Here is a 72,089-nt window from a genome sequence, read left to right as displayed (position 1 = left end):
GCACAATACTACCCTCCTGTTGCACCACACTCCATGTCGCTTTCTTCTGCTCTGGCTGGTGCACGCTCAGATAGGTCATGCATGCTTTTCTGACCTTTTTAAAGTCTAGCCTATGGGGTATATAGTATATGGAACCTTCCCCTATGGGAGGGTTTCTAGGTTCTCTAGTTCCTGCAAAGGTGTGCTTATTGTCTATTCGGACCTCCTGATTCTGACTTCGGCCTGTTAACAATATCTAACCCTGTATCACCTTTCCTGGCCTATGACTGATCACCGTATTGATCCTCTGCTGCCTTCCCTGACCTATTGTCTGTTTGCCGTATTGTGCAAACTCTGCCTCTCTAGACCTCAGCTTGCTCGCTGACCATGCTTTTGCTTGTTGTATTAGTGCCACGCTCTACTGTCTCTTGACCAGCAGCCTCTAAATGAAGACTACTTCTAGAGGTAGCACCCTTGTGGCCCCTGCAACGAGGTCCAGATCCTTGTTACAGGGTGAAAGAGTGAATACCAGGGACCACCTTGACATCTCCCTCAGGAGTAACCCCTAGTCAAATCCATTTAATGGTATTGTGAGTCCACAATTGCTGCATTACAGTATACTTTTGACTGCCATGTTCCGCTTACCATGTTATGGTGGCAATACCATCCAAGTTGAAGTTTTGGACTGTAAAGTGACTGTGTATGTGATCTGCAAGGATCGATTCATACCCAAATAGTTGAGAATGCCTTCCACATGGATGAGTGGGCTCAGAGAATGCCACAAAAACATTCCCAAGACCAGAACGCTGCCACCACCAGCTTGTGTTCTTCCAGCAATGATTGCAGGGTGTTTTTTCTCTGATGTTTCTCACCTGACATACCAGCGTCCATCTGTTTGATGAAGCATAAAATTTAACTCATCGGAGAAAGCAATAATTTGCCAATCAGCTAAGGTCTAACTCTGCATTGAATCCCAAACTGTTGTTTTAGATACATATCTTGTAGCCCACTGATCTGCTCCACTGAAGCATACTGAGCCGCCCTTGCACACCTTCATAGCTGACGTTCATCTCTCACATCAATGGCAAGTGGTTTTCACATTGGTTATTTGCAATAGTGTCATTTGTCCACTCACGATACATTTTCACCAAAGCAGCATATGAACAGTTCTCAAACTTTAAAGCAAGTAACGAAGCTGGCGTAGATTTAGACCAGCGGTGGATTTGCCAAAGTTATGTAGAGGAAGGAGCCTCTTCATAATTTCGGAAGATCCACCGCCAGCACACGGTCTTATTAAGACTGGCGTCTAAAATACCAGTCTTAATAAATAACTCCCTTTGTGTTGAAAGGCGAGTTCTCTTTAGGGTAAATATGCCCCCGCCACACTAAACATTCGCTCTTCTGCCACATTAATGGCCAGACAGGAAAGCTTGCCCAAGGCAAACTCAGCCAGTTGCAGCCACAATTTAAGTTTGGCTGCCCAGTAGTCCAGGGGATCTTGGATCTGGGGTGACAGGGTGTAGTCAAAGTATGCCACCATTTGCTTGTTCAGGTTTTTATTTTTCTCACTTATATAATGCTGATATGTTCCGCAGCACTTTATAGACATTAGCATCACACTGTCCCCAATGGAGCTCACAATCTATGTTCCCTATCGATATGTCTTTAGAGTGTGGGAGGAAACCGGAGTACCTGCCCCCACCCCCCTCCAGCAGTCATGACAGTGCAGCATGAGCTCAGAGGGTCTCCCCGGTTAGACATTTGTGAGGATGGGCGATGGTGCACATAGGCAGTGACTAAACGACTACAAAGGATATCTCCATAGTAGTTGAGTTTTTCCTCCCTATCAAAAGGTGTAAAACAGGTCCTCATTTTGGACCTGTAGCAAGGGTCTAACATTGTGGAGATCCAGTGGTCATCCCTCTGCCGAATGGTGATAATGTGTCTGTCACTAAGCAAGCAACTCAGCATGTATCTGGCCATTTGCGCTAGGGACTCTGAGGGACTCCCTGCCTCCATTTCCACTGCGTACTGCCACGGTCTGTCAGGGTCATCTGCATAGTTTTTGCCGTCGCCCTCTAGCACTTCATGCTCCTCCTACTCCTGTTGCTTGTGCAATTTCAGCCTCCACAGGGCTCAGGTGGTCGTGAGATGTAGGCACCATGTCTTCTGTCCCCTCGCCATTCATATTTATTGGCATCCCCTCCAGGACATGAAGGAGTGGAATGATGACATCATTCATGCTGTAGTCCTGGCGACTGACAAATAAGGTGGCCTCAAAGGGCCTGAGCAAATGGCAGGTGTCCTGCATGAGTTGCTACTGTCTAACATCAAAGTTACAATGGGGAGAAGCCCTGTCCAAATGCATCATCAAGAAATCTCTTTCCAACAAAGCTAGAACCAGCCCTGTACCTCACATGGATTCAGAGAACTCCCCATTCATGCTCCAATTGTTCTTCTAGATTTATTTCAAGCTTAGGGGGAATGTCCTTTCACCTAGTTGCAGTTGAAGGATGGAACTGAGCTTGTGCACGTACTTAGTGAGGTGGACAAAGAAAATAGAAGAAGAACAAACAGCAGGTGGTGCTATACAGATAGAGTTCATTGAATAACTCAGTGGCTATACTAAATTTGTAATGGCATGTAATTACAAAAGTATTCAGAACCAGGTGCAGGTTTAAAAAGTGTATAATATTTTTCATGGGACAACCCCTTTAGTGTCCATTCTGCTTCCATTTTTGTCTACTTTATTTTTTATTTTTTATCTGCAATAGAGGCCTTGAACAGTGCCTCCAATGCAGATGTGAACATACCCTTGCTTCAAAAGATAAAATGACCTGCAGCCTTCATACTTTGGAATATAAATTTATACTTTGGTCCCCCTGGGACCTTGAAAGAGTTCCGGTACATAGATATGCAACCATGTGTATAAACTGACCCTTATATGAAAATAAAATCAATCTTGATTTCCTACAAACAAAGTGTCCATCAACCAAAGACGTTCTTGGATGTCTATACAGTCTATATATCTCAAATGACAACAAGCAGCCTCTCCCTATAAGTCCTCTACACCCTATAAATCTTTATCGCTCCATATAACCTTTCTCGCATGCTCTTTGTAACCATTAACAACTGATCTAAACAGAAAGGAAAGTCTATAAACGCAAAAAAAAAAAATATTTTCAAAGTGCTTTGGCAAAATGATCCTGGCAGGCCACGTTTAAAAGCAGCAGATTTATGAAATGAAATTGCAGAGACTGGCATGCTGATGCCCATTTTGGAGATTTATGAATGCACCCATAAATAGATCAGCATCAATTTCAGGACAAAATGCCTATTTATGAAGTTTGATACCTCCATCAAACGGCTGATTTAAGTCAGGCCAAGTATATCGAGCAGACAGCGCCTGTATCCCTGATTCATTTGCATTCTGCTTTCTTTTCTTGGTCTCCTCCATGATTTCTGCCGCTCTCTGAGGTTTGCAGACACAGTTTTACATGATAATACTTGGGACTGGATGAGCAAACACAAAGACTGGACTTTTTATTTTTTCTTAAATTTACAATCACCACCTGCTTCTAAGAAAACATTTCTTACATTCTATAGAAAATGACAAAGCCATTTCAAAGACATATCCCACTTGGCTATATTTTTTATTTTTTTTCACTTTCGCTGCAATAGAGAATATCCTCACATTCAGATTGATTTTTGGCACTTCCAGGCTCCCTCTAACAAGAATTTACATCAAGCAGAGCTGGTATCTTCAAGTGAAATGTTTCACTCATAATTGCATTCATCCTTAAATTTGAAACACAATGAGAAAATCAATGTTAGGTGAAAACTTAAGTGCAGATGAAAATGTGTTTTGTATTTCTATATAGTAAATGTTCATATAAATGTTAATATTTCAGGTAAATACATGCAAGTCAAAATATGTTCAATGAAGTTACATTAGACCCCATCTGAGCCGCATTATAGACGGCAGAGCCACCAGTGAAAAAAACAATTCCGACATGCAATACATTTTTTTCTTGAGATATATCATAGAAAAAGATATTAAAGGGAACCTGTCATCAACTTTATAAATTAGTGACAGAAATGCAGATTTCAGTGGTGTGTCACTCATGAGCTAAAAGTAAGCAGCCAGATTCCCTTTAACGCACAATAGTAGTAATCAGTTTCTTCAAGTTACAAAATAGACTTTTTCTTTTGTAATTTTATAACTCTTAACATGCTATTCCCAAACATCACATCTATAGTGACACTGTCATGAACTGCTCGCCACGTATCCTGCCGAAATTGACAACAGGCTTCAGGAGTAGCAGCCTCATGCAGGGCAATGTGGTTGCTGAGGAAACCATGCGACCCCTAAAGCCGCTCCTGCTGAGATATTAATTTGTGACAGTGTCACCTTAAAATCTGATTCAGTGGAAATAACTAACCACAATTTTTTGCTCTATCTACTTTATTAGTGCATTTTTTGATCCTATAAAGAGGGATATTCACAAAAACAAGGTAAATATACAGTATATACACTCCTCAACAATGAAATTGCAATATCAAGAAGGAAAAGTCATAAGATTATGGAAATCCCAAAATATTCTAAACATCTCAATTTAATTAGAATGCCATAAGAGCACCATGTGCAGAAATATACGTACTTACATGCCTTGACTTGCTATGAATAAGGTTATTAATGGCTGTCTGAGGAATGTTCTGTCACACTGAATGCACTTGACCATGCAAATCATCAAGATCCGCTGCTTGCAGTTCCCTTTGCAATTGCCAACCAATGATGTCCCAGATGTGCCCGATTGGATACTGTCACGGCCTTTGCTGTGTAAGCCGTGACACTCGTGCCATGCTTGCGGTTGCAACGTGTGTTATGGCATGTGGTGGCAGTGTCTCTGCTTTGGCTGTGTGCGCCATGACATGGTTGCCACGCATGCTGCTGCCGGTGGCAATGTGTTGCTGTTATGGCATGTGGTAGCAGTGTCTCGGCTTTGGCTGTGTGCGCCGTCACATGGTTTCCATGCATGCTGTTGCCTGTGGCAACTTGGTGGCTGGTGTGTGAACTTCCCCTTTAAGTTGTAGCCTTCCCCTGTCTGGTGCTGTAAAGGTTAACCCCCGGATTGGGTGTGGTCGCTTTGGGCTATTTAGCTTCTGCTGGAAGCCTGTAGCTCAGTGTTCCTCCAGGCTTGGTGTGTGCTAGTGGTTCACTGCTCCTGGCTTTACCATCTGTCCGGTGAGGGCCACCCTTGTGGTCATCAAGGTCTTCCCAGTTTCTGTGTGTTTCCTCCTTATCTTCCTTCCCCTCCTGGTGTGTTGTTTATGGTGTGGGTTTGAGTTGGAGGTTTGCTGTACATCTTGTTTGTTGTGGCATGTCTGGGATGTTGTTGGTGTTTGTCCCTACATGTGTGCAAGTTGTTTCCCTTTGTGTGTGTTACCTCCGCGAGGGGGCTGGTTTCCCAGAGGGGTCAACCATAAGTCTGTATGCAGCGCTGCTTGGGGCTCCCATGCACTGTGTGAGCATGGGGGGCTCTGGCAGAGTTGGTATGCTGGATTCCTATGTGGTAGTTTGTACTGTGACCTGCTGTGTGTTCGGGCTCCTGTACTTATAAACGGGTTCCAGTTGTGGAGGCTTCGGCAGGTAAGTGAGTAGTCTTGTTGTTCTTACCTGCCGATCCTCTAGCTGTGTATGGGCTTCCCTTTTCCCTGCTACTAGGCCATTTGAGACTCCTGTTCATCCATGTCTGAGAAGAACAGGTCGTCTCTCCCCTGCTCCTATGTGAGGGATTATCAGGGCGACTCAGGGCCAAAGGTATCCTGGTATGAGCCGTCCTACCATCCAGGTCCGCTCATACGGTGAGGAGTTAGAGTGAGGATTAGGGACACTATAGGAGGTGACCTGCTCCCTGATTCCGGCGTCCTGGCCTAGCTGTTTCTCCTTTATCCCTTTACATTGTACGGTGAGGGAGGGGGTTTCCCCACTCCCCACCGTGACAGATACATGTCCAGAGATGTTACAGGCCATGGCAGCAAGTGTAGGCCACACAGGTAGCTCACAGTTCACCATGCAATCTGATGTTTTTCTGTTCGAAAACAGCTTCTGGGACACTTTGGAGAAATGACCGTACCACCGTACAACGAAAGCACAGCAATGTCACTGCTGTCTCTCTCTGAACTGCAAAAAAACTGCAGAAAATGACTGCTGGGGGGGGGGGTTCTTATATAGTAAGGGGTAGGCAACTTTCCTATTGGTTGTTGCTAAGCTCTGACAAAGATATTGCAGCCTTATCATTGGTCGACAAGCAAGAAAAGAGGCTACTGATGAAAAAAAAATCTAGAATATTTGCAATTTCGAATATATAGCACTATATTCTACATCTTCACGAATTTTCGAAGTGCCAATATTCACGATAAAAATTTGCAATTAGAATATTTGCGATCCACACTAATAAATACACCATAGATATGGTACACATACATAAGTACACTATATATATACACTACATATATACACTACACACACATACTGCCCAACTTTTAAAAAGCCTAAGTTTTTTACAGGGCTGGCCCACACCTCTAACTCCACCCAATGTCTATTGGCTGTAATTTTAACAACTAGATCTGGAGAGCTGGATGGAACTGGCTGAATCCCATGACTGGGCATGAGGTACCTCTGTGAAGGCCTCTTCTTGACGTTGCCCACATGTTCTCCAGACCAACCTCTAGCTATCTTTGCATCTGAGAGAAAAGTAGAACTTACTGTTGCATTGGATAGACCTTTATACCAACCTCCATTGTCTTGCTGACCCCCTTTGAATGCAGTGGAGTGAGGTCAATAAAGCACTTCTAACCGGATGTCTGCCTTATAGCCCAGTGTCATACAAACTCCTTCTGATGGATTGTGTAGACACTGTTTGCCGCCTTAGGCTTGGGATGTGACATCCAATTTAATTTTTAATACAGAATGGATCACTATGCTCCATTCTTCTAATCAGAAAATCTGTCCAAGGAGAGGTTCACCTCTGTGCACCTTTTGCTGCCATTCCTGTTCATTTCCCCAAACCACAGGGACACACAATGTTGAACAGTGCTGACATCTCAGGCTAGTTGCATGGAGATCTGTAGCAATAAAAAAACAAAGTTCAAGGATTCTGTCACTATCAGTTGGTGACAAGGGTCAATAACTGGCACGTCAATGGATAGAAGTCATCCCACACAACTTGATCCTACTTTTGAGGTTTCATGTGGCTAACAAACTTTGTTTTCAATCTGGCTTTTATGCCCCTACCATATGCCGCTGATGCGAGTTTGTGCTTGAAAATGTTATCATTTGCAGATTTTGCAGACATCTGTTACTTCCTCAATTTGCATAATCTTAAGGCTCGTCCTTCTTGGTGTTGCAATTTCAATCTCTCAATGTGTGTATATGCAATACCCCAGAATAGGGTACATGAATATTGATTTTATGTAATGATATTTATTATGTTAACTAGACATTGAGCCCGTTACAATAATAGGCGCTAGAACATTAGTGCATAAACATTAGTAGGAACAGTCTATATTAAATGGCACTGACTGGTGGCTGAGATGGCTGGCACTGACTGGTGGTGCTAAGACTGCTGGCAGCAACTGGTGGCTGAGACTGCTGGCAGCGACTGGTGGCTGAGACTGCTGGCAGCGACTGGTGGCTGAGACTGCTGGCACTGTTAAGTGTGCATGCGCGGCGGCCAATCAACACACGGCGCTCCGCACGCACCGCCCACCCCTGCGCATTGGCCTGCTGCTGTGCCCAGCTCCACCATGCCTCCTCCTCCCCCTCCGGTTTTCTCTGCAGCAGACTGACCCCCCCGGGATCCGGACCCTGCAACCGCCGCCTGCCACAATGCATCCTTCACCAGACACCCTTACACACTGCCCACACCTGCGCACCTGGCAGAGAGTGGCCCTGTACCTACTGCAGCATCGCATGCTGGAGTTTGTAGAACTCCCAAAGAGCCTGGAAGGACAAAGCTGGGAGCACTGGGGACCTCTGATTCTGGACCCCCGGTATCTGTCAGCACAGGGGGCACATGTTTCTCCCCACAGCGGACACATCCGCCTCGCTCCTATTTTGCCCTAACCCCGCCCACCAAAGTCAGGAAATGGCCGCACAGTAGCAAGTGAGGAAGGCTATCCCTATCACAGGCAGAGAGGATTACACATGTATTACACTCCAACCCCCATCATTGTACACATATTACACTCCAACCCCCATCATTACACTACAGCCCTCATTGGAGTGTAATGATGGGGATTGGAGTGTAATATGTGTGTAATGATGGGGGTTGGAGTGTAATATGTGTGTAATGATGGGGGTTGGAGTGTAATATGTGTATAATGATGGGGGTTGGAATATAATAAGTGTATAATGATGGGGATCCTGGGGTGTGAGGCGGCTGCAGAGGAAGCTGGAGGGGGAGGAGGAGGCACGTCGGAGATGGGCACAGCAGAGGGTCGGCGCGCAGGTGTGGGCAGCGTGTGGAGCGCTGTGTGCTGATAGGTCTCCGCGCCACGCATGCCCAGTATAACAAACAGAACACACACACGGACACAGCGCACTCACACAGGAATTTTATTATGTACAGTAGGAATACACTCCAGCCGCCATCACATAAAATCCCTGTGTGAGTGCCCTGCGTCTATGTGCCGTTTGTTATACTGGGCATGCATAGTGCAGGGACCCATCAGCATCATTATACCCCCATCATTATATACTCCAACCCCCATCATTATACACATATTACACTCCAATGAGGGCTGTAGTGTAATGATGGGGGTTGGAGAGTAATATGTGTACAATGATGGTGGTTGGAGTATAATATGATGGAGGTTTGAGTGTAATATGTATAGAGTACAATGTATTTCCTCCTGTATCCCACTCCATCTCTGTAGCCCCCTCCTTTGCTCTCTCTAATGTCATGGCCGGAGTGTACAGATGTAGTCAGAGTAATAGGGGGAGGAAGGGGGCAGGGAAGTTTCCCCGTGTCAGCTGCCTGCAGCTCGGGATGACAGAGGACGGCACATAGGGATGTGGCCTCTCACCTCCACTCACAGGGACTGCCACCGGACGCACATGTATGGGCACTGCAGGCGGTGTCTGTGCATGTGTGCCAATTGGCCAGCGCGCCATGCATGCTCACTTAACAAATCAGCACACATGCACAGACGCACGCGCACACAGAGATTTTATTATATAGGATGCCTCGTAATGTACCAGCATATCTCTGTATGGATCAGTTGGGGTTTAAAATCCTGACTCTGTCCCTTCAGAAAATTAGGTGTTGGACTTAGAACTGCCGCTAGCTCAGTTAGTGAGTAGCGTGCGAGTGGAGGAAGTGAGAGAAAGCTGCATGTGCTTACTCCTCAGGATACTAAGCCTGAACTTCTGAGTAGAGTTGAGCGAACACCTGGATGTTCGGGTTCGACGAGTTCGGCCGAACTTTCGAAAAATGTTCGGGTTCGGGATCCGAACTCGACCCGAACTTCATCCCGAACCCGAACCCGAACCCCATAGAAGTCAATGGGGACCCGAACTTTTGGGCACTAAAAAGGCTGTAAAACACACCCGGAAAGGGCTAGAGGGCTGCAAAAGGCAGCAAAATGTAGTTAAATCCCCTGCAAACAAATGTAGATAGGGAAATGATGAGTTAACATAAAATAAATAAAAATTAAACAATATTAATTGGAGTGAGGTCCCATAGCACAGAATCAGGCTTCAAGTCACCCACCAATGGAGAAGGTCACTTACTATTATTTTGACCACAGCACCCAGACAAAGGAGAGAGGTCCCACAGCAGAGAACCAGACATCATATCACCCACCACAGGAGTAGGCCACCATTTAGTTACTTTGACCCCTACACCCAGACGGAGGAGAGAGGTTACACAGCAGAGAATCAGGCATTTAGATCACCCACCACAGGAGTAGGCCACCATTGAATCAGACCCCGGCAACCATGTCAGATGGCACAAGCATAAGCTTTATATCAATCAGCACAGGAGAAGGCGACTTTGACAGACTTTGACCCCTACACCCGGACGGAGGAGAGAGGTTTCAAAGCAGAGAATCAGGCATTTAGATCACCCACCACAGGAGTAGGCCCCAATTTAATGGGACCCCGGCAACCATGTCAGATGGCACAACCATCAGCTTCATATCAATCAGCACAGGAGAAGGCGACTTTGAAAGACTTTGACCCCTACACCCAGACGGAGGAGAGAGGTTTCACAGCAGAGAATCAGGCATTTAGATCACCCACCACAGGAGTAGGCCCCCATTGAATCAGACCCTGGCAACCATGTCAGATGGCACAACCATCAGCTTTATATCAATCAGCACAGGAGAAGGCGACTTTGAAAGACTTTGACCCCTACACCCAGATGGAGGAGAGAGGTTTCACAGCAGAGAATCAGGCATCATATCAACCACCACAGGAGAAGCCACCATTTAGTTACTTTGACCCCTGCACCCAGGAAGAGGAGAGAGGCACCACAGCACATATTCTGGCATCATATCAGCCACCACAGGAGAAGCCACCATTGAGTTACTTTGACCCCCGCACCCAGGAAGAGGAGAGAGGCACCACAGCACATATTCTGGCATCATATCAGCCACCACAGGAGAAGCCACCATTGAGTTACTTTGACCCCTGCACCCAGGAAGAGGAGAGAGGCCCCACAGCACATATTCTGGCATCATATCAGCCACCACAGGAGAAGCCACCATTGAGTTACTTTGACCCCCGCACCCAGGAAGAGAAGAGAGGCACCACAGCACATATTCTGGCATCATATCAGCCACCACAGGAGAAGCCACCATTGAGTTACTTTGACCCCCGCACCCAGGAAGAGGAGAGAGGCACCACAGCACATATTCAGGCATCATATCACACACCACAGGAGAAGGCCTCTTTCAGTGATTTAGGCCTTTGGACCCAGACAGAGGAGAGAGGCACCACAGCACATATTCTGGCATCATATCAGCCACCACAGGAGAAGCCACCATTGAGTTACTTTGACCCCTGCACCCAGGAAGAGGAGAGAGGCCCCACAGCACATATTCTGGCATCATATCAGCCACCACAGGAGAAGCCACCATTTAGTTACTTTGACCCCTTCACCCAAACAGAGGAGAGAGGTTCCACATCAGAGAATCAGGCATCATATCAACCACCACAGGAGTAGGCCACAATTTAGTTTATTTGACCCCTGCACCCAGGAAGAGGAGAGAGGCCCCACAGCACATATTCTGGCATCATATCACACACCACAGGAGAAGGCCTCTTTCAGTGATTTAGGCCTTTGGACCCAGACAGAGGAGAGAGGTCAGAGATTAGCTTCATATCCCCCAGCACAGCAGAAGACCGCTTTATTTGACTTAGGCCTCAGCACCCAGACAGAAGACAGAGGTAGCATGGCAGAGGTTATGGCTTCATGTCACCCGTTAGTTTAACCGGCCACTTTCATCTGGTTAGGCCCCGGCGCCCAGACAGAGAAGAGTTTCATTCAACTGTGGGTTTCATAAAATTTGTATCAAATAAAGAAGTGGCCCGTAGCACAACAAGACATGTTTTAGGCAGTTAATAAGGACTACTCTGCACAAGGGAGGGACAGGTCCTGTGGGATCCATGCCTGGTTCATCTTTATGAAGGTCAGCTTGTCCACGTTGGCTGTGGACAGGCGGCTGCGCTTGTCAGTAATGACGCCCCCTGCCGTGCTGAATACGCGTTCAGATAAAACGCTGGCCGCCGGGCAGGAAAGCACCTCCAAGGCATAACATGCTAACTCTGGCCACGTGGACAATTTCGAAACCCAGTAGTTGAATGGGGCCGAACCATCCGTCAGGATGTGGAGGGGTGTGCAGACATACTGTTCAACCATGTTAGTGAAATGCTGCCTCCTGCTAACACGTTCCGTATCAGGTGTCGGTGCAGATAGCTGTGGCGTGGAGACAAAACTTTTCCACATTTCTGCCATGCTAACCCTGCCCTCAGATGAGCTGGCCGTGACACAGCTGCGTTGGCGACCTCTTGCCACTCCTCTGCCTTCACCTTCCACCTGTTCCCCTGTGACATGTGGGAATGCTCTCAAGAGCGCCTCTATCAGCGTGCGCTTGTACTCGCGCATCTTACGGTCGCGCTCCAGTTCAGGAATTAAAGTGGGCACATTGTCTTTATACCGGGGATCCAGCAGGGTGGCCACCCAGTAGTCTGCACACGTTAAAACGTGGGCAACTCTGCTGTCGTTGCGCAGGCATTGGAGCATATATTCGCTCATGTGGGCCAGGCTACCCATGGGTAAGGACAAGCTGTCCTCTGTGGGAGGCGTATCGTCATCGTCCACCGTATCCCCCCAGCCACGCACCAGTGATGGGCCTGGGCTGCCACCCCGCTGTGAACTTGCGTCATCCTCGTCCCCCTCCACCTCCTCCTCCTCCTCGTCCTCCAGTACAGTGCCTTGGCTGGCGACTTGTGAACCTGTCCTCTGCTGCTTAAACAAACCTCCCTCTGAGCCACTTCGAACAGACTGGCCCGAAAGTGTTAGAAACGAGCCCTCATCCTCCTCCTCCTCCTCCACCTGGGCCACCTCCTCTAACATCATTGCCCTAAGTGTTTTCTCAAGGAGACATAGAAGTGGTATTGTAACGCTGATAACAGTGTCATCGCCACTGGCCATGTTGGTGGAGTACTCGAAACAGCGCAGCAGGGCACACAGGTCTCGCATGGAGGCCCAATCATTGGTGGTGAAGTGGTGCTGTTCGGCAGTACGACTGACGCGAGCGTGCTGCAGCTGAAACTCCACTATGGCCTGCTGCTGCTCGCACAGTCTCTCCAGCATGTGCAAGGTGGAGTTCCACCGGGTGGGCACGTCGCATATGAGGCGGTGAGCGGGAAGGCCGAAGTTCCGCTGTAGAGCAGACAGGCGAGCAGCGGCAGGATGTGAACGGCGGAAGCGCGCACAGACGGCCCGCACTTTATGCAGCAGCTCTGACATGTTGGGGTAGTGGTGAATGAACCTCTGCACCACCAAGTTCAGCACATGCGCCAGGCAAGGGATGTGCGTCAAACCGGCTAGTCCCAGAGCTGCCACGAGATTTCGCCCATTATCGCATACCACCAGGCCTGGCTTGAGGCCCACCGGCAGAAACCACTCGTCGGTCTGTTGTTCAATACCCCGCCACAACTCCTGTGCGGTGTGGGGCCTGTCCCCCAAACATATGAGTTTCAGAATGGCCTGCTGACGTTTACCCCGGGCTGTGCTGAAGTTGGTGGTGAAGGTGTGTGGCTGACCGGATGAGCTGGTGGAAGCAGTGGAGGAGGAAGCCGAGTAGGAGGAGGAGGCTACAGGAGGCAGAGAATGATGCCCTGCGATCCTAGGGGGCGGAAGGACGTGCGCCAAGGAACTGTCCGCCGGGGGCCCAGCCGCCACTACATTCATCCAGTGTGCAGTTAGTGAGATATAGCGTCCCTGGCCGTGCTTACTGGTCCACGTATCTGTGGTTAGGTGGACCTTGCCACAAATGGCGTTGCGCAGTGCACACTTGATTTTATCGGACACTTGCATGTGCAGGGAAGGCACGGCTGTCTTGGAGAAGTAGTGGCGGCTGGGAACCACATACTGCGGGACAGCCATGGCCATCAGCTGTTTGAAGCTGTCTGTGTCCACCAGCCGGAATGACAGCATTTCAAAGGCCAGCAGTTTAGAAATGCTGGCGTTCAGGCCAAGGGCTCGAGGGTGACTCGGGGGGAATTTGCGCTTCCTCTCTAAGGTTTGAGATATTGAGAGCTGAACGCTGCTGTGTGATATAGTGGAGACGCTAGTTGACGGTGGCGGTGGTGGTGGTGTCGGTGGCACATCCTCTGTTTGCTGCTCGGCAGGTGGCAACATTCCTCTCGAGGCGGAAGCCGAGGCAGCAGCGGTAGAGGGAGCAGGGGGAGCCTCAGCGAGTGCCTGGTTTTTAAGGTGTGTACCCCACTGCAGTTCATGCTTTGCATGTAGATGCCTGGTCATGCAGGTTGTGCTGAGGTTCAGAACGTTAATGCCTCGCCTCAGGCTCTGATGGCAGAGCGTGCAAGTCACTCGGGTCTTGTCGGTAGGACATTGTTTAAAGAAGTGCCATGCCAGGGAACTCTTTGAAGCTGCCTTTGTGGGGCTGGGTCCCTGTTGGCGATGTCCAGTAGCAGGCGAACTCTGGGGGCGGCGGCTCGTCTGCTTTGGCCCCCTGCTCCCTCTTTGGCTTCGCTGTTGTCTCGGTCTCACCACTACCTCTTCCTCTGAACTGTGAAAGTCATCGCCACGACCTTCAGTCCATGTGGGGTCTAAGACCTCATCGTCCTCTGCATCGTCTTCCACCCAGTCTCCCTCCCTGACCTCCTCCTGTTCAGTCTGCACACTGCAAAAAGACGCGGCAGTGGGCACCTGTGTTTCGTCATCATCAGAGAGTCGGTGACTCTGCTGTGGTGGTATTCCCATGTCCTCTTCATCTGGAGACATAAGTGGTTGTGCGTCAGTGCATGGTATGTCTTCCTCCACTGGGGAAGGGCTAGGTGGACGCCCCTGGGAAACCCTGGAAGCAGAGTCTTCAAACAGAAGAAGAGACTGCTGCATAACTTGTGGCTCAGACCGTTTCCCTGATATGCTTGGGGGTGATGTGACAGACTGATGGGCTTGGTTTTCAGGTGCCACCTGTGCGCTTTCCGCAGAAGACTGGGTGGAAGACCATGTGGTGAACGTGCTGGAAGCACTGTCGGCCACCCAATCGAATAATGCCTGTACCTGCTCAGGCCTTACCATCCTAAGAGCGTCATTGGGCCCCACGAGATATTGCGGTACATTCTGACGGCTAGTTGAGGGAGTTCGTTCCCTACTGTGTGCACCTGGGGCCGAACGGCCACGTCCTCTACCAGCAACAGAGGCTCCACGGACACCACCACGACCGCGTCCTCGTCCCTTAATAGTATTTTTCTTCATTGTTGCGATTCAACTCGCACCACAATGAAATATATTATTTTTTATAAGCAAAATCCCCTCACTGGAATACTTTCAGTCTTTTGACTGTATGGATTACAGATGGAATGACTGTTATATGTGAGTACCGCTTTCTTTGACAGATTCTAGTATGGGTACATATATGTTTTCCCAACCCCAGCACATTAGTTTGCTAATTCCAGATGTATGAAACGCAGGCCTAACTGTATCTAGTATATTGAACGCCAGATAAACTAACTTGGCCTTTTTTAAATAAAAAAAATTCCCTCACTGGAATACTTTCAGTCTTTTGACTGTATGGATTACAGATGGAATGACTGTTATATGTGAGTACCGCTTTCTTTGACAGATTCTAGTATGGGTACATATATGTTTTCCCAACCCCAGCACATTAGTTTGCTAATTCCAGATGTATGAAACGCAGGCCTAACTGTATCTAGTATATTGAACGCCAGATAAACTAACTTGGCCTTTTTTAAATAAAAAAAATTCCCTCACTGGAATACTTTCAGTCTTTTGACTGTATGAATTACAGATGGAATGACTGTTATATGTGAGTACCGCTTTCTTTGACAGATTCTAGTATGGGTACATATATGTTTTCCCAACCCCAGCACATTAGTTTGCTAATTCCAGATGTATGAAACGCAGGCCTAACTGTATCTAGTATATTGAACGCCAGATAAACTAACTTGGCCTTTTTTAAATAAAAAAAATTCCCTCACTGGAATACTTTCAGTCTTTTGACTGTATGGATTACAGATGGAATGACTGTTATATGTGAGTACCGCTTTCTTTGACAGATTCTAGTATGGGTACATATATGTTTTCCCAACCCCAGCACATTAGTTTGCTAATTCCAGATGTATGAAACGCAGGCCTAACTGTATCTAGTATATTGAACGCCAGATAAACTAACTTGGCCTTTTTTAAATAAAAAAAATTCCCTCACTGGAATACTTTCAGTCTTTTGACTGTATGGATTACAGATGGAATGACTGTTATATGTGAGTACCGCTTTCTTTGACAGATTCTAGTATGGGTACATATATGTTTTCCCAACCCCAGCACATTAGTTTGCTAATTCCAGATGTATGAAACGCAGGCCTAACTGTATCTAGTATATTGAACGCCAGATAAACTAACTTGGCCTTTTTTAAATAAAAAAAATTCCCTCACTGGAATACTTTCAGTCTTTTGACTGTATGGATTACAGATGGAATGACTGTTATATGTGAGTACCGCTTTCTTTGACAGATTCTAGTATGGGTACATATATGTTTTACCAACCCCAGCACATTAGTTTGCTAATTCCAGATGTATGAAACGCAGGCCTAACTGTATCTAGTATATTGAACGCCAGATAAACTAACTTGGCCTTTTTTAAATAAAAAAAAAATTCCCTCACTGGAATACTTTATGGCTTTTCACTGTATGGATTACAGGTGGACTGGTATTAGTAGGGGTGACACAAGCACACCCAAGTCCCTGATGTAGGATTTCTATGGCACAGACCACTATTACAAGTGATTAATGGACGTTGGGAGAGATTGTGCTGCAGCACTAGTCCCAAGATGGCCGCCGCCTATCAGCCCAGTAACATGTGCCACAAAATGGTCTGCACAACCTTTAAAAAAAATAGCCTTGGACTGTGCTGCTAAATCGCTATTGGTCTGAATCCCAGGTGTAGATGTCTGACTTGTTTGGAGCTTTCGAATGCACACTGTGGCAGCTTCTGCTGCAGCACTACAAGTCGCAAAATGGCGGCCGGCGGTCAGCCCAGGTACATGTGGATGGAAAAATCACTCTGGCCACTCTAAAAATAGCCAATCCCTATCAAAAAAGCAGCTCAGCTGCAGTTGTTCAGATGAATCACAGGTGGAGGAGAGAAATTTGCTTCCAGTTATTCAATTATCCCTGCCTATTCTCGCCCTAGCATCAGCTGCGTCTATCCCTGTTCTATTCACATCGGGAGTGAGCACGTCCCGACGTGCGCACAAGCTTATAAAGAGGCTGAGTCACATGCTGCACTTGGCCAATCACAGCCTTGCCAATAGTAGGCATGGCTGCGATGGCATCTTAGGGCAAGTAGTATGATGCATGTTGATTGGCTGCTTTGCAGCCTTTCAAAATGCGCCAAAATACATGCCGAACGACGAACCCGAACCCGAACCCGAAAAAGTTCGGGTTCGGGTCCGTGTCACGAACACCCCAAAATTCGGTACGGACCCGAACTATGCTCGAACTGTTCGCTCAACACTACTTCTGAGAACAACTATCTCTGAGAGATTTACAGAGAGAAAACCATCTCTACTTCACAGTGTTCCAGGAAAAGAAAGATCAAATTCGAAGGTCCAGAATCTGCAAGGCCAAGCATTGGAGTCAGTAAGGTAAGGCTGATAGAGACTTTACTGCAATTAGATGGGCGTTGCTAAAACAACTTTTACTCTTGGCCATTGTCTGGCTGTCATATCTTAATCCTGTACCCCTCATCTGGGAATCACAGCCACCACTGCAAAAATAATATTGTCATCCTTAGATTCTGCAGAAAAATACTTTAGAGATAGATGGAAGGAGTACTATAAATAATCCCCATTCTGGCCTATATCCAGTACTGTGTTTTTATACCGTTAGATGTACTGCAACTCCCATTCTGCACGTTAGTAAAGAGAGATGTTTATCTTCTACAACTGGCCTGGTTCCTGACTCTAGCACCATTCGCCACCAACTGCATCTACATGTTCTGCCTTGCAACTGCAACAGACGCACAACACCATGGACACCCCAACTACCATTAGACAGACACCCCAACATACGTGTATGAGTGTGACACGAGGGAAGAAAGGGTGCGCCTTCCTGTCACTGCCCTAGTGAGCATTGGTGTGAGAATTGCCACTGTTAACAATTTTTGCAGCCAGAGCCAATCCCACTCGCATCTTCCACTCCTCCAAGAATTGTAGCCTTTATATTTTATATTTTGATGTTCAGGCATTTCAGTTTTTTCTATATTTTATAATTTTAGCTTTATTATAGAAAATATACAATCCAGAACCACATTAAAACAGTCCTTCTCACATGGAGCACCCAGCAAGGGGGAAAAAATTGACAAACAAACAAACAAACAAAAAGAAAGAAAATCTGAAAAGTTACTGTATATAATTTCTTGTGCCTGCCTTTCCATTTCATGATAACCAAAGAGAATTGGTTAATATATATATATATATATATATATATATATATATATATATATATATATATACACACAGTGCATTGCAAAAGTATTCACCCCCTTGACTTTTTCGTGTTTTGGTGCCTCACAACCTGGAATTAACATGGATTGTTTGAGGATTTGCATCATTTAATTTACAGAACATGCCCACAACTTTGAAGATGTTTTTATTTATTTTTATTGTGAAGCAAACAACAAATAGGACAAAATAACAGAAAAGGTCAATGTGCATAACTCTTCACCCCACTAAAGTCAATATTTTGTAGAGCCACCTTTTGCGGCAATCACAGCTCCAAGTCGCTTTGGATAAATCTCTATGAGCTTGCCACATCTTACCACTGGGATTTTTGCCCATTCCTCCTTGCAAAACTGCTCCAGCTCCTTCAAGTTGGATGGTTTGTGCTTGTGAACAGCAATCTTTAAGTCTGACCACAGATTTTCTATTGGATTGAGATCTGGGCTTTGACTAGGCCATTCCAACACATTTACATGTTTCCCCTTAAACCACTCAAGTGTTGCTTTAGCAGTGTGTTTGGGGTCATTGTCCTGCTGTAAGGTGTACCTCTTTCCTAGCCTCAAATCACACACAGAATAGTACAGGTTTTGCTCAAGAATATTCCTGTATTTGGCACCATCCATCTTTCCCTCAACTCTGACCAGTTTCCCAGTCCCGGCTGCTGAAAAACATCCCCACAGCATGATGCTGCCACCACAGTGTTTCACTGTGGGGATGGTTTTCTTTGGGTGATGTGATGTGTTGGGTTTGCGTCAGACGTAGCGTTTTCTTTGGCCGAAAAGTTCAATTTTAGTCTCATCAGACCAGAGCACCTTCCTCCATACATTTTGGGAGTCTCCCACATGCCTTTTCGCAAACTCACAAATAGCCTTTCTGTTTTTTGCTGAAAGTAATGGCTTTCTTCTGGCCACTCTTGCATAAAGCCCAACTCTATGGAGCGTACGGCTTATTGCCGTCCTATGTACAGACACTCCAGTCTCTGCTGTGGAACTCTGCAGCTCCTCCAGGGTTACCTTAGGTTTCTGTGCTGCCTCTCGGATTAATGCCCTCCTTGCCCAGTCCGTGAGTTTTGGTGGGCGGCCGTCTCTTGGCAGGATTTCTGTTGTGCCATGTTCTTTCCCTTTGGTTATGATAGATTTGATGGTGCTCCTGGGGATCATCAAGGATTTAGATATTTTTTTATAACCTAACCTTGACTTGCACTTCTCAGCAACATTGTCCCTTACTTGTTTGGAGAGTTCCTTGGTCTTCATGGCAGTGTTTGGTTAGTAATGCCTCTTGCTTAGGTGTTGCAGTCTCTGGGGCCTTTCAAAAAAGGTGTGTATATGTATTGACAGATCATGTGACACTTAGATTGCGCACAGGTGGACATCATTTCACTAATTATGTGACTTCTCTAGGTAATTGGTTGCACCAGAGCTTTTTATGGACTTCCTAACAAAAGGGGTGAATACATACGCACATGCCAATGTTCTGTTTTCTATTTCTAAACAATAGTTTTATTTATATATTTTTCTGATTTCACTTCACCAACTTAGTCTATTGTGTTCTGATCCATCATATAATTTTTTTTGTCTTCTCTTTTAATACCCTGGGAAATTGAAAGCACACCTGAGTTTTCAAAACGTTTGCATAATGGCTGTACTTCTTTGTACAATCATAACTGTAAAGGAATAGGTCTTATTGTGCTTCTTAAAGGGAATCTGTCACTAGCATATTAGCAAATTTTTATGAATCCATGTGTAATAAAGTACCTTATATCCATATGTCTTGTTCTTTTTATTGTGAGTCTTGTCATTTCTTCAAAAAAACGCTTCTTATGATATGCAAATGAAGCTGTAAGGAGCCCAGAGGGGCGTTATTCTTTCTCCACAGTGCCCAGGAACGCCCCTCTGAAGTGCCGTGCCCGCCTAAATTTGAAAACTAATACTCCTCCAAGTTCAGCTAAATCGCCTCCCAGACGCGAGGCTAAGTGCTCTTCCCCCCCCAGCGCCGCGCTCAGTGGCAAACACCCCCGATCCTCCTCTCGCCTGCAACCGAAATCCTGCGCAGGCGCAGTGCCGCTGTTGAAGCTGTTGCCCTCAGTCGTCTTATCATACCGCAGGCGCAGGAAATCACCGGCACTGCGCCTGCGTGGGATTTCGGTTGCAGGCGAGAGGAGGATCAGGTGTCTTTGCCGCTGAGCGCGGCGCTGGGGGGGGGAGCACTTAGCCTCGCCTCTGGGAGGCGATTTAGCTGAACTTGGAGGAGTTATTAGTTTTCAAATTTAGGCGGGCACGGCACTTCAGAGGGGCGTTCCTGGGCTCCGTGGAGAAAGAATAACGCCCCTCTGGGCTCCTTACAGCTTCATTTGCATATCATAAGAAGCGTTTTTTTGAAGAAATGACAAGACTCACAATAAAAAGAACAAGACATATGGATATAAGGTACTTTATTACACATGGATTCATAAAAAAAAAAAAAATTAATCTTAAAACCTACATACATCTTTAGAGGCAATATTTTTTATTATTGCATTGTTCTAATTTTGCTCTAAAAATACATTTTTCAATTAATCTTTATTAAAACATTTTGAGGCCCTTTCTCTGTACAGCCTTGAGATTCTCTAGTAGCAGTCTCTCAATTTTTACTGTTTCCCATCAGGGAGCTCAGCTGACAGCTCCTTATAGCTCATTATAGCTCAATTGAAGATAGCATGTATATAAACGGTCAGGCAGCGCTTTAATCCCAGGGATTAAAGCGCTGCCTGACTGATAATATACATGCTATCTGCAACTGAGCTATAATGAGCTATAAGAAGCTGTCAGCTGAGCTGCCTGACAGGAAACAGTATTAAAGCTCCTGCTCATGCAATATAGGTCGGATCCCGGCTGTGAGACCAGTGGGGACCCTGAGGAGAAGACAGGAGTGGTTTATTATCTCTTCTGCCTTCTCCTGTGCCGGCAGCAGAGCAGTACCTGAGCACAGGAAGTGGCCGAGTAGCTCCCTCTGTTAGGGTTAACTGTTTGTCTAGCTGTTTGAATCATGCTTTTACTTTCACTTTGTGTAGATCATCTAATAAATTATTAAAAGGCCACTTATGTTACCCTTTCATGACACTTAAGACTTTTAATTAGCATGTTTTTTTTTTTTTGTTTTTTTTTAGGTTTAATTTGGGGAAAAACCGCTAAAAATATAGTATTTTTTTTAACTACTTTTTATTTCTTAAATAATAAAACTGACAAAAAAAATAATTATTGCAATGGGTTCCTTATTTTGAGATGATCGTTTTGATATACAGTACAGACCAAAAGTTTGGACACACCTTCTCATTCAAAGAGTTTTCTTTATTTTCATGACTATGAAAATTGTAGATTCACACTGAAGGCATCAAAACTATGAATTAACACATGTGGAATTATATACATAACAAACAAGTGTGAAACAACTGAAAATATGTCATATTCTAGGTTCTTCAAAGTAGCCACCTTTTGCTTTGATTACTGCTTTGCACACTCTTGACATTCTCTTGATGAGCTTCAAGAGTTAGTCCCCTGAAATGGTTTTCACTTCACAGGTGTGCCCTGTCAGGTTTAATAAGTGGGATTTCTTGCATTATAAATGGGGTTGGGACCATCAGTTGCGTTGAGGAGAAGTCAGGTGGATACACAGCTGATAGTCCTACTGAATAGACTGTTAGAATTTGTATTATGGCAAGAAAAAAGCAGCTAAGTAAAGAAAAACGAGTGGCCATCATTACTTTAAGAAATGAAGGTCAGTCAGTCAGCCGAAAAATTGGGAAAACTTTGAAAGTAAGGGCCATTTGACCATGAAGGAGAGTGATGGGGTGCTGCGACAGATGACCTGGCCTCCACAGTCACCAGACCTGAACCCAATCGAGATGGTTTGGGGTGAGCTGGACCGCAGAGTGAAGGCAAAAGGGCCAACAAGTGCTAAGCATCTCTGGGAACTCCTTCAAGACTGTTGGAAGACCATTTCAGGGGACTACCTCTTGAAGCTCATCAAGAGAATGCCAAGAGTGTGCAAAGCAGTAATCAAAGCAAAAGGTGTCTACTTTGAAGAACCTAGAATATGACATATTTTCAGTTGTTTCACACATGTTTGTTATGTATATAATTCCACATGTGTTAATTCATAGTTTTGATGCCTTCATAGTCATGAAAATAAAGAAAACTCTTTGAACGAGAAAGTATGTCCAAACTTTTGGTCTGTACTGTACATGTATAAGTTTCAGTGAACGGGGCCAACTATGGTGACTGTTTCCATTTGCGACAGCATTTTAATTTTTTTTTTTTTTTTTTTAATTGTAGATTTTATTATATATATATTTTTTTACTTCTATTTTAATTTATTTTTGGCACATAATATGTCCCCCAGGAGGTCATTAAAAGATCTCTGGAGGACTCTGGCTTTTTTTTTTGTACTTTTTTTTCACTCTTTCCACTGTAACTGGGGCATCCACAGGAAGAGATGATCAGGCAGAGATGATCAGGGTCTCCTTAGACCCTGCAGCTGTCACGGCCCCTCGCGTGAGAGAGGTGAGAAGATCGGATAGACTTGCTGCACGTGACCGCCGGGTGTCTCGGGGCAAGAGCAGAGCTGCTGTCACAGGTTAATGGTCCATTCACACGTCTGCAAAATGGGTCCGCATCCGCTCCGAAATTTTGAGGAACGGGTGTGGACCCATCAATTTTTAATGGGGCCGGAATGTGCTGTCCGCATCCGCATTTGCGAATCCGCACTTCCGCATCCATGCTTCCGTTTCCACAAAAAAATAGAACATGTCCTATTCTTGTCCGTAATTGCGGACAAGCTTAGTAATTTTCTATTATAGTGCCGGCGATGTGCGGTTCGCAAATTGCGGAATGCACATTGCCGGTGTCCGGATCCGCAAAACACTTACGGACGTGTGAATGGACCCTAAGGGGGAGGGAAAACACCAAATACACACTACAACGAATAGACAACAATCTAGGCCTCAAAAGCTAAGGAAAAGGGATTGTGACCTCCTAGTAATGCCTAGGCATTTCCCTAACACCTGACAGTATGAGCAGATCCTGATAGTGGAAATACTCATACACCGGATACCTAAAGCCCTGCTAAAACTGATGAGCCCTAGGATAGGTAGCAGGGGATGAGACAGCTGGTTCCTTCCAGAATGAAGGAATCTGCGTCTCCCTGAGGCGTGGAAACAGCACACACCAGATGATAAGAAACCGCAAAGGCAACAAGTACTTAGCTTAGAGATGTATGGAGAAGCAGGAGATCCAAGACAACCCAGCACTAGCAACTCCAAGCAGAAACTATCAACCACATGGTCAGCAGTGTGAGGCGGATCTAGATAGAGCCTCGTATAACGAGTGGCACCTGAGAAGAGGTGAGATCCTACCAAACAACAACATACAGTACATAGAGGAAAACAGAGAGACCTGTCAGATAGCCTCACGTGCAGCAAGTCTATCCGATCTTCTCACCTCTCTCACAGGAGGGGCCGTGACAGCTGCAGGGTCTAAGGAGACCCTGATCATCTCTGCCTGATCATCTCTTCCTGTGGATGCCCCAGTTACAGTGGAAAGAGTGAAAAAAAAGTACAAAAAAAAAAAAAAAGCCAGAGTCCTCCAGAGGTCTTTTAATGACCTCCTGGGGGACATATTATGTGCCAAAAATAAAATAAAATAGAAGTGAATTTTTTTTAATTTTTTTTAAATACTAATAATTTTTTGTTTTTAATGCTGTCGCTAATGGAAACAGTCACCATAGTTGGCCCCGTTCGCTTAAACTTGTACATGTATATCAAAATGATCATCTCAAAATTAGGAACCCATTCCAATAATACATTTTTTTTGTCAGTTTTAATATTTAAGAAATAAAAAGTTATAGTTAAAAAAATACTTTTTAACAAGAATTAGCGGTTTTTCCCCAAATTAAACCTAGTGTCATGAAAGGGTAAAATAAGTGACCTTTTAATAATTTATTAGATGACCTACACAAAGTGAAAGTAAAAGCATGATTCACACAGCTAGACAAACAGTTATCCCTTTGTGACAGAACAGCTGAATATTTTTAACAAAGACCAATTAAAAAGTTGATTTGTTTTAGACCCAAATGAGTAAAATGCAACCATAAAAAAAACCATATAGCTTCGGGATGCCCTTCTGGGAGAAATATTTCCTTCTTGGGACCTTCCATTGCGGTGTGCCAATGGCCACAAATTTTTTAAAGGTGTCCGAGTCCACCAGTTTATATTGCAGTAGTTGGCGGGCTAGCAGTTGCGACGAGTCAGCCGTTGGGCAAAAGGGTTATCCGGCGTCATCATCTTTTTTCGCTCGAACATTTGGGCCACGGAAGCCTGCCTTTTGCCAGATGAACGCGACGATGGCATGGTGGAGGCTGGAGTGGAGGAAAAATTGGAGGTGAGAGAAGAAGGAGAAGGAGAAGGAGAAGAGGCAAGATGTGGAGCACCAGGACTGTGACTTTGTGGGTGCTGACGGTGTTACTCCCACTGGGCTCAGTGATGGGAGGCCAGGTGCCTTCTTAAGGTGGTCATCCCTAGGTGAGTGTTGGGCTTACTGCGACTTATGCGTTAACAGCACAGGCTGCAGATGGCAACACTATTGTCAGAAGCAGACACGTTAAAAAAAGCCCACACTGTGGAGCCATGTGTCGGCGTCCTGGGAGCGCCAGATGTGAACGTGCATGGTGGATGGCTCGCTCCAGATACATTAGCAAACTGCTTTTTGCCTCCTGTGTACTGTAAGCTCTGCCTGCTTCTCCTCCTTCTCCTCCCTATCTGCTGCTCTGTCTCTCCATCTGAACTCCCCTTTCTCTCTTGTGGGCACCCACGTGATGTCCATCGACACGTCATCATCATCACCTTCACCACAACTGAATTTAGAGATCTCGGAGTAGACAGCAACGGTGGGGACCACCCTCCTTGGGCTGATCTGGGTACTGTTGTTAGACCGCTGGGTGGCGGCCGTTGCTACCTCCTCTTCCTCATCCGATGTCAAGAATGGCTGTTCATCGGTAAGGTCTGGGAATGGATGGGAAAATAATTCCTCTGACTCGAGTTGAGGGGCTATAGTGGTGGTAGTGTCTTTGGGGGTTAACACAGCAGAGAGTGAGGATGGTTCATATACAGAGGATGAGGAGGGTGCAGGCTGAATAAACCACTCAACCAACTCTGGTGCATCCTTTGAAGTAATCGCACGCGACTTCTCCAACTTCCCACTTAGGCTCCGAAATGGTGAACCTGCCCGACTCCTACCACCTCTGTGGAACGGCCTGCCTCTTCCTCTGTCTGTCATTTTCAAAATGACCCTGTGCCTAAATCCCTAGAGAAAATCAGTATTTGTGGCAGCAGGTATATCGCAGGCCTCAATAAAATTTTTGTGGATGCAGATATATCAATCCCCTTAATCAGTATTTTGTGGAAGCAGGTATATCGCAGCCCTCAATCAGTATTTTGTGGAAGCAGGTAAATCAATCCCCTTAATCAATATTTTGTGGAAGCAGGCATATCTCGTAGGCCTCAATCAGAATTTTGTGAAAGCAGGTATATCAATCCCCTTAATCAGTATTATGTGGAAGCAGGTATATTGCATGCCTCAATCAATATTTTGTGGAAGCAGGTATATTAAACCCCTAATCAGTATTTTGTGGAAGCAGGTATCTCGTAGGCCTCAATCAATATTTGGTGGAAGCAAGTATATCAATACCCTTAATCAGTATTTTGTGGAAGCAGGTATATTGCAGCCTTTAATCAATACATTGTGGAAGCAGGTATATCAAACCCCTTAATCAGTATTTTATGGAAGCAGGTATATCGCAGGCCTCAATCAGTATTTTGTGAAGGCAGGTATATCAATCCCCTTAATCAGTATTCTGTGGAAGCAGGTATATTGCATGCCCCAATCAATATTTTGTGGAAGGCAGGAATATCAATCCCCCTAATCAGTATTTTGTGGAAGCAGGAATATCGCAGGCCTCAAACAATATTTTGTGAAAGCAGGTATATCAAACCCCTTAATCAGTTTTTTGTGGAAGCAGGTATATCGCAGACCTCAATCAGTATTTTGTGAAGGCAGGTATATCAATCCCCTTTATCAGTGTTCTGTGGAAGCAGGTATATCGCATGTTTCAATCAATATTTTGTGAAAGCTGGTATATTAAACACCTTAATCAGTATTTTGTGGAAGCAGGTATCTCGTAGGCCTCAATCAATATTTGGTGGAAGCAAGTATATCAATCCCATTTATCAGAATTTGGTGGAATCATGTATATTGCAGCCCTCAATCAATATTTTGTGAAGGCAGGAATATCGATCCCCCTAATCAGTATTTTGTGGAAGCAGGAATATCGCAGGCCTCAATCAATATTTTGTGGAAGCAGGTATATCAAACCCCTTAATCAGTATTTTGTGGAAGCAGGTATAATGCAGCCCTCAATCAGTATTTTGTGAAGGCAGGTATATCAATCCCCTTAATCAGTGCTCTGTGGAAGCAGGTATATTGCATGCCCCAATCAATATTTTTTGGAAGGCAGGAATATCAATCCCCCTAATCAGTATTTTGTGGAAGCAGGAATATCGCAGGCCTCAATTAATATTTTGTGGAAGCAGGTATATCAAACCCCTTAATCAGTTTTTTGTGGAAGCAGGTATATCGCAGACCTCAATCAGTATTTTGTGGAAGCAGGAATATCAAACTCCTAATCAGTTTTTTGTGGAAGCAGGTATCTCGTAGGCCTCAATCAATATTTGGTGGAAGCAGGTATATCAAATTCCTTAATCAGTATTTTATGGTAGCAGGAATATGGTAGGCCTCAATCAATATTTGGTGGAAGCAGGTATATCAAACCCCATAATCAGTATTTTGTGGAAGCAGGTATATTGCAGACCTCAATCAATATTTTGTGGAAGCAGGTATATAAATCCCCTTAATCAGTATTTTGTGGAAGCAGGTATATTGCAGACCTCAATCAATATTTTGTGGAAGCAGGTATATAAATCCCCTTAATCAGTATTTTGTGGAAGCAGGTATATCGCAGCCCTCAATCAGTATTTTGTGGAAGCAGGTAAATCAATCCCCTTAATCAATATTTTGTGGAAGCAGGCATATCTCGTAGGCCTCAATCAGAATTTTGTGAAAGCAGGTATATCAAACTCCTTAATCAGTATTTTGTGGAAGTAGGTATCTCGCAGGCCTCAATCAATATTTGGTGGAAGCAGGTATATCAATCCCCTTAATCAGTATTTTATGAAAGCAGGAATATCGTAGGCCTCAATCAATATTTTGTGGAAGCAGGTATATCAAACCCCTTAATCAGTTTTTTTGTGGAAGCTGGAATATCGTAAACCTCAATCAATATTTTTTGAAGGCAGGTATATCAATCCCCTTAATCAGTTTTTTGTGGAAGCAGGTATATCGCAGACCTCAATCAGTATTTTGTGAAGGCAGGTATATCAATCCCCTTTATCAGTGTTCTGTGGAAGCAGCTATATCACATGCCTCAATCAATATTTTGTGAAAGCTGGTATATTAAACACCTTAATCAGTATTTTGTGGAAGAAGGTATCTCGTAGGCCTCAGTGTCATGAGGGTGTCAAGACCCACGCCTGACTCCGTTTTACCCGGGGTCAGGAAGTCGCAGCGGTTGGCTGCGCGCTCTATGTAAGATAGGGCTGTTTCCTTATGGTAGCTTTCTGGGTTTGCTTTGCAACCCTTTTTGGCTCACTCAGGGATCCGTAGCTCCTTTCTCCTCAGCTGTTCCTTGTCCAGCACTCCCAACCTCCTTATATTCCCCTCTCACACTTCTCTGGTTGCCAGATATAGAGCTTCCTGCCTGGACTTCTATACTGACCCTCTGGAGCTGTGTTGCTGCGTTTTCTGGTAGTTGGTCCAGAACGTTACCCTCCGGATCGCTGTTGGACCTTTGTGGTCTGCTGTGGTCGCCCACCTGGGTGTATGTGTTTGTCTGTATTGTCTGTCCTCTCCCTGGTGTTTCCCTCTTAGTGTCAGTGGTGCGGACTAGCGATCCCACCGGCCCGTTCACTATCTAGGGCTCATTCTAGGGAAAGCCAGGGTTTAGGCACGTGATCTCTGCACGGGTGAGGAACCCGTCTAGGGACGTCAGGGCAGTCAGGTGCCAGCCGCAAGGTGAGTCAGGGGTCACCACCTTTCCCTCTCCCTTGGGCAGGGCTTTCCCTTTTCCCTCCCTGTGCGTGACGCCGGTCATTACACTCAGTCAATATTTGGTGGAAGCAAGTATTTCAATCCCTTTAATCAGTATTTGGTGGAAGCAGGTATATTGTAGCCCTCAATCAATATTTTGTGGAAGCAGGAATATCAATCCCCTTAATCAGTATTTTGTGGAAGCAGGAATATCGCAGGCCTCAATCAATATTTTGTGGAAGCAGTTATATCAAGCACCTTAATCAGTATTTTGTGGAAGCAGGTATCTTGTAGGCCTCAGTCAATATTTGGTGGAAGCAAGTATATCAATCCCCTTAATCAGTATTTGGTGGAAGCAGGTATATTGCAGCTCTCAATCAGTATTTTGTGGAAGCAGGAATATCGCAGGCCTTAATCAATATTTGGTGGAAGCAAGTATATCAATCCCCTTAATCAGTATTTGGTGGAAGCAGGTATATTGCAGCCCTCAATCAATATTTTGTGGAAGCAGGAATATCAATCCCCTTAATCAGTATTTTATGGAAGCAGGAATATCGTAGGCCTCAATCAATATTTTGTGGAAGCAGGTATATTAAACCCCTTAATTAGTTTTTTTGTGGAAGCAGGTATATCGCAGACCTCAATCAGTGTTTTGTGGAAGCAGGTATATCTCATGCCTCAATCAATATTTTGTAGAAGCAGGTATATCAAACCCCTTTATCAGTATTTTGTGGAAGCAGATAAATCACACCCCTCAATTATTTTTTTGCTACAACAGTTATGTTATACCACCCTGTTTATTTGGGGCAACAGGTATATCGCAGTTCTTAATCAGTATTTTGTGGAAGAAGGTATACCACACCCTGTAGTCAGTTTTTTTGGGGCATCAGGTATATCACATTCATTGCAAATATTTGTTCCAATAGCACTTGTCCCTCTATATAGCTGCGGTATCGCAGCAGAACCGCACACAACTGCTGCACAAAACAAATGCACTATATACTTTCTAAGTAAGAAAATATATTATAGGTATATCACACCACTCAATCAGTTTTTCGGTGGGCAACAGGTATATCACAGCGTTTGGTGTCCCCAACAGCCTGTCCCTGCTTCACAAAGCAACCTCTCCGTACACTGGCAAAACACAGAATGTAAAGTGGCTGCCAGATCGAGTTCTGTGATAGGGTGGGGGTGTGTCCATGTGCTAAAATGTCTCAATTGTCTGTCCTGTCCCACCTGATGGATGTGTCATGGGTCAAAGTTTGGCGCAATGCAAAATAATATGGCGCTGGCAGACATCGCCATATGTTCGCATGTTCGGCATGAAAGTGCAAAGTTGAATGCTGGGTGAACCGCAAGGCCATCTCTACCTGCACTTCTCTTTATGATGTTGCCTATAAAATGAGTTACGGTGCACCACACATTCACGGCCACCCTACATTCATTCCCATGGGAGCGCCAACAATAGCCAAGCTCTATTTCTGTCAGCCCAATAGACGTTAATAGACGCAGTGGCAGTGCTACCGTAGTGCGCTTCACATTAATTTCAGCTGAACTTTCGAAAATAGCCGAGCATGTTGCTCGGCTGCTTTCAGCTCTCCTATTAGAATGAATGGGGGGTGGCTGTGCATGTGTGGTGCGCCCTCTTTCACTTTGCAGGCTCCTTTGTAAAGATTGATGCGGATCCTACCTCTGGGACCAGCACCTATCAGACATCGGGGGCATATCCTAGCAATATACCCCCTGTGTCTGAGGTGAGAAAATCCTTTTACGTAGAGATCAGCAAAGTTTAGAAAACTTCAATTCAGGTGCTTCGTTGAATTTTAACAAATAAATTTGCTTTGTGACGTCAGTGAACCCCTCAGATGCTGCATTCCTCATTTATCGCGGAATCTGAGATAAACAGTTAGGGCTTTTAGGGGTTAATCATGTAAAAAATAGTAATAATACTAACCTTATCCATTTGAGCGCGAAGAGGATGCCACAGCCATCTTAATTGAAGATCCTGTGCAAATTCCCTTGCGGCACATGATGATGTGATCACGCTGGCCAGCGAGGTGATGTCATGATCTTCAAACAAGATGGACGTGGTGGCCTCTCCGTGCTTAAATGGATGAGGTGAGTATGTTTTGTTTTTTTTTTTCACACCATTTCAGGGAAAATTGATTCGTTACTACGAAGCACGAGGAAATTCGGCTTTATGGCAAATCAAATTTCCCCTGAAATTCGGATCAAAGTCCACTTCGGATACTTCAATTCGCTCAGCACTACCTTAAATAGTTATATTAATCCCTTCTACTCTGAGCTTCTGAATAAATGTTAGATGAATGCTATTGTTTTCTACAAAACAGCAGGTAGGTAATTGAGGAACAAGCCCAATGTGCAATGTACACGAGAGCCAGTAAGAAGTGCATTCTGGAAGCCTCAACTCAAGAGTTCATCAAATACTGTATTGTAGAAGATCTTAGTATTTGCAAGATTTCCTCTAGATAACTTCCTAACCAAAAGTATCTCAAATATGAAGCCAAAGAAATGTTATTTCTTAATGAATCAGAGTACTTAATGGTAATTTTGTCCTGAAATGTTTACATCTACACATTCATTTTATATCACAGCCTGACTGTTAGAGGCCCAAACAACATCTGGAGAGGGCTTTTTAATCAATATGAAACTCATTTGGGAAATAAATCTTATCTTTTCTATTTGGAATAGGAGCTCAATAAACATCAGGATCCTCACAGGGTGCACGCTCTGGAGAACAAGGGGATTTAACTTCACTTAATCACTCACTTTTCTGAGTACTGACTGGAGCTCTATGCAAGCAATCTGGAAATTGTCTCAGGGAATATTTTCTTTTAATTTACTTACATAATTGTTTTTTTCTTATGCCATCAAATAGACAGAGGAAGTAATTTAAATTAGTCTGCTTAATTATTTAGCTTAAAAGTCTCATTTTGAAAATCTTTAAGCCTTCCACCTAACCTTATGTGTGCTACATGTGCCATCACGTGAGCAGTGCTACTATAGGTTAAGTTATTAATCATTGGCAATTATACTGTAGTGGTGATCGAGAATATTCAAATCGCTAATTTGTGTCACGAATATTGGCACTTTGAAAAATTTGCAAAGATTTAAAATATAGTGCTATATCTTCGTAATCGCAAAAATTCTAGATTTTTTTTCATCAGTACCCTCACTGCTTCTTGCTTGTGGGCCAATGAGAAGGCTGCAATATCTTTGTCAGAGCTTAGCAACATCCCTAGCAACCAATAGGAAAGTTGCCTACCCCATGCTATATAGGAACCACCCCAGCAGCCATTTTCTGCTGTTTTTTGCAGTTCTGAGAGAGAGAGAGAGAGAGAGAGAGCAGTGTCGTTGCTGTGCTCTGTGCTTTGCTGAGTCATCTGTATCCTTATTCAATTACATTAGTTAGTTAGCTCATATATATATATATAATACAGATTGTTAGTGGGAGATAGTCAGTGTAGGTTAGATAGTGATATAGTGTAGCTGATAGGAATTACTGTACTGTGCATTTTCTCCAGTCTCAGGAAACTTCTAGCAGCTTGAAATATTTTGCTAAAGTGAGCCACGCCTGTATTGCCGATTACATTGCTGATTTTCGCAATCAAGAAAATAATGCATGGAGATCACAAATTCTAGAATTTGCGCATTTATGGCGAATATTAGGCCAAAAATTTACGAAATCGCGAAAACAAATATTGCCTATTCTGCTCATCACTATTATATTGTACATCCATTGTGAAGTGTAATGTCCTGAATTTAATTGAAGCTCTGATGAATTATGGTAAGGGCTACGCAAAAAGAATAGAATTATATTTTATGTTCAAGAGCACAGTAAAAAGTACAGTTTTTTACAATATTTTGTCATTAAACATGTTGTCTGCTACATAATACTCTGCTAAATATCCCTAATCCTACTCATGTATGATTGCGTAATTGCTAATCTGGTACCCCAGTTAGGGGTACATAAAAATTAACAGCATTTTTATATAGGACTCAAGTTACCAGCTCGTCTGGGATATTAAAGGCATATCGGTAGAATATACCATCAATGTTCGATAGATGTGGGTCCCATCTCCAGAACAGAGCCCTGAAGGGAAGGAGAGCATGCAGCTCTTGTGTGGCCTGCTTTCCATTCATTACTATGGGACTTCCAAAAATAGCTGACCGTGCTCACTCAGTTGTTTTTAGAAGTCCCATAGCTGTGAATGAAATGCAGGCCATGCATGCATGGTGTGCTCTGCTTCTCTTCAGAGCTGTGCCATTTATGTCAAACCATGGTGTGGATCCTTCTTGTCAGTATATCTTCATCGGCTATTCAGGTCCAGAAGATGCATGAGGCCTACTGTAGGTTTAATATCCTCTCCCAAATATGGGTGACAAAGTCAGTCAGTTACCCTGGGAGTCCCCTGCTTTGTGGCTACAAAGGGCCAAATAAGACCCTTTCTAGTTAGAAAATCAGGAAATTTGGAGCAAACTCTGCCGCCATGCAGGAGAGTAATGGCTGTTGCAGACTGACAGTATACCAGAACTAGTGATGAGCAAAGTATTGTAAATTTCTATTCCGCTGCTTCGCTCAATTTTACAAAAAAGTTTGCTTTGTGACAAATTACTTCATCATGCAGCACATTTCTTTGTAAGTCGTGGGTGCGATTGTGCCGCTCCTCGTCATTGTACCCCTCGATTTACTACCACGAAACACGAGAAAATTCGGCTTCATGGAGAATTTAATTTTCCCTGAAATTCGGATCGAAGTCCATTTCGTTATCTTTGATTCACTTAACACTAACCAGAACCAGTATTCTGGATAATACAAGAAGCCAAGAATAGTGCATAGCCACCCATGGCTAGGCCTGACATGGCTAGATCCTGAAGCAGGGAAGGAAATGTCACCACTGATTGCTGTTTGTTTTATCCCGCCGATGAAAGAAATGCAGTGTCCCAATCCATAGTAGAAGTGGGGTCCTGTCGCTGCATACTAAATTTGCGTCACGAACAGGATCAAATCCTCTGTGACTTATAAGAGACTTTACTTTTGTTTCTGAAGAGTTGCTGACTGTGACTTATAAACGTCTTTATTGCCTTGTAAAAGTGATTGTTTAACACAAAAAACTGTATGCTGATGGTCTGTTAGACCTCTACTATCAAATTTTTGTGTTACTATGACTGCTTGCTGTCACTGAATAGAATATCGATGTCTTTCAAAATGGCTGCCAGGCGACTCCTGAGGGCCTTGTTGTGAATAATTTCTACTGTGACTTCAAAGACTGCATTATGACTTCTGATGTCTGTACCGCCCTTCTCCTGGCGGCAAAGTCTGTCACCGCCTCCCCAATGCAGGACAGTGAAGGGAGCCAGCACCAGTCCTTCAGAGAGACAAGACATATCCTGCTGCGCTCCTCAGAGGTGGACAAGTTGCAATATGGCTGCGTGAGACAGCAATATAGAGAGTATTATCACCCGCTGCTGAAACAGTGAGCCACCACCTTTCGGCCGCACTGATGTGTCAGTTTATCCTCAGGCCTGTGGACCTGAATGCAAAGGAAGACACGGGACCACTCCAAAGGCTGGGGTGGAATTCAGCATTGACCTTCATGATAAGGGAGAAACCAAACCAGAGTGGCAAGACAATCCACAGAGTCAGACTCTGGGAGTGCCCTGGAGGAAGATATTCACCACATGCGCCGAACACTAAATAGGACAGCGCAGGGGCAGGATTTTACTTTCAAAGCGCAGAGCAGAGATGTCCATCAAACCCAAATGGGTGTGCCGAACGGTGAGCAGACGGAGCCTCTAGGTGCTGCAGCAAACCCCAATAGCACCTAGATGCTCATTTGCATATTTTAAAAGTTAATTTTCTGGGCGAACCGCGGCATGCAGGCAGATAAAAGTTACACAGTTATGTACTGCTGACATTAGCACATCGCTAATGTCAGCCAGCTACATAACAAATTTTGTGATGACAGAAACCCTTAAACCCAATTTTAGTAGTTTCTACAATCTCCTTAGATGTTTTCTCTGCTTGACGCATGCCAATGATTTGACCCTTCTCAAACAGACTAACATCTTTTCCACGACCACGAGATGTGTCTTTCGACATGGTTGTTTAAGAAATGATAAGCAACTCATTGCACCAGGTAAAATAACTTGTTGCAAGCTGAAAGATAATCGCCCATACAGTAATTATCCAATAGGAGGCTCATAACTATTTGCTTAGTTAAATCCAGATGGCAACTTTTTATTTTGGACAGGCAGTGTATATTGCTGTAATTCCAGGCTGTTTACACCTTGCATGTAGACACACCCTGTCACTACTAGGTGGTGCTGGTACTAAATAGCTATATATAGAACAAGTTACAGGAAGAGCAAGGTTGTTGGCAGTTGAGAGCAGTTCACTGCAGTCAAGTAAAGTATGGTCAGGGGAAATTTAGTCTGCAACCAAGAAAGCTAATCTCAAGTTAAAAAATACAAACGCGGTCAATTGACTAAAAATTCCCTTTAGGGGTCGTACATTCTGTTTAAAAAAAAGTGCAAACTTTATTATGATTCATTAAAACAATTTATAGAGAAACCAAAAAACTAATAGATGATTTAAAACTATCAGGAGACAGCTATGGGCTTGTGTCTTATCACAATATTTAATCAATGGTCAGTGCCAATTGCTCAGCACAATGTGTTAAAGGTTTTATACCCCACAGCTCCTCTTAAAGGGAGTCTTTCACCGAATATGACCATTACAGACCACTCAGATAAAGTTCTCCATTACTTTCCCCAGATTACTATGGTACCTTTCATATTGGAGTCAATCGCCGATTAGAAAAAAGTATCAAAAATTATATCAAACGATAATCAATAGTATACACGTAAGTAATTGAGTATCTAAATTAGACGTGCTCTGCTAAAAATACCTTTAATTTCATAAATTGGTAATAGGCTAGAATTGCCCTGGTGAAAATCGCTTACACAGACTAATACCGTGTTAATTAACTTCACAGAAAAACAAAAACAAAAAATAAATAAAGAGATTTTTCTCCTATCAAGGGCCGGATTACAAGGGGAGATGTATAGGTATTGCTGGTACAGGTGTGTGGGTCACTGATGCAAAAGGGATCATTATGCCCCTAGTTACAACCCTATGACTAACTCAGCCCAGGGACACCTCCTGATGGTGGGGGTGCCCTGTCCTCGTACCTAGACCTATTATACCCCTAGAACAACCCTATATCCCATATTATAGGTTGGACTAAAAGATTAGTCTCTGACGATGCCTATACAGGATACTAAATATGTATATAGAAATACACAGACCCCGACGCGTTTCTACCGCAACAACGGCTCATCAGGGGGTAGTAATAGAGATGTGTAACATAAATCATAGATAATGAGCAAAGAAAAAGAAGAAGATACTTAGCTCCCATATGATTATGGTCCAGTCACAAGTGTCCACATCAGAGTGACATATACTGAAGGGGACTTTGACCGAGTGTACGCCGTCTGATGAGGGAGCTAACACGGCTCTTGTTTAATCTGATTACCTCCTCCTCTCTGTCTGAAATCCTGCGTCCTCGCCGCTCCACAGATTCCTGGCGCGTGCGCACTGCATTGCCCATTATGGGCAGAGGAACAGGGACTTTCAATGCGCATGCGCCAGCCTGCGCAACCCGATCCAGCCGGCGGAGGCACGGGATTTAAGACGGAGAGGAGTAGGTAATCAGATTAAACAAGGGCGGGCTAGAGGGGTGAAAGAGGAGGGGTTTGATAAGCAAAGCGCAGAGGGGCCTGGGCACCGGCCGCATGAACACCGCCCCTGGGCACCTTCAGAACCTAATTACCATATGGTATAAAAGTGTTTTTTGGAGCAAATCGGCGATGGACTGCAATATGAAAGGTACCATAGTAATCTGGGGAAAGTAATGGAGATATATATAGTATAGGAATAAGGCGGCTCTCTATGACCCAAAAAGATAGAATAAGGTGCTCAATCCAGACAAAGCGTACCCAACGCTTGTGGTAGGGATAAAGTAAGGGAAGGTAGAGGGATGGCACTCAAAACATTTGTGTTGTATGGATAAATATATTTATTAAGGGGTGGCTAAATACGCATGATGTAGTAAAAACTGGTATGATAATCAGAAAAATGTATCAAAATGATAAAAAATACATATATGTAATATCAATGTAAAAGAGCAAATTGTAATAGCAGCATATCAATTGCAAAAAAACCTGTTGGAAAAGAAGGGGGATAAAAGTCCTAAAAATCTGTAAAAGAACCTGTTTGAAAAAAGGATCTGTTGGAAAAATTCAGTCTCAGGTTGTGGTGTCTGGTGGAAAAAATTGATAACCTAGTATACAATGTCCTAGTATACCATAAAATTAATGTCAATTATCCTGATATATCATAAAATATCAATTTGTGAGGAAATCCTGCTGAAAAAAAGGGAGAAAAGGAAGGAATGTCTTTGTAAACCTGTAGGGAGAAAGTCCAGTCTCATACTATGGTATCCGGAAATATATTGCAGTATAATATCCTGATATGAGCTGAAATAAAACTTCCTTTGAGAAGTAATATATAGAATAGGTATCTCCTTACTACTAGAAATAATCGCATCCGATTTAGTATATGGAGTTATTAATACGCTGTGGAATAATCGACTGCTGCTATGAAAGCAGGTACATTACCCTCCTGGTGGCCGTCAGTGAGTCGGGGAGCAGCTCCTGCCTGCAAGTCGCCGTCCACGTGTGCTGCTCGCGCCCGCTGTGAGATCTGGCCGTTGGTTGCTGCTGTTGTCGTCACTTCCGGTGACGTCACATGTGTGTGAAAAATCTCCCGCTCGATTCAATGTCGGCTTGCCACGTGGAGATAAGTGGCGGGAAGAGACGTTGCAGTTTCACAGGAGGGAAAATAAGCTCCGGAGCTTCTCTTTGGTTGTAAGATCCTTTCGTTTGGTGCTAGCTAGTTTCAATAGGTTGACTCAATGCCCCATACGCGTTTCGGAGCGTGCTGCTCCTTCATCAGTGGGAAAGTAATGGAGAACCTGATCTGAGTGGTCTGTAATGGTCATATTCGGTGAAAGACTCCCTTTAATATATGCAACGCCCCTCACTGCAGTGTATTTTTATTTGTAACAATATATTTTATAATGGGGATAAATTAGGAAATGTGGCACTACTCATTTCATAAAAGCTGTGTGTTAATACCACAGCTCTCTCTTTTATGTACAGTGTGGCCACTGATGGTGAATTTCTGGATCACCACTCTTCACATATCTATTGAAGATTGCTACAATCACTGTCTCCCTCATGGGATATCACAGACAGGATATAGTATGATCCTTTATCCCTACGTATCAGGCATCCATCATTCACACACATCGTCTCCATATAATAGTTTTATGGAGCTGATCTCCAAATGAGCATTCACACATGCGCTGGGTCACTGATCAGGATTCTATCCCTACAATTATGTACAATATAATGCCCTGTGCTGTCTCCTGTCTAAAACAAACAAGCTGACACTACCCCGCCCGACATGTTTTGCTGCGATGCGGCTTCGTCAGAGGAGTTGGGGTAATAGCGTCGGCGCGCTGTGAAATGCTTTGCTATATAATGTATCTTATCCCTCCCACATCATCATGTCCACAAAAAGGATTCCGTCTTGGGGATTGACAGATTATTAGATCGAACAGGAAGAGTTGCGTCCCAGGGATATCACTTACCCTGAACCTATCCACAATACAACCCCCGACCGCCCTCACACCGCGTCTCCACACGCATGCCTGCAATCAAAGGCGGGGGAGGAAGAACACGTCATGCTCAATGTCACACAGTAACCATTTCCTTTCTGTTAATTGTGGAACAAAAATTCTAAACCCATACAATTAATGTAAAGTGGGTAGATTATGATTCCAGTTTAATGGACAAGTGCAGGTTGCCACATATACAATGCCACTACTTTGACAATTAAAGAAGTCTCTGATAGAGTATTCAAGTCTGTCTACTGGATTCCTACATTTTCTGATCCTGGGTAGGTATTTACAAAAAGTACAGTTCCTACATGGGAATGAGCCCTGTGCTTTAGACTTCAGCCATAATGCATTATCCATCTGTATTTTAGCAAGGAAACTATGGACCAATTGGTCCCTCACATTATGGCCCCTTCTTTATGTAAAGCTCGGATAGGCTGGCAAGACTTTATTAAGATCCCGTGTAGGTATCAAAAAGGATTAAAAAAGAATCAAAAAATTTAGAAATCCGACGGACGTGAATACGCTATCAAAGACTTCTTTAATTGTCGAAGTAGTGGCATTGTATTTGTGGCAACCTGCACTTGTCCAAAGCTATATGTAGGAAAAACAGTGCAGGAATAAAGGAGAAGAATCTCAGGACACGTGAGTGCCATAAACACAAAAAAGGATACTACCTTATACAGACATATTGGCTATGTACATAATGACAATTCTGAAGTGCTAACATTTTGGGGTCTCTCAAAAATAAAATTAGGACCAAGGAGTGGAAATCTGGATTTGAAATTGCTACAGGAAGAAGCAAGATGGATTTATAGATTACAATCCTTAAGCCCAAAAGGTTTAAATGAAGGCTTTTCATTCACAGCCTTCATTTAGGATATTATGGTGCATTATAGGAGTTCAGATTCCTGACCTGTCATTAATTGCCTATTCTGAGTCAAATAGTATTTAATAATATCATTTATTTTGGGAATCTAGCAAACTATTAGTTCTATTAGCCTGCCATATCTATAACATAATCAGTCCTTTTGGTCCCATTAAACTAGAATCATACTCTAACCCTCCTTACTAGAGTTGAGCAGACACCTGGATGTTCGGGTTCGACGAACTTCAGAAAAAAGTTTGAGTTCGGGACCCGAACTTGACCCCGAACCCGAACCCCATTGAAGTCAATGGGGACCCGAACTTTTGAGCACTAAAATGGCTGTAAAAATGTCATGGAAAGTGCTAGAGGGCTGCAAATGGCATCGAAATGTGGATAAGAGCATGGCAAGTGCTCTGCAAACAAATGTGAATAGGGAAATGACTTTAAATAACATAAAATACGTGAAAATAAAAAATTATAATCTTGATCTAGGAGGACGAGATCCATATGGAGTAGGAGGTTGAGGAGGCCGTGGATGTGGCGGTGTAGGTGGAAGCGGCGGTGGAGGAGGAGGAGGTAGCCTACACTGCTTTTTGCTTTTAAATTTATTTTTATTTTTTTAAATCAGGGTACACTCCAAAACATTGGGAAATATAACCTGTGATAACACCCTCCAGTCATGCTAAACACACGTTCAGACAATACACTGGCTGCAGGGCAGGCCAGCACCTCTAAGGGGTAAAGGGCAAGCTCAGGCCATGTGCCCAATTTGGAGACCCAGAAGTTGCAGGGGCTGACACCTGTCAGTCAGTTCATGTAGGCGTGTGCACACTTACTGCTCCACCATGTCGCACGTCCCCGTGATGTTGACGATCCAATTTGATATCTGCTATATCAACTTTCGATGTTCTTTTATGTGCCTACCATAGTAAACACGGGTGGTGGGGAATCAGGGTTCCACGCCAGAGAGGAAGCGTGATAAAGAGAGACCACATCCAAGGGAGGATTCATTTTTTCTAATTTGAAATTATAGAGTGGAATTATGGGACAAATTATTAAAGCGTAAAAGTGGGACAACTTTTTAAAGTTTAAGCATTGAATGAAAGGATGTGGCGCGCATTAATTAATGAAGAATTTATTACATTTTATTCCCGGTCAACTATGCAGAGCAGAGGTTTCTATCCGGCAAAATTAGAAAAATGTCACCTCACAATGTAATTGACGATTTTTTAAAATTTATGTTCCTGTCATGTAAAGGTGCCCCAGTGACATCCACCATCCATTTGGATATCTTCTCTATCAACTTTCGATGTTCTTTTCGGAGCCTACCATGTTGATCACGGTTATCGGCGAATCAGGGTTCCCCGCCGGAGAGGGACCGTGAGAAAAAGAGACCAAATTTAAAGTTAGATAAATTTAGAATTTTTTTTGGGGATCGAGCGGAAATGTGGGAAAAGTGATTGAGGCGCAAATGTGGGACAAATTACAGAAGCCCAAATGTTGGCCAAAAGAGTAAAGCGGAATTGTGGGACAAATTATTGAAGCGCAAATGTGGTACAACTTGTTAAAGTTTAAGCATTGAATCAAAGGAGGTGGCGCACATCAATTAAAGAAGCATTTCAGAAATTGTATTCCCTGTCACCTATGCAGAGCAGAGCAGATTCAGGTCTAAAATTGTATAATGTCAACCCAAGAATGTAACAGAAAAATTACAGAAATGTATTAACCTGTTTATTGTCTATTGTTTATTGTCACACTAAAATGTAAAATAAAAATTATTGAAATTTATTAAGCTGTCAACTAGGTAGAGGAGGGGTATATTACACCCAAAAATTTGTGAATTTCACCCAAAAATGTAACTGACAATTTTTTTTTTTAAACTATCTACTAGGTATAGCAGTGGTACTTCACACCCAAAAAATGTTGCATTTCAACAGAAAATGTAACTGACAATTTTTTTTTTTTACCTGTCTACTAGGTATAGCAGTGGTACATCACACCCAAAAATTTGTGAATTTCACCAGAAAATGTAACTGACAATTGTTATCCTGTCTACTAGGTATAGCAGTGGTACTTTACACCCAAAAATTGGTGAATTTCACCCGAAAATGTAACTGACAAAGTAGTGAAATGACATAAATTAAAATATGTACAAATAAATAAAAAAAATAGATTTATGAGGTGGAGTTCCATATGGAGTAGGAGTTTGAGGAGGCAGTGGACATAGCAGTGTAGGTGGAAGCGGCGGTGGAGGAGTACGAGGTAGCCAACACAGGTTTTTGGTTTTAATTTTATTTTTTAAAATTAGGGTACACTCCAAAAGAGTGTGAAATATCCAAAATACAAGAATGAGCAATTGTGCTGCAGTATAACAATGGCTTGTTAGTGCCGGTATACATGTCTATTCTGCACAAGGTACGGACAAGTCCTGTGGGATCCATGCCTGGTTCATTTTAATGAACGTGAGCTTGTCCACATTGGCTGTGGACAGGCGGCTGCGCTTGTCTGTGATGACGCCCCCTGCCGTGCTAAACACACATTCAGACAATATACTGGCTGCAGGGCAGGCCAGCACCTCCAAGGCGTGAAGGGCAAGCTCAGGCCTTGTGCCCAATTTGGAGACACAGAAGTTGAAGGGGGCAGACCCGTCATTCAGTACGTGTAGGCGTGTGCACACATTGTGTCTGAATCAGTGTGTATATATACTCATAAGCACTTCCTACTTTGCTCTTGCTATATATATGCTGTGAACTGTGAATAGTAATGCTTTCTAGTGCAATGTTTTGTTTTTTTCTAGTGTAATGCTTTAGTTTAAATGTCAGTTCTTGTTCCTCTGTCCATGGCATCTAGGATTTCTCCAAACAACATTTCATTGTATTGTACATTGTATTACATTGTATTGTACAGTGACAATAAAGGCATCTTACATACTGCTCCACCATGTTGGTAAAATGCTGCCTCCTGCTAAAGATGTTACATATCAGCTCGTGGTGCTGGTTGTTTTGGCATGCTGACAAAGCTTTTCCACATTTCGGCCATGCTAACCCTACCTTTTGAGGTGCTGGTGGTGCCCCAGCTGCGTTGGCGACCTCTTCCTCGTCCTCTGCCTTCGCCTTGTGCTTCCACTGTGCCCCGCTGTCAGGTGTGAATGTGACCAGCAGCGCGTCTACCAGCGTGTGCTTGTACTCGTGCATCTTACGATCACGCTCCAGTGACAGAATTAAGGATGGTACGCTGTCCTTGTAACAGGGATCCAGTAGCGTGGCCACCCAGTAATCAGCACAAGTTAGAATGTGGGCAACTCGGCGGTTGTTGCAGGGACACTGCAGCATGTAATCGCTCATGTGCGCCAGGCTGCCCAGAGGCAACAAAAAGCTGTCTTCTGTGGGAGGTGTATAGTCTGTGTCCTCTGTATCCCCCCAGCCACGCACCAGTGATGGCCATGAGCTGGTCTGGGTGCCACCCTGCTGTGAACATGGTTCCTCCTCCTCCTCCATCTCCTCATCCTTTACCTCCTCATCCTCCTGAACTGTGCCCTGGCTGGACAATTGTATACCTGGCGTTTGTGGGTGCAGGAACCCACCCTCGGAGCCACTTGTGAATGACTGGCCGGAAACCCTACGAAATGATCCCTCTTCCTCCTCCTCCTCCTGTGCCACATCCTCTTCCATCATCAGGAGCGTTTTTTCAAGGAGGCATAGAAGTGGGATAGTAACGCTGAGAACGGCGTTATCGGCACTGGCCATGTTGATGAAGTACTCGAAACAGCGCAACAAGGAACACAGGTCTCGCATGAAGGCCCAGTCATTGGTGGTGAAGTGGTGCTGTTCCGCCGAGTGAATCACCCGTGCTGCAGCTGAAACTCCACTATCGCCTGCTGCTGCTCGCACAGTCTGGCCAGCATGTGCAAGGTGGAGTTCCACCTTGTGGGCACGTCGCATATGAGGCGGTGAGCAGGATGGCCGAAGTTACGCTGCAGCGCTGACAGAGCAGCAGCAGCGTGAGAATGCCGAAAGCGCACACAGATGGCCTGCACTTTATGCAGCAGCTCTGACATATCGGGGTAATTTTTAAGGAATCTCTGCACCACCAAATTCAGCACATGCGCCAGGCAAGGGATGTGCGTCAAACCGTCTAGTCCCAGAGCTGCTACGAGATTTCGCCCATTATCGCACACTACCAGGTCGGGCTTGAGGCTCACTGGCACCAACCACTCATTGGTCTGTTGTTCAAGGCCCGTCCACAGCTCCTGCGCAGTGTGGGGTTTGTCCCCCAAACAGATAAGTTTTAAAACTGCCTGCTGTCGTTTACCCCTGGCTGTGCTGAAGTTGGTGGTGAAGGTGTTACGCTGACCAGATGAGGAGCTGGTAGAGGATGAGGAATCAGAGTAGGAGGAGGAAGCAACAGGAAGCAAACTGAAGCGCCCTGCAATCCTCGGTGGTGAAAGGACATGCGCCAAACTGCTATCCGCCTCAGGCCCAGCTGCCACTGCATTTACCCAGTGTGCTGTTATATAGATATAACGTCTCTGACCGTGCTTACTGGTCCACATATCCGTAGTGAGGTGCACCTTGCCACAGATGGCGTTGCGCAGTGCACACCTGATTTTGTTCCTTACTTGGTTGTGCAGGGAAGGGATGGCTCGCCTGGAAAAGTTGTGGCGGCTGGGCACGATGTACTGTGGGACAGCCACCGCCATAAGGCCTTTAAAACTCCACCAGACGGAATGACAACATTTCAAAGGCCAGTAGTTTAGAAAAGCTGGTATTCAGGGCTAGTGAACGCGGGTGGGTAGGGGGGTACTTCCTCTTCCTCTCCAGCGTTTGGGAGATGGAGAGCTGAACGCGTCCGTGGGACATTGTGGAGATGCTTGGTGACCCAAGTGGTGGTGTTGCTGGAAGATCCTCTGTTTGCGGGGTGGCAGGTGGCACTGTCCCTCCAGAGGTGGATGAAGAGGCCGAGACTGCAGCAGAAGAGGAAGCAGGAGGAGCCAGAGACCTTTCTTGGTTTTTGAGGTGTCTATACTCCACTGCAGCTCGTGCTTTGCACTTAAATGCCTGGTCATGCAGGTTGTGCTCAGGTTGAGAACGTTTATGCCTCGCTTTTGCACCCTGCTCCTTCTTCTGCTGTGCTGGTGGCTCTGTGCGACCACCGCCTTTTCCTCTGAACTACATAGGTCACTCGCATGACCTTGATTCCATGTGGGGTTGAGGACCTCATCATCTTCCACATCATCTTCCACCCAGTCTTCACCCCTGCCCTCCTTGTCGGTCTGCACACTTTCGAAAGCCCCAGCAGTTGGCACCTGTGTTTCGTCATCAACCGAGACGTGCTACGATGGTCCTCCCATGTACTCATCTTGAAACAACATAAGTGGTTGGGCATCGGTGCACTCAATCTCTTCCACTTCTGGGGCATGGTTAGGTGGATGGCCCTGGGAAACCCTGCTAACAGTCATCAAAAAGCAGAAGAGACTGCTGCATGACTTGGGGCTCAGACTGCTTGGCTGATTTGCAAGGGGGTTAGGTGAAAGACTGATGGACCTCGTCTGCAGGTGCCAACTGTTGTCTTTCAGCATGAGACTGGGTGGGAGACAATGTGAAGGAACTGGAGCCACTGTCAGCAACCCAATCTACTATCGCCTGTACTTGTTCAGGCCTCACTATTCGAAGAGCCGCAATAGGCTGCAGGTTCTGTCGCCTACTCGCACCTGAGGAAGGGGTTTCACTTGTGCGTGTAGCTGGCACAGATCGACCACGTCCTCTCCCTGCAACAGGAGCTCCACCAGCAGCACCACGACCTGGACCACGTCCCTTATTTGACGCTCTCCTCATATTTCTCGAATTTATGATCTTGCCCTAAATGGGTGTTTAATTAATAGTAGAATAGAACGACAGTATGTACAGGGTGTATCTCACACACCCTGAACCAGACTAGGCCTCAATTAAATTTGTTTGCCCAAAATGGCTGTATTTCAAGTACCTGAATAGAAGCCCTGTATTTTAATGACATCTGCAGCAAAGGCTAACAAATTCTTTTTTTTTGCCCAAACGGTTGTTAGTTTAATAACTGAATATGACAGCAGTATATAACCCTGGAATGTCAAACGTCTTGATGATGTAAGGGCGCAACAATTGTGTACTTTGCCCCAAAATGGGTGTTTTATTAATAGAAGAATATAAGCCCTGTATATACAGGGTGTATCTCACACGCCCTGACCCATACTAGGCCACAATTAAAGATTTGTGCACAAAATGGCGGTATTTCAAATACCTGAATAGAACCCCTATATTTAAAGGGTTTATCTCACACGCCCTGACCCACACTAGGCCGCTATTAAAGAATTGTGCCCATAATGGCTTTATTTCAAATAAGTGAATGGAACCACACTATGTAAAGGCTGTATCTAACAATGACATATGCAGCAAAGGCTGCCAACTAAATGTTTTTTGCCCAAACGGGTGTTTGTTTAATAACTGAATATGACAGCAGTATATAACCCTGGAATTTCAAACGTCTTGATGCTGCAAGGCCTGAAAAATTGTGTATTTTGCAAAAAAAAAAAGGTGTTTTATTAATAAAATAATCAAACCCCTGTATTTAAAGGGTGTATCTCTGTCACGGCAGGGAGTAGGGAAAACCCTCCACAGTACAATGTCAGGGATAAAGGGAAAGCAGCTAGGCCAGGATGCCGGAATCAGGGAGTAGGTCATCTCCTATTGCATCCCTAATCATCACCCTAACTCCTCACTGTATGAGCGGACCTGGATGGTAGGACGGCTCATACCAGGATACCTATGGCCCTGAGTCGCCCTGATAATCCCTCACATAGGAGCAGGGGAGAGACAACCTTTTCTTCCCAGACATGCATGAACAGGAGTCTCAAATGGCCTAGCAGCAGAGAAAGGAAGCCAAGTGGAATGGCAGGTAAGTACCCCGTGGCAGGGATAACCACTGAACCAAGAACAGCATGGTAACTTACCTGCCACAGCTGCTGGACGGCACAACAGAAGACCACACCAAGGTAAACTGGAACCCATACAAACTCCCTGCGATCCAAACACCAAACGGATGTAGTACATACTGACACATAGGAACCAGCATTCCAGAAACAGCTCACAGACTTGTCATTCACCCCTCCGGGAAACCATGAGACCCCCTTCCAGAGGCCGCAACAGACAAACGGGGAACATCTAGCATCCATGCCGGACACAATAATACACCAAACACTGACCAGACACAGAACAACAACTAGACGAACAACTACCCCAGAGCATATACCCACACCAAACATAACCACAGGTAAGGTAGGGAAAATGGAGGAGACATAAGGAAGACATCGCTGGAGACATCGATGTCCCACTAGGTGGCCCTCACACTGGAAGATGGAACAACCAGACAAGGAGCATAACTCCAGCACACACCAAGGCTAGATTACAACTCACTCCTGACCTTAAGCCACAGGTATAAGAAGCACCTAATGACCACACCCAGCAAGGTAGTTAACCCTTACTGCACCAGACAGAGGAGGAAACAACTGAAAGGGGAAGAGCACAGATCAGCCACAACGTTGCTCCCGGCAACAGCATGCGCGGCAACCATTTCATGGCACACACAGCCAAAGCCGAGACACTGCCACCACATGCCAAAACAGCAACACGTTGCCACTGGCAGCAGCAAGCATGGCACCAGTGTCACGGCGTACACAGCAAAGGCAGTGACAATCTCACACTCCCTGAACCAGACTAGGCCTTCTTTCAATTTTGTTTGGCCAAAATGGCTGTATTTCAAATACCTGAATAGAACCCCTGTATTTAAAGGGTGTATCTCACACGCCCTGAACCAGACTAGGCCTCAATTAAATTAGTTTGCCCAAAATGGCTGTATTTCAAATACCTGAATAAAACCCCTGTATTTAAAGGGTATATCTCACACGCCCTGACCCACACTAGGCCGCAATTAAAGATTTCTGCCCAAAATGGCTGTATTTCAAATACCTGAATATAACCCAAATATATAAAGGGTGTATCTCACAATGACATCTGCAGCAAAGGCTGCCAACTAAATTTGTTTTGCCCAAACGGGTGTTTGTTTATTAACTGAATTTGACAGCAGTATACAGGGAGTGCAGAATTATTAGGCAAGTTGTATTTTTGAGGATTAATTTTATTATTGAACAACAACCATGTTCTCAATGAACCCAAAAAACTCATTAATATCAAAGCTGAATATTTTTGGAAGTAGTTTTTAGTTTGTTTTTAGTTTTAGCTATTTTAGGGGGATATCTGTGTGTGCAGGTGACTATTACTGTGCATAATTATTAGGCAACTTAACAAAAAACTAATATATACCCATTTCAATTATTTATTTTTACCAGTGAAACCAATATAACATCTCAACATTCACAAATATACATTTCTGACATTCAAAAACAAAACAAAAACAAATCAGTGACCAATATAGCCACCTTTCTTTGCAAGGACACTCAAAAGCCTGCCATCCATGGATTCTATCAGTGTTTTGATCTGTTCACCATCAACATTGCGTGCAGCAGCAACCACCTCCCAGACACTGTTCAGAGAGGTGTACTGTTTTCCCTCCTTGTAAATCTCACATTTGATGATGGACCACAGGTTCTCAATGGGGTTCAGATCAGGTGAACAAGGAGGCCATGTCATTAGATTTTCTTCTTTTATACCCTTTCTTGCCAGCCTCGCTGTGGAGTACTTGGACGCGTGTGATGGAGCATTGTCCTGCATGAAAATGATGTTTTTCTTGAAGGATGCAGACTTCTTCCTGTACCACTGCTTGAAGAAGGTGTCTTCCAGAAACTGGCAGTAGGACTGGGAGTTGAGCTTGACTCCATCCTCAACCCGAAAAGGCCCCACAAGCTCATCTTTGATGATACCAGCCCAAACCAGTACTCCACCTCCACCTTGCTGGCGTCTGAGTCGGACTGGAGCTCTCTGCCCTTTACCAATCCAGCCACGGGCCCATCCATCTGGCCCATCAAGACTCACTCTCATTTCATCAGTCCATAAAACCTTAGAAAAATCAGTCTTGAGATATTTCTTGGCCCAGTCTTGACGTTTCAGCTTGTGTGTCTTGTTCAGTGGTGGTCGTCTTTTAGCCTTTCTTACCTTGGCCATGTCTCTGAGTATTGCACACCTTGTGCTTTTGGGCACTCCAGTGATGTTGCAGCTCTGAAATATGGCCAAACTGGTGGCAAGTGGCATCTTGGCAGCTGCACGCTTGACTTTTCTCAGTTCATGGGCAGTTATTTTGCGCCTTGGTTTTTCCACACGCTTCTTGCGACCCTGTTGACTATTTTGAATGAAACGCTTGATTGTTCGATGATCACGCTTCAGAAGCTTTGCAATTTTAAGAGTGCTGCATCCCTCTGCAAGATATCTCACTATTTTTGACTTTTCTGAGCCTGTCAAGTCCTTCTTTTGACCCATTTTGCCAAAGGAAAGGAAGTTGCCTAATAATTATGCACACCTAATATAGGGTATTGATGTCATTAGACCACACCCCTTCTCATTACAGAGATGCACATCACCTAATATGCTTAATTGGTAGTAGGCTTTCGAGCCTCTACAGCTTGGAGTAAGACAACATGCATAAAGAGGATGATGTGGTCAAAATACTCATTTGCCTAATAATTCTGCACGCAGTGTATAACCCTGGAATATCAAACGTCTTGATGCTGCAAGGCCTGAAAAATTTTGTATTTTGCACAAAAAAGGTGTTTTATTAATAAAAGAATCAAACCCCTGTATATACAGGGTGTATCTCACTTGCCCTGACCCGCACTAGGCCGCAATTAAAGATTTGTGCACAAATTGGCTGTATTTCCAATAACTGAATAGAAAACCTGTATATAAAGGGTGTATCTTACACGCCCTGACCCACACTAGTCCGCTATTAAAGAATTGTGCCCAAAATGGCTTTATTTCAAATAAGTGAATAGAACCACACTATGTAAAGGCTTTATCTCACAATGACATGTGTAGCAATGGCTTTTTTTCCCCAAACTCGTGTTTGTTTAATAACTAAATATGACAGCAGTATATAACCCTTGAATTTCCCACGTGCTGATGCTGCAAGGCCAGAAAAATCGTGGATTTTGGCAAAAAAATGTGTTTTTAAAAACCCAGAAAATTATGGCTGTATTTCTAGCTTAAATTGCACACTCACTAATCCAGATGTTGTATATTGCCAAAAAAAGTGGTTTTTTTTGTAACAGAATATGAAAGCTGTATATATTAAACTTGAATTTAACACTTGCAGATCTGTAAAATAGTGTTTTTTGGCAAAAAAAAGTGTGTTTTTAAAACCCAGAAAATTATGGCTGTATTTCTAGCTTAAATTGCACACTGACTAATACAAATGTTGTATATTGCCAAAAAAGTGTTTTTCTGGTAATAGACTATGAAAGCTGTATATATTAAATTTGAATTTAACACTTGCAGATCTGTAAAATATTGGATTTTGGCAAAAAAGTGTATTTTTAATAACCCAGAAAATTATGGCTGTATTTCTAGCTTAAATTAAGCCTGCAAATGCACCAAATGTTGTAAATTGCAAAACAAATGGTGATTTTATTTACAAACAGATTATTTGTGCTGTTTTTAAAGCTTGGATTTCAATGTCCCAAAAGCTCAGATGCAGTGCTGGTGCACTGAGCTTGCATAAAATGGCCGCCGCCGCCGCCCACCTAACTAACAGACAGATAAAGTCATTTTTTTTTGGTCACTGGGCTCAGGGCAGGATAAAAAAATTGTGCCCTGCACCCACACAACAAGATGTATGTAGATCGCTGAGTTAGATTCACGTTTTGAACGAAGATTCTCTCCTATTCTCTATCTGAAATCACCAGCTGCATCCTCTCCCTACACTAAGCACAGCAGAGTGACGTGCAGCGCTACGTGACTCCAGCTTATATAGAGGCTGGGTCACATGCTACACTGGCCAATCACAGCCATGCCATTAGTAGGCATGGCTGTGATGGCTTCTAAGGGCACAGAGTTAAACGCTTGTTGATTGGCTGCTCTGCAGCTTTTCAAAAAGCGCCAAGAAAGCGCCGAACACCAAACCCGAACCTGAACTTTTACTGAAATGTTCGGGTTCGGGTCCGGGGTCCAAAAATCCTAAAGTTCGGTACGAACCCGAACTTTACAGTTCGGGTTCGCTCAACCCAACACCTTACATCAATTGTATAGGTTTAAAATCTTTGTTCCAAAATTAACAGAAAGGAAAGGGTTACTGTGTGACATTGAAAATGACGCGTTCTTCCTCCCCCGCCTCTGATTGGAGACATGCGCGTGGAGACGCGGTGTGGGGGGGGGTGGTTGTATTGTGGATTGCAGCATAGGTTGAGGGTAAGTGATACCCCTGTGACGCAACTCTTCCTGTTCGATCTAATAATCTGTCAATCCCCAAGAGGGAATCCTATTTGTGGACATGATGATGTGGGAGGGATAAGATACATTATATAGCAAAGCATTTCACAGCGCGCCGACGCTATTACCCCAACCCCTCTGACGAAGCCGCATCGCGGCGAAACATGTCGGGAGGGGTAGTGTCAGCTTGTTTGTTTTAGACAGGAGACATCACGGGGCATTATATTGTACATAATTGTAGGGATAGAATCCTGATCAGTGACCCAGCGCATGTGTGAATGCTCATTGGGAGATCAGCTCCATAAAACTATTATATGGAGACGATGTGTGTGAATGATGGATGCCTGATACGTAGGGATAAAGGATCATACTATATCCTGTCTGTGATATCCCATGAGGGAGACAGTGATTGTAGCAATCTTCAATAGATATGTGTGGTGATCCAGAAATTCACCATCAGTGACCACACTGTACATAAAAGAGAGCTGTGGTATTAACACACAGCTTTTATGAAATGAGTAGTGCCACATCTCCTAATTTATCCCCATTATAAAATATATTGTTACAAATAAAAATACACTGCAGTGAGGGGCTGTGCATATATTAAGAGGAGCTGTGGGGTATAAACCTTTAACACATTGTGCTGAGCAATTGGCACTGACCATTGATTAAATATCATGATAAGACACAAGCCCATAGCTGTCTCCTGATCGTTTTAAATCATCTGTTAGTTTTTTTCGTTTCTCTATAAATTGTTTTAATGAATCATAATAAAGTTTGTAGTTTTATAAACATAATGTAGGACCCCTAAAGGGAATTTTTGGTCAATTGACTGTGTGTGTATTTTTTGGTAATAATCCCGAGGGTCCCAACAGGGACAATAGTCAGTCTAATCTCAAGTTAGACACAAAAGTCAGACACATCAGCCAGACCACAGAGTCAGAATAGGGAGTCGTCCAACCGAAGCTAAGGCTGGACCAAAACCTTCAGAAGCCAAGTAAGCTGGCAGGTAGCTACCCCTGTGAGTTGTGTGCATACCAAGGGTAGGCCTCAAGACAGGAATAACAGAAGCCGAAATTGTTGAGGGGTATAAGGAGAGATTAGTGATGAGTGTTACATTAGCCTATAGACTCCATTAGCACCCAATGTGAGACAGGAGTTAGCCTATGGTGCCTATTCACAATGTACAGTGAAGTACAAGCTTTGCATTACAATAATCTGTACATCTACCTCAAGGCAAGTGCTTCTCAGTAAATGTTCCATTTATTTATTTAAACGGACTCCTCTTTATTTTACTACCTCATTTGCACCCAAGGGTGCTGGCATCACAACATCATAGACCCTGCCTTCCCTCCACCCTAAACCCTATACCAGTGATGGCTAGCATCCATCACTCCTGCTGTGATGAAACCATGACTCCCAGCATGTTACATTCCTTTCTGTGGAGTTCTTCTTTATAGCCAAGCAAGTGTACATCTTGGGAGTTGAAGTTTTACCACAATTGGAGTGCTGGAGATTAGCCATCACAGCCATGTACCATCAAGAGCACCTTAACCAACATCTGGCAGAAGATCCCTCAACACCAGAATGTGCCCTGAAGGAATCTGGTACCTTCCTTCCCATCATTGCACGCCGACCCAGGGAGCTTCAGAAAACTTTGAGTACCAACTACTACAACCATCAGGCCACCGCACTGACACCCGCCACTGCGGCCCTGTGCCTGCAGAAAGTGAAACTCTGTGCATCAGAAGTGCATCATTGCATTTGCAAGTAAAGGTCATCTGTAAGTTCAACTATTAAACCAGCTTCAGTGTTCATTCCCACTCCTCTACCTCTCTGGGACACTTTATTAAAAACAGGGGGTTGCTCCTCACCACACCAGTGCCACACCAACCCAGGGAGCAGAACAATACGCAGAGGCTCAATTTTTTTCATGTGACAGTGTCCAGGGAAGGAGGAATTCAGATCTGGCCACATTAAGGGACATCCACCTGCCTAGCCATGTGCATGGCAGTATCTCCATTCTTAATGCAATTTAAAGTCTAAACTGCAACTGGTGTATGGTCAGTGGTGCCATCATTATCAGTGGATAGCTAACAGGTCGAGTATGCACATATTCTGTTCTTCCATGGCAGACATACAAGCATGAGATAACAGTCCAGAGGAACTCTGGGTAGTTAGCTTTGCTGAGGAACCATCTGGTTTCTTATGGCAGTGTGCAGCATCTAGTTTACTTGAAATTGGAACAAAAAAAACCATTGCATTTTATAAATTTAAAAAATGCATAGCTAGTTTGCAATAATCTAAAGGGATGAGGAGATTTGTGCAAAGTAGTCTAGTGGGGAAAGCCCTTAAATTGATATATTACCTATTTTGAAAGCTTATAGCACTATTTAATATGTAAGAAAACTAGAAGAACAGTCCATTTAGACATGAATATGTATAAGGCCTCTTTCACACAGGCGTTCCGGATTTGCTCCGGATGCGTCACGTGTGCATTGTGGGAAACCCGCGCGAGTAGGCACGCAATTGCAGTCAGTTTTGACTGCGATTGCGTCCTGATGTTCAGTTTTTTCCGCGCGAGTGCAATGCGTTTTGCATGCGCGTGAGAAAAAAATGAATGTGGTACCTAGACCCGAACCCGGACTTCTCCACTGAAGTTCGGGTTTGGGTTAGGTGTTCTATTCATTTTATTATTTTCCCTTATAATATGGTTATAAGGGAAAATAATAGCATTCTTAATACAGAATGCTTACTAAAATGTGTATTGAGGGGTTAAAAAATATAAAAATATTAACTCACCTTATCCAATTGATCGCGCAGCTGGCATCGTCTTCTTGTTTCTTCTTTCAGGACCTGCAAAAGGACCTTTGATGATATAAGATTTCTATCTTCATTTAGCAGGACCTGCGCTGACGTCACCGCGCTCACCACATCATCAAAGGTCCTTTTGCATGTCCTGAAAGAAGAAGCAAGAAGACGATGCCTGCTGCGCGATTATTTTCCCTTATAACCATGTTTTAAGGGAAAATAGTACAGTGAATAGACTTTAATGGGGTCAGTGGTTGCTTTCATCCCTATCATCTCCTAGCAACCATGCGTGAAAATCGCACCGCATCCGAACTTGCTTGCGGATGCTTGTGATTTTCACGCAGACCCATTAATTTCTTTGGGGCCTGCGTTGAAAGTGAAAATCGCTGAATATAGAGCAAGCTGCGATTTTCACGCAACGCACAAGTGATGTGTGAAAATCACCGCTCATGTACACAGCCCCATTGAAGTGAATGGGTCCGGATTCAGTGTGGGTGCAATGCGTTCACCTCACGCATTGCACCCACACGGAATTCTCGCCCGTGTAAAAGGGGCCTAATTGTCAATTCTCTCTAGAAAAAGAAAGGCTCACACTTTGGGAAGATTTTACTTGCAGGGGCTCTGAGACTTTCTGCTTTTTGGTTGAAGAGAAAGAGAACAAACTCCTCTGGTGCTTCTATGACTCGCTCTAATTAAGAAATTTTCATATTTCATTTCCTTTACATTTAGCAAAATCAAAGACAATCTAGTCGCTCCCATGGTACATGAGTGTTACAGGAGGCCCAGATGCACATTTTCTGGATTAATAAGTGCACTTGTCTTTGCTTCTCCACTGTCAAAGTATGAACACATTTACAAAACTGGAGAAAGCTGTATGTACACCATTGCTTCATTGCTCCTTAGCCAGTTGCCTCATGTGACTCTCAGGCTTACTGCTTGCGGCTTTCCAGTTGTTAGTAGGAGCAGATACCAAGGCACCAAGAATGCATCAGAGAATGCTTAGATTACATGTTAGCCATTCTACTATGATTTCTACATACCCTACAGTCCTAAAAAATATGACATCAAATTTCCTGTTCATCACATCTTAAAGTGTATACAGATGCACCCACACTTATCTTTTCACAAAGTTTGTTAAAGGTCTCCAGTTCCGCCAGAAACAAATTCAATCAGTGAGGGTCTGACACCCCACATCCCCACCGATTAGCTGTTACCTGCAGCCTCCTGCTCAGGAAGTAGCACCTTGAATGGAACAGAAAGCAAAGCTCCATTCAAAGTTTAGTGACCGTGCTGGGTTACTGCAGCTTGACCCCTATTTAAGTGTCCCTCACTAATCAGATATTAATATCCTATCCTGAGGATAAACTATCAGTATCAGGAGCCTAGAAAACCCCTTCAACTTTCAAAGTGAAAACAATTATTTGAAATCAAAGTGACTAGAGATGAGCAAAGTTTTGAAAAATTTGATTCAGCAACTTCACCGAAGTTATCCAAGAAATTTGATTAGTTAAGAATTAATTTGTCATGAATTGCTATAAAACAGGTATACCCAGGCCACTCTGCCTTAGGGTGCGGCCAACAGAGCTGCAGTGAAAAACCTCCAATTAGCCCACAGCTGTCTTTCATTTAATAATGAAGACCGCACTGTATAGTCCTTCCTCACTGCTAATGGCCGCACAGCACCTTTAAACAGGGTCTGTTGCTGGTATGGGGTTTGGCTGGTCAGGTGGGGCGCAAAATACAGGCATACCCACTTCTCCAACCACAAGCAGGAGCCCTTCTTCTGCCATCTGCTTTTCCTCCTTTTCCACATCATCTAATATGTTGATGAGATGAGAATATGTCATTAGGAACATCCAGCTCCTCCTCTCTCTATGCATCTTGCTGACTTTTCTAGGACATGGAGACTTTGAAGAATGATTTGGAAGAGGTAAAGCCAGCAAAAGATGAGGATGGTCATCATTAAGACCTTATCCCCTTAAGGGGTGCAGATTGGATGGTATTGGTTGGCATGGCCTGTCACATGAGCTGACTATAAATACACTTGTTCTCAAAGTTCCCTGAGCCTGCAACACTACTAAGCAAGTAACATGAAAGACCTAGGAGATCTTCAAACAGGCCAAACACAAAGCGGTATAGTATACATCAGGGTCATCAAAAACATAAAACTTTGAATGCCCATGATTAAATTCATTATAACAAAAAAGATGACACAACAACAAACCTAACAAGAGAAGGCTCATCGACTAGACACCAACTCATCAAATAGACACCAACAATAACAATAAAAATCCACAGCGGAAATGGAAGTGTCTGTGCATAGGACCACTATAAGCCATACACTTTGCAGAGTAGGCTTTAAGGAAGAGTGGCCAGAAAAACAACCATTGATTAAAGAAAAATGTAAGGAAACACACTTGAAGTTCTCCATAGAGCTTATGGCACACTCTGTAAACAGATGAAAGATGGAAGATTCTCTGTTAGTTGAGACTAAAATGAAACTTTTACCATCATGGGAAATGCTAAGTGTGGCACAAACTGTGCACTTACCATCGCCCCAAGAACACCATTCCCACAATGAAGCATGGTGGTGGCCGCATCATGTTGGAGGGATGCTTTTCATCAGTAGGGACTGGAAAACTGGTCAGGACTGAATACATTTGCCAGAGATTTGCAACTGGGATGGAGGTTCACCTTCTAGCAGGACAATGACCCTAAACATACTGCTGAAGCTACAATGGAGTGTTTATGCAGAAACAGTTAAATGTCTTGTAATGATCTAGTCAAAGCCCAGACCTCAATTCAAGTGAGAATAGATTTTTGTGGCAATATCTGCGACTTTTCCCCCACTCACGCCACTTTTCAGAGTGGTGCGAAAAGGGGGAGTGGTGTAAGTGGGGAAGCGAGTTTTTGGCATGGAAATGTCTTAAAGAGGTTGTCCCATTAAACATATCCTACAGTTTTCAAACCAGCACCTAGATCAGAATTATTTTGTAATTGCATGTACGGTAATTAAAAATATAGCATAGCCACTGAGTTATTTAATAAATCTGTATAGCGCCACCTGTTGTGTGTCTTTCTTATTTCTTTGTCCTGCTCACTGAGAAGGCCGCACATGCTCAGTTTCATCCTTCAACTGCCTCCTGAGCTGTGATAGGGAGAGCATGGACACGCCCCCTGTGCCATAGCAAATAAGACACTCCCCTGAGCTGTCAGTTTGATATAAATCTAGCAGAGCAATGAATTGGGAGATGTCTGGATACATGTGAGATGCAGGGCTGGTTCTAGCTTTGTTAGAAAGATATTGTCATGTACTATATGGTCTCTAATTTTCATTTTTTACATTATTCATGGGATAACCCTTTTAAATCTACATCAGCTGGCGAAAGCGCCAGACCTATGTAGAGGCCTGCATCTCCACATAACATCATAAAGCAAAGTTTTTTATGAAATTAATGTACATTTTGCAGAAATATCAGCTTTGTATACCACCACCTGCTTTGCAATTTTCTGAGATGGTAGTACAAGTCTATTACTTTACTACTGAATCTAGATGTCATATGTTACTGGTAAATTATTATTGTTAGACATAAATATATGATAAGCATATCTGCATAGGCTAATGAAACCCAGTCACCCTGGAAACAGAGCACGATTGTGACCCATTCAGGATAGACTATCACGGCAGTATTGTCTCCTATCACAGAAATAAATAAGATGAAATCTATGCTCATGTCGCTCTCATGTTTTATGGATATGTTTACCATGAGCAATCAACGCAGACGCACAGTTACAGCTCATCGTGCAGTTATAAAAAGATGCAAGTCTATCAAATGCAAACTTATGTAATGGGATTTGGCAAACAGACTGAATTCAAACATCTATTTTCCAGTCAAGCTTTCTCTATGGGGAAAAGTACTGTAGGTAGTAGGAAATTAATTTGGTGTCGCGTTTTGGTCACTAACCTCTTTTGAGTACAAATCATGCAGCATGATTTTTTTTTGCAATCAATGTTATTGCGTTTTGCTGATAGATACCAAACAATAAAACTTGATTTAAAGTGAATTTTTACCTATGAATACCATTTGGGATTTTGTTTTGTTAGCTTTTTGCTTGAGGTCAATTTTTTTCTAAGAAATTCCCCTGCATAAATATAAGCTTATTTATGACCGGTCTGTTGTCCTAACATGTTCATTTAGTAAATATTTGTATTGCTTATGAAATAACCTTCTTTTGTTAGAACTGTACATTATGGTCATTCCTCCTAAACATTTAAAAATGAATGACCACTAGGTGTTACCAGTTGTGGTGGTTTCATACACAGTCTAAGAACCCCTGCACACGAACGTGTGTGATCCGTGGCCGTATTGCGGCCCGCAAATTGGGGGCCGCAATACACGGCCACAGTTCCGTGTGCATTCCGCATCACGGATGCAGACCCATTCACTTCAATGGGTCCGCAAATCCGGAATTGCAGAACGGCCGCACGGAACGGGACCCCTCGGAAGCACTACGGAGTGCTTCCGTGGGGTTGCTTCCCGTACTTCCGTTCCGCAAAAAGATAGAACATGTCCAATCTTTTTGCGGAACGGGTGGATCGCAGACCCATTAACCCCTTAAGGACTTAGGGCGTACCGGTACGCCCTATTTCCCGAATTCTTAAGGACTCAGGTTGTACAGGTACATCCTAAGTTTAAATCGAGATTGCGGAGCTGCGGGGGTTAATCCGAACAGGATGCTGGCTGAAATCATTCAGCTGGCATCCTGTCACAACGCCAGGGGAGTCACGTGACCCCCCCCGTATCGGCGAACGCTGCAAACCGCAGGTCAATTCAGACCTGCGGTTTGCTGCGCTTTCTGCAGTTTCTGATCCCCGCGGTCCCTGACCGCGGGGATCAGAAACTTTAAAATGCCCAAAATGTTGATTTTGCACCCCCTTGCACCCCTGCATGATTTTATGCCAGCGGGTGGTGCAGGGGGATGTTGCGGGCGGTGCGGGAGGCGGGCGGTGCGGCAGGCGGGATCGCGATCCCCCGCCCGCCTCCTCTTGAAAATTCGTTGGTGGCCAGTGGGTATACCAGAGTGTCAGCACATTGCTGACACTCTGGTATAAATGGCTGACATCTGTGCAGATGTCAGCCGTTTAACCCTTTCCATACCGCGGTCCGTACGGACCGCTGTATGGAAAAGGTTAACTGTCAGGGAGCTCCCTCCCTCTCCCATCGGGGGGCTCATGTGCCTTTGCAGCCCCCAGACAGGATGGGGTCACAGAGGGAGGGAGCCACCCTCCTTACCCTTCCCCGTCTGCGAAGTTGTGGCCATAACTGAGCAGACGGGGAAGGTTCCCATGGCAACAGGATGCCTTCTCAGGTATCCTGCTGTCCATGGTGCTGAACAGATCTGTGCTAAAGGCATAGATCTGTTCAGACAAAGTGTAAGTAAAATACAGTACAATACACTATATAGTGTACTGTACTGTATTATACAGACATCAGACCCACTAGATCTTCAAGAACCAAGTGGGTCTGGGTCAAAAAAATGTAAAAAAAATAGTGAAAAAAGTAAAGATAAAAAAAACACATTTATCACTGAATAAAAAAAATAAAATAAAAATACACTACACATATTAGGTATCGCCGCGTCCGTAACGACCTGATCTATAAAACGGTCATGGTACTTTCCCCGCACGGTGAACGTCATAAAAAAAATAAAATAAAAACTATGAGAAAATTGAAATTTTGCCCACCTTACTTCCCAAAAGAAGTAATAAAAGTGATCAAAAAAGTCGCATGTACGCCAAAATAGTACCAATCAAACCGTCATCTCATCCCGCAAAAATCATTCCCTACCCAAGATAATCGCCCTAAAACTGAAAAAACTATGGCTCTTAGACTATGGAAACACTAAAACATGATTTTTTTTGTTTCAAAGATGAAATCATTGTGTAAAACTTACATAAATAAAAATAAAGTATACATATTAGGTATTTTCACATCCGTATCGACCAGCTCTATAAAAATATCACATGACCTAACCCCTCAGATGACCACCGTAAAAAAATAAAAATAAAAAAGGTGTAAAAAAAGCAATTTTTTTGTCATCTTACGTCACAAAAAGTGTAATAGCAAGCGATCAAAAAGTCATATGCACCCCCAAATAGTACCAATCAAACCGTCATCTCATCCCACAAAAGATGAGACCCTACCTAAGATAATCGCCCAAAAACTGAAAAAACTATGGCTCTCAGACTATGGAGACACTAAAACATGATTTTTTTTGTTTCAAAAATGAAATCATTGTGTAAAACTTATATCAATAAAAAAATTGTATACATATTAGGTATCACCGCGTCCGTGACAACCTGCTCTATAAAAATACCACATGATCTAACCTGTCAGATGAATTTTGTAAATAACAAAAAAATAAACGGTGCCAAAAAATCTATTTCTTGTTATCATGCCTCACAAAAAGTGTAATATAGAGCAACCAAAAATCTTATGTACCCTAAACTAGTACCAACAAAACTGCCACCCTATCCCGTAGTTTCTAAAATGGGGTCACTTTTTTGGAGTTTCTACTCTAGGGGTGCATCAGGGGGGCTTCAAATGGGACATGGTGTCAAAAGTCCAGCAAAATCTGCCTTCCAAAAACCGTATGGCATTCCTTTCCTTCTGTGCCCTGCCGTGTGCCCGTACAGCAGTTTATGACCACATATGGGGTGTTTCTGTAAACTACAGAATCAGGGCCATAAATCATGAGTTTTGTTTGGCTGTTAACCCTTGCTTTGTAACTGGAAAAAAAATATTAAAATGGAAAATCTGCCAAAAAAGTGAAATTTTGAAATTGTATCTCTATTTTCCATTAAATCTTGTGCAACACCTAAAGGGTTAACAAAGTTTGTAAAATCAGTTTTGAATACCTTGAGGGGTGTAGTTTCTTAGATGGGGTCACTTTTATGGAGTTTTTACTCTAGGGGTGCATCAGGGGGGCTTTAAATGGGACATGGTGTCAAAAAAAAACAGTCCAGCAAAATCTGCCTTCTAAAAACCATACGGCGCACCTTTCCCTCTACGCCCTACTGTGTACCCGTACAGTAGTTTACGGCCACATATGGGGTGTTTCTGCAAGCTACAGAATCGGGGCAATAAATGTAGCATTTTGTTTGTCTGTTAACCCTTGCTTTGTTACTGGAAAAAAGGGATTAAAATGGAAAATTTGCCCAAAAATCTAAATTCTGAAATTTTAACACCATTTTGTCATTAACTCTTGTGGAACACCTAAAGGGTTAACAAAGTTTGTAAAATCAGTTTTGAATACCTTGAGGGGTGTAGTTTATAGAATAGGGTCATTTTTGGGTGGTTTCTATTATGTAAGCCGCGCAAAGTGACTTCAGACCTGAACTGGTCCCTAAAAATTGTCTTATCAGTGCTGGCAGGGTCAGACTGGGTGGGGGTTTGCCCGTTTAACAAGAGGGAATGGTAACATCCAGTTGTGAATTGATTCAAAAATTTTCAGGAGTAGTAAAAAAAAGGAACGGACCAACACAATCTTGTTATTTCATGGAGAATACAGGTACAGTATGTACTAAAACGAGCATGTCAAGGTAGGTGACACATCCATTTTTAAAGTGTGCGTGACTCATTTTAGCCTTTAGCTATTTTTTTATTTATTTGTTTTATCATTTTCATTGTGTTTTATGAGGAATGAGTTGGATATTTGGCACATTTTTGGTACCATATAAGTTACTGATTTTCTTTTATTAACCATTGGTTGGAGGATGGAAAAAACTGTATGAAAACACATCAGTTGTATTCTGGGTCTCAGCACAATTACAGAAGTGCTAAATAAAATTTAAAACAATTTTAAAACATATTTTGATTTTTGCCATATTCTAAGAGCATAACTTTTTATTTTTCCATCGATAAGGCTGTATTAAAACTAGCTTTTTGCAGGATGAGCTGTAGTTTTTATTGGTGAAAAAAATGTAGTTTTTTTCACCAATATGACTTTTTGATGACAATTTATTTTATATTTTTTTATAGATGTAACATTGTTTTCTCCTTTTTTATGGTGTACATTGTGTGAGATAAATAATTTGGTTTATAATATGGGTCATTAATTAGGCAATGAAATCAAATATGTATAGTTTTTGATGATCTTATAATTCAAAGGGATAAATGTGTTTTTTCACTTTTTAAAATTTTTAAAGCTTTTTTATATTATTTTTTTGGGCCCACCTTGAAACTTCACCACTAGGGGGCTCGATCCCTAGATTAATACATTGCAATACTTCTATATTCCAGTGTATTATGTCTATAAGTCTAAGGGCTCATGCACATGAATGTGGTTTGGTTCCGCAACCGAGCCGCATTTTTGGCGGCTTGGATGCCGACCCATTCACTTCAATGGGGCTTCAAAAGATGCAGACAGCACTCCATGTGCTGTCTGTATCTGTTGCTCCGTTCCGTGACCCCCCAAAAATGATAGATCATGTACTATTCTTGTCCGCTTTGTGGTCCGCCGGTTCCATTCCGTGGAAGGCTAATGGGTGATCTAATGGATGTGCCAAGATGGTGGATGTCACGTCCTTCCTCATCCTCAGTTCTGCCACAGCAACGTATTAACAACTCACAATTTATTTTTGGAGGTGCCAATAGGAGCGACATTTCCTCTGTAAATCCCCTCAAATATCATGGTTGCTATTGACCACAGCATCTAAATTGACTTGCTCCAAAAAAAGTGCAACTTACGCTAGAATTCTGGTGCAAAAAAACCTTAGTAAATGTGAACCAAGCTGGAGTTTCACTTGAAGTTTCCCCTATTGCAAAAGCATACATTCTACTATCATGTTCTTGTTGCTTTCAATTTGACTCTGATAGATGACACATCTTACCGTAAATTCTGCATTGATAGCTACACAAAGAGGCCTAGGGGCATTTGGAAAGTGTTCACACCCTTTCACTTTTTTGCACATTTTGTTATATGGCGGCCTTACTCTAAATTCAACTTGAATCAAAAAATGTACGTTTTTTTCCTCATCATCCTGCACTCAATAACCCATAACTAGAAAATTAAAACAACATTTTAAATTTTTTTGCAAATGTATCAAAGAGGAAAAGCCAACATTTTACATGGACAGAACTATTCAGATCTTTTGCTATTACACCTTGATTGGAATACACCTGTGGTAAATTCAGTTGATGAGACATGATTTGGAAATACACACTCCTGTCTATATGAGGTCTCACAGCTGACAATGCATATCATAATAAAAACCAAGCCATGAGGAGGAATGAACTGACTGTACAGTTCAGAGACATGACAAGCGTACTGTCAAGTCGTCTCCCCTATATCCCCCCCATTCCCAACCAACCAAGACACAACACCTCAGGTGGATTCTATTGGCCACAGCAGCCATTTTATTAAAATAACAAACATACAATAAATCACCATAAATAATCAACCCCAAAGGCTTTCCCACCTGAAGGCCCGCCCAAGGAACACATAAAACAGGGGGAGGGTCCTTGGAGCCCCGCAAACCTGACGGGTAACTGACCCGCCCCTCAATTAAATTGAATTACCTCTAGCCGATAAACGCCAGCTCAGAGGAAGAAAAAACTGTAACCTTGGGCAACAAATGTAGGCAGATACCCGCCATATCACGCCCCAAATTTCAGTATCTGGGGAGTCCAGAGCCCACTTGGCTCCCTCCCACCACTCCAGATCCACCATAACCACCAAGGACCCACCACCGCCCGGCTGCTATGACATTTGAAAACAGTACCTGCCTGACCAAACAAAAACCCACCCATAACCACTGTGCCATAACCAAGAATCACCATCACTCCAGGAAACCAAACCACCTCATGAACCAAACGCAGCCCAAAGGGTGGGTGGGGGCTGCTGCAGATCCGCTGTCCCTGCAAAATGGCCCCTTTTCCCGCTCTTCCCATCCCTTTTAAAACCTTAAAGGGATTCTGTCATGGGATTTTAGCCCTATAAGCTAAACATATGCCCATGTCCATACTAATAACATGAATCCTAAACTGGCCTTATTAAACCTGCTTGTGGCTCTATTAGCCCAAATACAGGGTGCCCGGCCGTCTGGTGCCCAGCGCCTCCTTCCCAGTCTTAATCGCCGCCCTCCCTGTCTACAGTGACGCCTTCCTCACCTCAGCGCCGCCTCTGCCAGATCCGGCCGGCCCTCTGCTAGATCCAGGGCCTGCGCACTATGCACAGCCTGATGCGCCGCGGACTCCTGGCAGCTGTTTCGTTGAGCGAAGTGCGCATGCGCTTGGCCCGGGCGCATGCACACTTCGCTCAAAGAAGCCGCTGCCAGGAGTCCGCGGCGCATCAGGCTGAGCCTAGTGCGCAGGCCCTGGATCTAGCAGAGGGCCGGCCGGATCTGGCGGAGGCGGCGCTGAGGTGAGGAAGGCGTCACTGTAGACAGGGAGGGCGGCAATTAAGACTGGGAGGGAGGCGCTGGGCACCAGACGGCCGGGCACCCTGTATTAACTGACGTCCCCTTGGGCACCTTAGGTAGGCGATTTTATAAAAACCAGTTTTTTGGGCTAATAGAGCCACAAGCAGGTTTAATAAGGCCAGTTTAGGATTCATGTTATTAGTACGGACATGGGCATATGTTTAGCTTATAGGGCTAAAATCTCATGACAGAATCCCTTTAACCCTCTCCCCTAATGCAACTCCCACCCTTACTTACCAATTAACCCCATAACTCCCTAACAGCTCCACTCCCTCCAAGCCTCTGTCATGCCAGGCCTCCCCCAGGCTTGCAGCCCTAAGTCTGGCCTGTACTGGATTATATGGAAGCACAGATCTAGAGTTGGGTACAAACACATTTCTGCTGCACTGAACAACCAGCACTCCTCCTAGAGCTGGGTGCCTAACCAAATTAAGTAATCAGGGGTAAAGGGCTTTGGTAAGAGAGGTGACCCAGAATAAATGGTCACTCTGGCTAACCTCCTATGTGCAAATGTCAGAAATGTCCAGTAGGTTAGCCATCATTGCAGCACTTTGCCGGCCTTTATGGCAGACTGGCCAGAAAGAAGCCTCTCTTCAGTAAAAGCACCTAAAGGACTATTAGACTGTTAGAAATAAGATTCTCTGGTCTGATGAACCCAAGATTCTCTGGTTCTGATGAACCCAAGATTTTTGGACTCAATCTTAAGCATCATGTCTGGAGGAAACCAGACACTGCTCATCACCTGACCAATATCATCACTACAGTGAAGCATGGTGCTGGCGGCAGCATCATGCTGTGGGGATCTTTTTCAGTAGATGGGACAGACAAAATGGTTGAGGAAAGCTGAATGGGGAAAAAGTACAGAGATATTCTTAATGAAAAGTTGATCCAGAGTGCTATGGACCTCAGACTGGTCCAAAAGATCACCTTCCAACAAGACAATGACCCTAAGCACACAGCCAAGATAACACAGGTGTGGCTGAGGGACAACTCTGTCTGTTGACTGGCCCAGCCAGAACCCTGACTTGAATCTAATCGAGCAGCTCTGGAGACACCTGAAAATACTTACGTCAATGCAAGATTTTAGTTTTTGCTCTACAATAAATTAGTAAAGATTTCTAACATTCTATTTTCACTTTGTCAAAATGTAGTATTGAGTGTAGAATGATGGGCAAAAAAGGTGAAAGGTTCTGAAGACTTTCTGATTGCATTGTGCATATGACAAAGTACTTTACATAAACATAAATACTTTTATAGGCAAATACTATGCAGAACCATCACGCTAATATCCTTCTTCATGTAGACATTCCTGCACCTTGGGCTGGGAAAAATTCTGTTTCTCAAGTGTAGAAAGGACCCACAATGAACCGTGAATCCATCCCAGGCATATCTATGTTTAATTATCTTCTCTGTCCTTAGAGACACTCTAAGCACAAGATAATTTCAATAGTATTACGTCCTTTGTAATTCCATCATTAGAGCGCCATGCGTTGGTTGCAGCGGTAAGATTTCATTTCCAGCATTAGCAATGCATCCCTATTATAGCGAGTGCCGGCTTTCTCACTTTCAGTTGTGTTTTCTCTATTAAAAATTACTGGTGTAATCCTGTTGTAGAAGCTCTGCTATCTTCACCGACACAACTGGATGATATTACTTATTGCTACAGAAGGAATCAGCACTGGTTGGCACATAGGACTGTAGGAAATCAGCATCGACCAAGTGAATAAAAGACCTCTGAGTCATATCATTTCTCCTTCTGCTAGCTCGTAGCTCTGTTCTCTCTGTGGGTGAGCTCCCCCCTCCCGTCTTCGAGCTGCAGATTTTTATTACAATGTCTTCGTGAAGCAATGTGAACAGGTACAAATGTGGAGCAGCTGCTGTACTGCTAAGTGTCCTTCAGGGATCCCCCAACGCCATTGCTTGGTGGATTATAATGATGGCGCCATAACGAGCGTTAACGCACTGCTTGTCATTTGTCAGTATTTATGCTCCCCGCGGGAGGCATATCTCTGAGAGGAGGAGGCGGAGGGAGACAAACGTTGTAGAAATATTCATTTAAGAAATACACATGAGCGCACACACAGGCACAGGCTGACGGATGGAAAAAGCCCACTCAGTAACATTGAAGGGAGGTCAGGACATTATTAAAAAGCAAGGAGTAGAGTAAAGAAGCCCAAGGGATTGGTGGATGGTGACGGGCAGCCTGGGAACAAGTATGATTAAGCAAGGCAAGTGCAGACAGGACTTAAATTAGTGTGATAAAGGAAGGGCCGGAACGCGTGACAAATCAAGGTGGAGGCAGACAGATACAAAATGAGGACTGGGGAATCATGGAAGCATGACAAGTCCCAAATAATGAGCAAGAAACAGTGTTCTGACTGCGCCTTTGTATTACGGTCCAATTGATGGGTAATAAGAAGTCTATGTGTGCATATCTGGAGCAGGACACGTAGATATGGTTGGTAAAGACTGTCTCATGCCTGTAAGCAACAGTATTACCTACTGTGTGAATTGTATAATTATATATTTTGTGTTTGGAGATGTGTTATAGAAGTGGAGTTGAACAGTAGTGTTGAGCGTGAATATTCGAATAGCGAATTTCTATCGTGAATATCGGCACTTCGAGAATTCGCAAATATTGTCAATCGAATATTCATCATTTTTTTTCCATCTGAACACATGATTCCTCTCTGATTATTGCTTGTGGGCCAATGAGACGGAAGCAATGTCAAGTTCACAACAATACTTAATGCACCAATCAGTAATCTGTAGTCAGACCTGCTAAAATGTGAAGTTGCACATAGTGCGAAAGAAATATTCTAATCACTGCCGATTAGCGCAATCGCGAATATATTGGAGCACTTGACTCTATCTGCATATAAAGCTATTGTAATGTTCTGCCGTGCCAACCATTTTCTCCAGTCTCAGAAGAAACTCATGAAACTTCTAGCAGCTTGAAAAATGTAGCCAAAGTGACCCACGCCTGTATTTCGCGTTACGAATTCGCATTATGCTATTTTTACATTGCAGATTTTTCGCATTCAATAAAATAATCTCGAATTCGCGAATATATGACAAATATTCTATAAAATATTTGTGAAATATAGCGAATTTGAATATAGCCCCTGCCGCTCATCGCTATTGAACATCTCTAAATGCATTGGGTAGCCTTCCAACTCCTGCAAAACCACAACTCCCAGCATGCCTTGACAGCCATATCTATCCCATTGTAATTTAATGTGGCTCTACAATGTGTTCATTATTTTTCTTTCCAGTGCACAAAATGAAGTATGAAATAATCCATTCACTCACATGAATTGAGAAATGTCAGTGGATTCTGTCAGGATTTATAATATATAGTGAAATGTACTAAAAATTTAATGGTCAACATTTGAATAACTTCAGACCGGGGATGAACATACAGTAGATCTCACAGGGCTCCATACTAAAGCTTAGTATTACTCCTCTCCCACTCGCCTTAGCAGATTTGGCAGAATTCTTGAATCAAACACTCCCAGGTGATGTGGAGTGCAGAATATGACTCCCCAGATTTCTGGCAAATGTCACATGTTTTTAAGGGCTCATTCACACGACCGTAGTGTCTTGCGGTCCGCAAATTGTGGTTCTGCAAAACATGGATACCGGCCGGTGTGCGAACCACACATGGCCGCCACTATGATAGAAATGCCTATTCTAGTCTGCAATTGTGAACAAGAATAGGACATGTTGTAACTTTTTTACGGGGTCACGGAATGGAACTACTGATGTGGACAGCATGTGGTGTGCTGTCTGAACCTTTTGCGGCCCCATTGAAATGAATGGGCCCGCACCCGTTTGGCTAAATTGCGGAATAGGTGCGGACCTATTCATACGGTCGTGTGAATGAGCCCTAAGTGGAAGAAATATTTTATATTAAAAGATTGTGATAGAAAAATCATCCTTCACTTCAATTATTTCATCTGAATTTATCAGAATTTTTATGTATTTACACCTGATAAATCTCCTGCTTTCCTTCTCACCGTACAGTATAAAATTGGCTGCCTGCAGCCACCACCAGTGCACAGGATTTTTTTTACAGTTGTCATTGAATGTAATGGAAGCTGTAAATAATCTCTTGCACTGAGCTGTCTCTAGTGGTGGCTGGCAGAAATTGCATTCACTTTATACTGGAGACATTTTAAAATTTTACAAAAAAAATTGCTTTGTGAAATTACTTTCTCACGAAGTGCATTTCTTTGTAAGTAGTGGGTGCAATGACAGGGAGCAGTAATTGTGCTGCTCCCCATCATTGTACTCCTAAGATGCAGCGTTCATAGCTGATCACGGCTTCTGACAGTAAAATAAATTAAAAAAATAATAAAATCATACTTAATCTCATACATTTGATTGCAAAGAGCCGGCTGCCTCTATTTTGTTTGTGGATGCAGTGCAAAATCTCACAAGGCCCATGATGACATCATCACGGCAGCCGGCATGGTGAAGTTATACGCTACAGCGCACGGGATTTCATGCAGGATCTTCAATCTAGATGGTGGCGGCCGGCTCTTAGCACTCAAATGGATGAGGTATTGTGATTTCCATTCAGGGAAAATCGATTTACTACCACAAAGCACAAGGGAATTCGGCTTCGCGTTGAATCAAATTTTCCCTGAATTTTGGATCGAATTCCACTTTGATTCCCTCAACACTAATGTTTGCATAGGATATTAGAACTTACAGATATGTCATTCCTTGCCTTAGTTCCAGGCTTAATATATCCTGAGATGAGAGATGATCAGCTTTAATAATAATAAAAAAGGAAAATAGAAAAGATTTCATGATATTCTGTCATGAGATATCTATTCTGTCATGAGATATCTATGATGGAACCCCCAATGCGTGGCCACCCAGTTGTTGTGATGTGAACTGCAAAGATTTTGCTAGCATGTTAGAATATTGTACTGATTTATTTCATGAGAGACCAGAGTTCTTAACTAAATTCAAGAAAAGGGGACATATCTGGAAGATGTGTAGGATAGAAAAGGATCATGAGATCCTAACAGTATTTGTTGAGATTTGCTACTTAAATTAACTGATCTAATAGTCACAATGGATATGCTCTGAAATTGTAGCTCTCCATACAATACTGGCGGGATCTCACCCTGATTTTAAGACTACCATATTTCTCCATTGATCTTATGAAGGATGTAGTAGTCAGAGACTTTGTTGAAGCCTATAATGTCAGCACAGTGCAAGTGAATTAAGTGGGTAGACACAAATAAAGTCATCCATGACCAGCATCTTGCAGCCCACTCTAGTGCAGCAGACCCGAAGAAATGTGTGAGACAGAGAATAGGCGGGGGTTATTAAAAATAATTACATGATATCAAATGCCATTTTTATAAAAATAGCATTTGATATATCATAGAGTCATATCAAGCATTTTGATCGTTGAGGTGGGGGTCAGACCACTGAGACCACCACCGCTAGAATGAGGATAGACAAGCACTCACACAGAGCGTTCTCTCTGTGCTCACTGCAGGAGATGGACTCATAGACTAGCATTCCCATACGCAACGCTGAAAAAGTTGCAAACTATGGCACAAGAATACCATAATAAATACCACTATAGACTTTCTACTGAGCCCATCTCCTGCCGCGAGGCGAGACAACGCTCTATGTGAGCGCTTCTCTCTAGTAATAAATAGGTGGTCTCAAAACTCAGACTTCCACCAGTGAAAACCTTTGATATGAACCTATGACTAGAGATGAGCGAATCGAAGTTGACAAAGTGGAATTTGATCTGAATTTCTGGAAAAATTTGATTTGCACCGATTTTGAATTTCCTCACGCTTCGTGGTAACGAATCACATTTTTTCCTAAAATGGTTGCTGCACATGTTAGGACATGGAGCAAAGAACTCTGGGAAAGAGGGATCACCCACAATGCCTCTCATGCAGCCAATCAGCAGCCAGCCAGCCCTGTGATGTCACACCCCTATAAATAGCCTCAGCCTTCTTGGATTCAGCCATTTTCTAGTGTACTTAGTGCAGGGAGAGACATCAGCAGGCGCTAGGGACAGTGCTAGGAAAGACTTGAAAACTTTTATTTTGCTAAATAGAAGTTCAGGGAAAGATCATTAGAAGTGTAGGGAAAGGATAGGGAGGAATTATTTCACACTATAAAAGGAGAACAGGGTCTAATAGGGGAGTGTACAGCTTGGGTAAAAGGAACAATCCTATTACACCTTGCTTCACTGACTGGGGAGCCAAATTGCCATTATACTGTTGCTTTCAGGTTTGCAATAGATGATACCTCTGTAATTCCAGAAAACCGTTCTTGTTATTGGGATGCAATCTGTGTGATACAGCCATTAACAGGGTGTATTACTAGGAAATATTTCTACGTCTTATTAGCCCTGGTGCTGTGCAGTAATATATTTTAAAGCCTTTTATGGCGTGTATTAGTGGAAAAAAATAAGGGCTTATCAGCGGTGCAGTTATTTGTTCTAAAGCCTTTTTTGGGCTTTATTAGTGCCAAAAAAAGGGCTTAATAGTCGTTGTGTGGTGAAATGAGAAAATTGCTGCCTTTTTTGGCATGTATTAGTGGAAAACAAGTATTATTTGCCGTTCAGCGGTGCAGTTATATGTTCTAAAGCCTTTTTTGGGGTGTAGTAGTGGAAAAAAATGGGCTTATTAGCCATTGTGTGGTGAAGTGAGAAAATTACAGCCTTTTTTGGGGTGAATTAGTGGAAAAAAAGTAATATTTGCCATTCAGCGGTCCAGTTATATGTTCTAAAGCCTTTTTTGTGGTGTGTTAGTGGAAAAAAATAAGGGCTTATTTGCCCTTCAGCGGTGCAGTTATGTGTTCTAAAGCCTTTTTTTGGGTGTATTAGTAGAAAAAAAGTGCTTATTAGCTGTTGTGTGGTGAAGTGAGAAAAATTACAGCCTTTTTTGGGGTGTATTAATAGAAAAAAGGAAGGGCTTATTTGCTGTTCAGCGGTGCAATTATATGTTCCAAAGCCTTTTTTGGCGTGTATTAGTAGAAAAAAGGGGGCTTATTAGCCGTTGTGTGGTGAAGTGACAAAATTAAATCTTTTTTTGCATGTATAAGTGGAAAACATAAAGTATTATTTGCCGTTCAGCGGTGCAGTTATATGTTAAAGCATTTTTTGGGGTGTATTAGTGAAAAAAAATAAGGGCTTATTTGATGTTCAGCAGTGCAATGTTCTAGAGGCTTTCTTGGGGTGTATTAGTGGAACAAAAAGGGAATATTAGTGTCACAGTCATTACCTCTGGCTGTGACCTTCTGTCTATGCTCTCGCTGCAGCTCCGTTCCTGTGTGTCATTTGTGGTTCTTTATGGGTTAACTCCCCTGTGTGTCTATTAGGAGTTAATCCTCTCTGTCTGCTTCATGGGTGTGGCCTCTCTGCTGCACCCATGGAACCTGTATATAAGGCTGAGGTTTCCTCAGTTCTGGGTCAGCTCTCCTGGTGTGTGTTGTCTTGTCCTGTCCTGCTCCTGGTTTGTACTCTCTCCCATGCTGCTGACCCATGGGATCCGTGTCTGTCTGTCTGTGCTCTGTGGGTTTCCCTACTTGTTCATTGACGTCCTCTTTCCTGTCTTTCTGTTATCTGTTCTGCCAGTTATGTTTTAGTTACTTTGTGTGTATTCATATGTCTCGGTTCAGCAAGCGCCTAGCTGCAGAGTGCTATGCCCAAGGCCACGCAGTATACCACTGGTGGAGCAAGTCCTTCTCTGCTCATTGCCACTCCCGCTCCCTTGTGTGAAATCCTGCTTGTTTCATTAGTTGCCCTGTTTTGTATTTGCCTGTCTATGTTATGTTTGCCTATGTGCCGTCGGTACCTTCTGGTACCTGTTGTCCATTCGTTCCTGCTGTCACTGTCTAGTTCACGCTCCAGAGTGGACCCTGGCAACTTCCTGCGGCAAAGCCTAACCCTACCTTCTGGGGCCCTAGTGAATACCAGGAGTTGCTTAGTCACGCCCCTCTGGAGTATTACTAGACAGTGGCGCAGTGGGGGTTTTCTCCCACTGTGCTGACGGTACATAGAGCTCATGTTTTGTCTGTGCTGCCTTCCCTGGTTTTTGTTTGTGCAATAAACTCTTATGTGTCTGTACCTGATTTCCGTATGTTTATTGCTTGACGACGCGGTGGTCTCTCCTGGGACCTCCAACTCGTGACAATTAGCTCTTCAGCAGTGCAGTTATATGGTCTAAAGCCTTTTTAGTGGTGTATTAGGGCAAAAGGGTTTATTTGCCGTTGTGTGGTGAAGTGAGAAAATTATAGCCTTTTTTGGTGTGTATAAGTGGAAAAAGGGCTTATTT

At 43.7% G+C, this 72,089-nt stretch overlaps 1 long non-coding RNA gene across 1 annotated transcript; it reads left to right on the top strand.

Moving 5' to 3' along the window:
• The first annotated feature begins 35,992 nt into the window (after window positions 1-35,992).
• Window positions 35,993-52,929, top strand: LOC120996359. Its single transcript, XR_005777760.1, has 4 exons — window positions 35,993-36,162; window positions 47,207-47,210; window positions 51,398-51,409; window positions 52,919-52,929. It is a non-coding gene; the product is annotated as an uncharacterized LOC120996359 (long non-coding RNA).
• The last annotated feature ends 19,160 nt before the right edge of the window (window positions 52,930-72,089 follow it).

The sequence above is a fragment of the Bufo bufo genome, chromosome 1 (genome assembly GCF_905171765.1).
Source record: "Bufo bufo chromosome 1, aBufBuf1.1, whole genome shotgun sequence".
Classification (NCBI taxonomy): Eukaryota; Metazoa; Chordata; class Amphibia; order Anura; family Bufonidae; genus Bufo; species Bufo bufo.
This window is presented reverse-complemented; position numbering and strand designations above follow the sequence as displayed.